The sequence below is a fragment of the Phragmites australis genome, chromosome 2, assembly GCF_958298935.1.
Source record: "Phragmites australis chromosome 2, lpPhrAust1.1, whole genome shotgun sequence".
Taxonomy (NCBI): Eukaryota; Viridiplantae; Streptophyta; class Magnoliopsida; order Poales; family Poaceae; genus Phragmites; species Phragmites australis.
This window is the reverse complement of record NC_084922.1, coordinates 33405372-33457114: the sequence shown is the minus strand read 5'-3', so window position 1 is coordinate 33457114 and position 51743 is coordinate 33405372. Positions and strand designations below refer to the sequence as shown.

Here is a 51743-nt window from a genome sequence, read left to right as displayed (position 1 = left end):
GTATGTACTTATCATTGTTGATGATTTCTCTATCTAATATTGTGTCTTCTATCTTGTAAGTAAGGATGAAGTGTTCTCACACTTTTGGAGCTTAGCTTTGAGATTGTTCAAGGAACTCCGTGGTGCATTGAAAGTAATCTGTAGTGATAATGACATTGAGTTCAAGAACTATCTCATTGATGCTTTCTGTCTTGAACATGGCATTGAGCATGAATTTTTACTCCACACATTCCTCAGGAGAATGACATGGTTGAGAGGAAGAATCGTATTTTGGTGGAGATGACTAGGATGATGCTTAATGAGCATAGGACTCCTAAAAAGTTTTGGACTGAGGATATTAGCATAGCTTGCTATATTTCCAATCGGATTTTCTTACGCTCGATTTTGAATTTGACATTTTATGATTTGCGCTTTGGGAGGAAGCTGAAGGTTTTATATTTGAGAGTTTTTGGCTGTCGATGCTTTATCCTAAAGCATGTCAATCTTGATATGTTTGAGTCGCGTTGTTCCGATGGAATTTTCTTGGGTTGTTCTCTTCATGGTCATTCTTATAGGGTCTATAATCTTGACATTAACACCATCATGGAATCTTGTGATGCGAATTTTGATGAATCAACCTCGTGTTCTAGTTCTACCTTCTAGTGTGCAGGTGACAAAGAGATTGATGAAAGCATCTTTATAGATGGCAACCTTCTAGCTCTCTGTGATGATGAGAATGATCCAGTACTTCATTCCATTACACCTGCTTCCAAGCTGGCTCCTGCTTCTTCTATACCAGCAGAGGGTCCTGCACCCTCTACTCCCACTTCAGCTGATTTTGAGCCTGCACCAGCTACATTTGAGGAGGAGGTGGCCTCACAACGCGAGGCCCCTTGACACATTCAGCGGATACATCCCCCTCAACAGAAGATCGGCGACCTTGGTGAGAGGGTAACAAGATCTAAATCTACACTATGCTCATTTCACTGATTTTTCTTTTGTTGCTTCTTTTGAGCCCCATGATGTTGAATACGCTTTTTTTGATTCAAATTGGGTCAATACCATGCATGAAGAACTAGAAAACTTTGAGAGAAACCCAGTTTGGGTCCTTATAGAGTCACCACTTAACATTCATACCATAGGCACCAAATAGTTTTTCAAGAACAAACAGGGGGAGGATGGATCTATAGTGAGAAACAAGGCTAGACTTGTGGTCAAGGTTTCACTAAAATAGAGAGGATAGACTTTTGAGAGACCTTTGCTCCAGTAGCTAGACTAGAATCCATTAGGATCCTCCTAGCATTTGCGGCATCCCAAGGTTTTAAGTTGTATCAAATGGATGTCAAAAATGCTTTCCTAAATAGTTTCATAGAGCAAGAGGTCTATGTTAAGTAACCCCTAGATTTCGAGCATCCCAGATACCCACATAGAGTATACAAAGTTCAGAAAGCTTTGGATCGGCTTAAGCAGACACCTAGGGCTTGGTATGATAGGCTTAAGTTCTTCTTGTTAGAGCATGGGTATGTGATGGGGTCGATCGATAAAACTTTATTCACTCTTAAGCATGACAATGATTTTCTACTTGTTTAGATATATATGGATAATATCATTTTTGGTGGCTCTTCTCATGCTCTTGTGGCCAAGTTTGCAGAAACTATGAGCAGGGAATTTGAGATGTCGATGATGAGCAAGCTCAACTTCTTCCTTGGACTGCAAATCAAGCAATGAAAGAAAGATACATTCGTCCACTAGATGAAGTACACCAAAGACTTGCTAAAGAAGTTCGACATGAGCAATGTGAAACCCCTGGCGACACCGATGGTTAACTTAACCATGCTTGATCTGGATGAAGATGGCGAGAAGGTAGACCAGCACGAGTATAGGAGCATAATTGGCTCCCTCCTATACCTGATAGTGACATGACCCGACATCCACTTCACCGTCTGCTTGTGTGCCCACTTCTAAGCTTCACCAAGGATGTCTCACCACCAAGCGGTGAAGCTCATACTCTGGTAGCTCAAGCACACTCTTGAATATAGTCTTTGATTTTTCGCATCTTCTCTCTCTCTCTTTCTCTCTCTCTCTCTCTCTCTCTCTCTCTCTCTCTCTCTCTCTCTCTCTCTTCGTGGTTTCTCAGATGCGGATTTTGCTGGGTGTAGAATTGATAGAAAAAGTGCCTCTGGTACTTGACATTTCTTGGGTACTTCTCTTGTGTGTTGGTCTTCTCGCGAATAGTCTAGTGTTGTGCAATTAACTGCTGAAGCTGAATATGTTTATGTTGCTAGCTGTTTGTTCTCAGATTTTGTGGATGGTTGCTACTTTGAGAGACTTTGGGTTAAACTTCAAGAATGTGCCACTCCTATGTGACAACAGCAGTCCTATAAGCCTAGCCAATAACCTAGTCCATCATTCTAGAACCAAACACATATATGTGACATTCCAGTTCTTGCGAGACCACAATGAAAAGGGAGATATTAGCTGAGATACATAGATACCCAACACCAGCTTGTCAACATCTTTATCAAGCCTCTAGATGTAACAAGATTTACTTATTTGAGGGGAGAGCTTAGAGTGTGCCATCCATATGGCATTGTGTGAGGGGGAGTTGCAGTTGTACAAACCTCTATCTTACTTTTATTGTATTTGCATTGCATAGCATCATGTAAGATAATCATAGAAGTTGAGCTTTGACTTGTATGTTTTTAACATTTTCTGTTACTAGACTTGAATTAGGACTAAATTGAGTACTCGTGCAGAGCAAGCTTTTAATCTTAGGCTACTCTTGATACTTTGACATGAAACATTTCAAGCAAGCTAGTTTTCCTAAAGATGAAATTTGATAATTTTACAAATCATGTAGACTATGAAATGCTACATTGTTGATCACCATGTTCATAATTGCTTCAGTTTAGTCAAAGCTTATGTCAAGGCTAGTTTGATAAATATGTTGCTCTAGGTCTCTTACTTCAAGATAGTGGATTGGAGAATATTGCACTGTATTTCTTTCTTTGTCAAATATTTAACTCATGATAGAACCTCAGAGGAACATGTGTTCTTTGCGTCACAAAGACACTACTTGACTTGATCATTTGAAAACTTGAAAATTTGTGCAAACTTGAATAATATTGATAAACACTATGTGAAAATGGGACATGGGTGACAGGTGATAACCCTTATGGGTAATGGATCCGGCACCCGTCACTCCGAACGTGTCTCTGATGAGTCGTTATACGTGACGGGTATAGACTTGTTACCAATGTGGTCATAGGTGACGGGTCACAACTTGACATGGCACCAAACAGTGACCCGTCACCTATAACTGAACATAAGTGACATGTCGTAACAGTGACCTATCACTTATGATTTATGAACTTGTTTCTTGTTTTTTTAGACATGAAAGGTCAAAAAAAATATTTTGTTCACCCGAGAGCCACCCTAATACAGGGCCCATCGCATATGCCCAATCCACATTATTTTCAAACATATTTCGGTCTAGGACCTCGCACGCGACTCCTTTACCACCTCAGCTATCACGTGCTTATGATAGAAACTGGTTATTTCATTCTTTTAACCTTTGTTGTCGAAGGTCATAGGTGACGAGTCAAATTTATGACCCGTCACCGATGATGTTTTTCCCGAAATGTTGACCCAGAGTGCTTTAGTTAAAAAAAAGGTATAACTTTTGCATACAAACTCTAATTTTGACATTTTTTGACTCTACGGGTTTCAAAAAAAAGTTACATCTGTTTCTCCTTGACTTTGTCAAGTTACGGGAATTTTTTAAGCTAAAAATGGCTTGAAAAATTGAGTTCTTGCCCTCGGAAGTTTCTGCACTGTTTTTGAAACGCGCGTTTGTGCCCATAGTTGCCACCCCTTACATCAAACTTGAGAAAAATTATACAATAATTCCTATTCTAGTGCTGTTGAGGTGAGAAAAAATAAGAGAAAAATAATTTTTTTGCATCATATATATATATTCCCAAGGCTGTATATTATATATATATACACCCCTGATGAATAGAGAAAAATAGCATGGAATACAAATATATATGAGTATATGTTTGTACTATTGTACATATATATATACACACACACATGGCATAAACCAGGAGTACATGCACTTTTGCACCACACGAGTCACAACTTGACCCATCACTAATGACTGGCTAGGATGACCCGTCATTGATGAGTTAGTCATTGGTGACAGGTCAAGTTGTGACCCGTCACCAATGACTGGCTAGGGTGACTCGTCACTTATGAGTCGTAATAGGTGATAGGTCACAACTACGACATGTCATTTATGACTGACCTAGGATGACTCGTAGCTTTTATCATGAGTGATGGGTCATGTTATAACCCATCACTCATTTTGTGTCTCCTTTGTCTGTTTTTTATGTAGTGAAATCAAATTTTTTGTGCTAAAATATGATCCAATACTGTTGTCTTAATACTTCATACGGTTTGCCAAACAACTGAACCCATGATTGCTAAATTCAACTTGAGGATAAGATGAATTATAACGAAAGGTGCCCAATTGTTCAATCCTTTTTAATCTCTTGATCTAGCAAAGTCTTGATTTCATATGTGAGCATTTACAAAGTCTACTATCATGAATGCTTGTTCGCCTAGTTTGAGATTGATGTTAGCTAGCTCTTAATGTTTGTATTGGCTCAACATGAGTGGATGCTTATGTGGTGATCACTTTTAACATGATTCGGCTATGTGAACTGAAATGCGCCAATAATTCTTTTGTTTAGTCTGTATAGCTTCATATTCTTATGACACTGTATCTTTTTGAGCATTTGTGCGCTTGTGAGTTCAACATTCTACTTTCCATAGCCCCTTGACGTTTCTAGCATTTGCAAATGCTTTGTGATATACTTGTGAAAGCTCATTAATATTGCATATTCATGCTTTGCATGTTGTTTGCATTGCTAAAGGGAGAGAAAAATATACACTAAGCCACAAAGAAGAATCTTGCCTGATGAAAAGAGGATAAATTATGTGAAAAATGTGCATTCATCAAGGGGGAGCATGTGTTTTTTATTGGGTTTTTGAGTCGTTTCGCTTGTCTCTTCCTCTCTTAGGATTTTTGCTATCTTCCTTATGCCAAGTGACATGTTTTTGCTCGTTCTCGAGTTTTTGGTCATTTGGATGAGCTTCTCCTGTTGAATTTATTCAAACTAATTTTTTTGTACTTTGAAAGTTGTCAATGCACTCATCAAGCGGGAGATTGAGAAACTAAGTTGAAATGTACATTAGTTTATATGTGATGAATGAATGATAAGGTTGTGCATTTGGTTTGATGATTATTGGATTGCATGTGTATGTATATATACTGCACTTATGATCATGACTAACCAAAGTTGTAGAAAAATGGAGTTGACATATTTTTCTCCGAGTCCAAAAAAATATCACACGCCAGATGGTCCGGTGCCTGGGATTTTGAACTCACCGGATGGTCCAGCATTTAGATGGTGTACGCGTCAGAGCATTTCAACTCAAAAGAAAAGGTTAGAGTACACGTCGGATAGTCCGGCGATGGGCACTATGAACACTGGAGCATTTCTTGTAGAGAGGGTGCAAGTTAGTTATGGTGGACTTACATGCACCGGATGGTCCGGCGATGTCGAGTATGAACGCTTGAGCATTTCCTGTAGAGAGGATGCAAAATGGCTCTGGAGTGAATGTTGTCACCGGATGGTCCGATGATCGTGTGAAGAGAACACCAAACTGTTTCTTGTAGAGAGGATCAACAGTTGGTCGGTGTGATGGTTTGCATACGGTGGATGGTCCGGCGCTCAGGAGGGGTACACGCTGGAACATCCGACATTCACATTTTCTCTAAGATGTGCTTTGAGCTGACAATTCTGATTTTGAGGAAACTGGAGATGGAGTTGGGATATGTTTTTGCTTGTCTAATGTTGTGCAGATAATGGATGCAACTTAGCGGCCGGCGGTGGGATGATCGGGGCAAAGCGTGGTGCTTATTGCTGGACGAACGAAGAAGTCGGGTGGAGTCAAAGGTGATCTAGTTGTGTACATGGAGGGTCAAGCAAAGCATAGAAGGAAGGATGAAAACTACATCTTGACGAAGTTAAATGAAGAGGATACTGGTGCAAGTGACAAGATGGCCCAAGAGATCGGGAGCGGGAGAGATTTGTTGGTGGTCAAGATCGCAAGATGAAGTACACGTGTCGATATCGGGATACTTGCTTTAGGTGAGAGCAAGTGTTAGCAAGTCACACTTTGAGAAGCTATGAGGCGGTTTCACGGTTTGGCCTTAAAACCGTAGAAGGATAGAGTGCATGTGACATCATCATGAAGCTTACGTCGAGATGAAGCTAAGTCATGTAGAAGTTACGATCGTTCGATGGACAGAGCGAAAAATGGACCAAATACCCCGGTAGTAGGTAGGATGCATTTGGAAGACAGGGGTATTTTGGGAACAAGGAAGCTTAAGGGCAAAGCTATCTCCCTAAGCCTATAAGTAGATGGGTAAAGCTATAGAGAGAGGGTGAGATAGCCATTTGAGTCTTGAGATGTAGGTTTTAGAGAAGAGAAAATGAGAGCTTAGTCTTTATAATAGGTGATCGTTTTTTGTGAGAAAACATCTTGTAATCTATTGAAAAGATGGCTGTCATCCGCAAGAAATGAAGAGATTGTTTTTTACGATGCTTATGTTCATATTCTTCTAGTCTTTTTCTATTGGTTCTCTTATTTTGTTGCGAGTTTTTCTATTTTGATTGTGATTTTCATTTTTGGTTGAAAGCTGAAATTTTCTCACCTTGAGAAGTTATTCTTTTTGTTACTAGAGTCCTAAAATTCACATACAATTGTATACAAGTGGGTCTTAAATTTTATTACCTCTAAATTATCAACTCGGAGAGTTTCTTCTTCTAGTGCTCTCTTATTTAGTTCTAAGTTTTTTTAATCAAAGTTACTATCTTTTATAGCAATGACGTATGAGATAAATACAAATAGAACCTAATGTTCATTTACATCCATGAGCGTTATGTTCTTTCTTGGAAACTTTTATAGCAACTATGTTTCTGTCTTTTTTGCTTTTGTTTAAATTTTGAGATACGTTGGATAATCTAAATAGAAGAAAGCCATTAATTTTGTAAGAAATTTATGAAGCACTTATTTAACTTTTTCTAGTAGTATTCTCAGTCCTACAATTTCAAAAGGGAAAACAAAAGCAAAATGAGATCGAGAACCTAGAAGTATTCAACGTGAGTACACAGCGTACCACTTTATACCTTACTTATTAATTTCTGCTCTTATAGGAGCGTTCCTTTTTATGATTTGACGTATTACCAATGGTTATATTGACTATAGCGCAAATCAAAGGCATTACTTCATCTTTTAGAAATGTAGATGTATTTTTTCCCGTTATTGAAGTTATATTTTAACCAAGGTATTCACATAAAATATATTATTTATAACTACAAAACCTATATAGTACAAAATTATTTTAAATTATGAATCTAATTATATATTTTTATATGTTAAATATTCTTATAATTTAATTTAATATTATATAAAATACAAAAAAAAATTCAAAAATAAAATATGGTTACCATTTCTAAATGGAGGGAGTAGTATATATACACTTGATTTCTCCTATGCATGATATATATACACACACTGTATATATATTCTGCAGGTATGCTCATTGTAGTTTATGTCTGCGCATACTTTATAAGTTGTAACTCACAGTGTTTCGGGTTATAACTGGGGATGTGCGTAGTGCGAATAACAAGTTGTAACTCACAGTGTTAGCTTCTCGTGTTGCAATTAGGTATTTATGGATGTGAAGTTGTAACTAGTTTACCTAACAAATTGTAACTTATAGTGTTTGGAGTTGTAACTGGGAGATGTGCGCAGTGCGAATAACAAGTTATAACTCACAATGTTAGCTTTTTATGTTGCAATTATGTATTTCTGGACGTGAAGTTATAACTGATCTACTTAATAAGTTGTAACTCATAATATTTCGAATTATAACTGAGTGATTATGCAGTGCAAATAGCTACTAGAAGCTATAGCTGTTTTCTTAATCTTCTATGTTTGGTGGAAACATATAAATGGAGGGAGTAGTATATATACACTCGATCTCTCCGATGCATATATATATATGTATATATATATATATGTATGTCAGGTTTGCACTAGAAGCTATAGCAGTTTTCTTAATCTTCTAGGTTTCGTGGAAACATATATATAATGATCTTAACTTGGATTAAGACCTAACAAGTAGTCAGTAGTGGGGCCGTTGCACACATAGCATGTACTTTAGCATTCTTCCGTACTACACCTAAATCCGCTGGTGATAATCGATATGATGGTGGTCTACACTCGTCAGCTGGATGGTGGCCTCCAACCAATTCCGTGCACAGTACCAGAATCCACAAAACCTCTGCTTTCTAAAGCTCGTTAGACTATCTCTAACCATATTCTTTTCATTTTGTTCCCTTCCCGATTCCTTTTTTCGTTCCCATTCCCTTTATTTCTTCTCATCTCCAACAGCTTCCCTTCGAGGGGAATCGCGAAGGGAACGGAGAGAGAATCCCGTCCTGAAGGGAATGACCCTGGGAATCCCGTCGTGAAGGGAACCGTGAAGGGAAACCGTTGTGAACGTTGAAGGGAACGGGAATCCCTTTACGACGGGAATCTGCCTATGAAGGGACTCCCTTGGGCTTGATCTTAGGGTGGACCAAAAGATTTGATATCTATATTAATCATTACAGTGATGATTGATTTAATAGAATGTTTTTGGATTGGATTGAATGTGTGGAAGTGGTTGAAATAAGCACATAGTCTCTGGCTAACACTACTATAGAAATTATTTCTAGAGACGATTCGTAACCAATTTTCACAAGCGTTTAGCGCATCCACCTCTGATCGAAAGCCTGTGGAAATGAACGATTTTTACAGATGTAAAATAGAATTTATGTGGAAATATATTTCTATAGGTGATTTATTTAAGGAATCGTCTATGAAAATATATTTTCACAGGCGGTTGTCTTAAGTAACCGCATGTGAAATACCAATACCATATGCGGTTATTTAAGTGAACCGTCTAGAGAAATATATTTTCACCGGCGACGCACTTTAGCGTTCATCTATAGATAGATAGATTTTCACAGGCGGGTAATATAAGGAACCGCTTGTGGTATATATTTCATTTAAAATTAATAATGAGCATATATTTTATTCCCTCTAGATTTCAACATATTTTCAAGATAGATTCCAATATCATAAATTTTAACAACATTTGAATAAATGCAAGTTCAATATTTAACATAAATACAATAATATTCACAAGTACAATATTTTTACATCACAAGTCAATTTACATCACAAACCAAATATTCAATGCAAATATTCTTTCATCTCCCACTCACAAAGCCTCGGATGGCTAGCCAATTCACCTCCGAGGTCAAAGAACTTGCAACTCTTGTGAATGACTTCATGCATGATGAACCGACACATATCACGTTGGACGTTTTGGATATGTTCGTCTTTGAGTGAGGTGTGGATGCATTCAATCATCCGTGCCTGAAATAAAAACATAACTAAAAGAGCTAAAACACTATTGATAATAGAAACAAAATCAAATAAGAATGTGCAAGCGCAATGATAACTTACGTCATCGAGGTTTGTTGTGTACCCTCCGTTTATCCTAAGAAACTGGCACACATAATATCCACAAAGAACGGTGTTGAAACCATACTTGTGACACTTCACATAGAAACACAATGTATTCGTTAGTTCAAACAGACTCTTAGTCATAAATAGTGAGATAAAAGCATTAGAAGTGTGTTATTACCGAAAAGTGTGTACATACCTTCATCGCATCCGGCTTGGCCGTATCGTGTATCCCACCTTTCGTTACGCACCACTTGTAGGCCCTATTCGAATGCCAATAAGTACTTATCAATTCATAAATAATTTATAAGAATTTTTTGTATATGGATTTTCTTTACCTATATATAACATCAATGAGATCTTGGTAAGATTTTTGGGGGAGATCAGATGAGTCAAGGACTACAAGTCTGCTCAACTTCGGCATCAGCATTATACAAATAAAGTGATCATTACATGAATCTTTATTTTAGGTTCTTGATTGACCAATTAAATGAATACTTATGTTAGGTTCTGGACATATCACACTTACTTAAAGTTATAGGGAGCCATGATGTAGTCTTTATCTTGCATTTATAGCATAGCCATTCCTATGTAGATTGACATGTCAAGCCTACATGATTTGGTCATTTCTCTTACGATCCTTGCTTTCTCCTTGTTACTCTTTCCCTTAATCTGAGGTCATCTGTCCTCAACTTCACGACCAAGTTGGGTTGGTAAATTCATTGCAGATTAATGAATCCGACCGGTACCTTCAACTTTTCCGCATCGTTGAATTGCATTCTATAAAACAAGTCACTAGTCATTAGCTTCTATAGCATATATTGGTAGATATACGAACATAGGGATAGATTGTATGCACTTACAGGCACCACACGTTTATAAGATTGAACAAAGCATGCATGTCCTTAAAATCCACCATAAGATATGTGTCTCCGCTTATAAAAAATGTTAGCGGGGACAAAAGAAGTGATTATGGAGAACCCTGCACAACATGCCCTCATATATCATTCGTGGAATCTCCTCATCTCACGTGAAACTTCTTGGAGTTGAAACAATGGCAGAAATGACTTACCATTCTCATATTTCTCAGGAACATCCAATGTAGGCAAGAAATCTAATTGACTAGTACTTAATGTTTTGCCGATCTCTTTCACAAGATCACCCTTCATTGGAGATTCCGGAAAGGATGATGCCTTTGCTTTGGAGGACAGAAGCCACCTCTTCACCGGTTAGTCTGGCATAATCTTTCTGTATTTATTAAAGGGTACCAAGTTCTTCTTCTCGAAATCCTTATTCAGCTCACTCTTCATGCCCCAGAATCTCTTTCTCATAGTTTTCAATGCATTCTGTTTGGCGACTTCCTCTGTTCCCGAGGGGAATCGGATGGTTCTCTGAAATGTTGCCCACAGGAACTCCTTCGTCTCATCCAGAAGAAACTGCGAATCAGTTATTGTGATTTGGACATGCTCCTTGACAAGAAATCTGCAACTGTTGCCAAATTCGATGCATGCTTCACGAGGTGCAACAGACTCCCCTTCAACACTAACTTGTGTTATTGTATAAGTGTCGGAAGTCAACTTGTTTCTGTTTCGCTCGCCCCATCTTCATTTCATCGTACCCCCAGAGGGACATGAAGTTTCGGGCACAGAGGGAGCGGAAGGTTGTGGCGCAGATGATCGACGCGAAGATCTTTGCACCCTCACCATCTAGAGAGAAAAAAAAGGAGAGTTGACATAAAAAATTATTCCTCCATTTAATTAAGAAGTATAAAATGCATTGACTCAGCTAAATTCCTCTTCGGCGGGATCATAGTCATTGTCACTTTCCCGACGTCGGCTCTCCCCCTCGTACGGAACAGGGCTCAGGCTGTGACACGAGCTCGAGCTTTTGCTGCTATTGGAGGAGGATGGCTGGTGCGGGCTTGGGCTCCTATCCGACATCTTGCTTGCATCCGCCCCATCTTGTGCCAGGCGCCCTCTATTGGGAGCGGGCGTTGTGCTGGGAGATCTCTATTGCGAGCATCCTCTGTACCGGGGCGCCCTCTATTGTGAGCGGTCTTTGTGCCGGAGAGGCCTCTATTGCGAGCGGGCTTGGGCTCCTATCTGACCTCCTGCTTCCTTCTGATTTTTGTAGGGGTAACTGTTCTCTTCTGCCCTATGGTACTTACTCGACCACTGGATTATTGTTACCTAGAAAAAACTGATAAGTATGCAATTGTTCATCAATGAAATTTCTCGTTCCAATATACCATTGTGAAGCAAGATGAAATAAAGATCAAATTGCAATGATTAATATTAGCTAATTATATGTCAAGACTAATCTCCACGAGGCCCTTATAATATACTGGAAGGTTCAAACATCTTAGCTAATTATATATGGAGAAACGGCCTTGCTGCTGCACTATTAAGAACACTAATAGTAGGATTAGTTACTATAGATGACTATGGTTTCTAATCTATGTTACTATTTTTCTGGAAAAAAAAAACTCTTTCAGTTCTGTTCTTTTCCATTGACGTTATAGGAGTTGAAAGTATTCCTTTTCATTTAGAATTTTGAGAAGAGACAAAAGTTTACTTTCCTAAGTTGACCCTATCTTATTCAGTGTATGCTACATTGTACAAGGCATAATCTTTTTGTTCATTCGTTACCAGTATCAAAGGTTGGTGCTTTAGTAGCAAATCAAATTTATTGAGGTTGCAAGAGACACAAGTTTAATAGGAACATGTGATCATTCATAAATTAGCTCAAAAGAAGCTCTATTGTACGAACCTTTGTTCTTACATAGCCATATTGAGAGGCTAGTACTCACATCCAGTGCAAAGCAAACCAAAATATATAGCATTATGTGCACAACTAGGGTGCAATTTTCAGCTAGAAATATAGAATAACTTAGTTGTATTTAAATATTCATGAATTAGCTCAAAAGAAGCCCTCTTGTATGAACCTTTGTACATATCCATCTTGATAGGCCAGTACTCAAATCCAGTGCAAGGGAAACCGAAAGATATAGCATTACGTGCACGACTAGGGTGCAATTTTCAGCAAGAAATATAGAATAACTTCAAGTGCGCCACTAGTAAAACTAGTTCAACAATCATGTATCTAAAGATGCATAATTCCATGATACCAAATTCGTAGAAACTGCCTTCAATTGGCAGAACAGACAACAAGTTAAACAAAATCAAAGAATGGTCCACACTTTCGCAAAGTTGAGCTACTAAACATCATCAACAAGATAACAATCAATAAAAGAACTTCTTTGTGTATCAAAAACCATCATAAACTAAAAGAGAAAAACATTTTATCTACATATTGAATATGATAACCTTTCCATAAGTTATTCGGCAAAAGACTCAGATAAACAAATTGGCTCAAACTGTGATGTATCACCACTTCACCACACTACAGAGCAAGCTAAAAACAGTGAAGACCCAAACATAGACCTTTAAAACCAACAAAAATCACCACTCTCACTCATGTTAACAACTGTTGCAAAGTGCCTGCAACATGCCTCAAGCAACAAAATTATTCGCATTTCTAAGACATCACAACTCACAAAATTATTCGATGAACCAGCACAACAATGGCAGAAGGCAAGCATCAAATATCCACAAATGAAAAACTAGAAATGCCATGGATTTAAAAGAATTCCCATGTGTCCTTTCCAAACAACTACAACCCAACACCTGGAATATGTAACGTGAGAGTATATACTAGTTTCTAGTGATATGTGTAGCAATTATAATATTCAGAAAGTGTTAAAACATTAAAGAGACATCGTTCATACAGCTTTCAGTTTTTTAGAGCCACCCACTGAGCAATAATTTCACACAATACTCCGATACTTCGATGCACAAAACAACTCTTGGCCGAGACAATGGTGACGACAGCTGCGTTAACAGTGACCACGACGGCACGATGGCTGGACATCACAGAGAGAAGAAGGACCACAGCTCAGCCAGAGCACCAGCTACAACGGCTCGGCTGGATATACACACACACACACACACACAGAGAGAGAGAGAGAGAGAGAGAGAGAGAGAGAGAGAGAGAGAGAGAGAGAGAGAGAGAGAGGAGGGAATGTCTACTGACCACGGCGGTGAGGTGGATGGCGTGCCTGTACGATGAGGTGGACGGCATGTCGGTGGTGAGTTGGATGCGAGGACTGAAGGAGGGAGGCCAAACTAGGCGTGACGGGGACGGCGACACGGGCGACTCCTCATCAGACTCCGGGGCGGCGTCGGCGTTGGTTGGCATTGAACTCCAGGACGGCGTCATCGTCGACATCTGCATCGGCGGTGGCGGATGGCGGCAGAATGGAGGCTGAAGGGAGAGGGCACGCTGCTCGGAGGAGGACTAGGGTTCGGTGTCAGAAGGGGCGCGATGCACTCCGGGACGGCGTCGGTGGTGGCGGACAGTAGCGGAACAGTGGCCGGAGGGAGAGGGCTCGGCTGCGAAACGGAGGACGTAAGGGCGCAGCGGCGGAACGTGGCAGCGTGACGGCGTGGGCGCGTGGCGATGTGTTCGTCAATGGGACTAGGGTTCCGGGGGCCTCACGCGGCTATATATATATAATGCATTTCCATAGGTGGTTGGCTTAAGAAACCGCCTGTGGAAATGTAGGCGGTTTCTTAAGCCAACCGCCTATCAAAATTATTTCCACAGGCGGTTGACTCAATGAACCGCCTGTGAAAACTGTTTTAAATATGTTTTTTTAATTTTTCCCAGTAAAATTATTCTAGATGCATATATTTAATACATATCCTTAATACAATCCCATATATTAATTAAAGCATTTTAGTACTCCATACATGCCCTCGGTAGTAAGTTACATAACATGTATGTCACATTGGAAAAGAAATTGCATGACATGAAAATCACACTGGAAACTAAGTTACCTAACGTGGAACTATTTGCCTTGAACTGTTTTTCCTACTCCATCAAGGCGCATGCAGGCATCACAGATCTATCGAGGGTTGCTTCTACAAGTTTGATCTTTACTGGATCTCTGAAAGGTGGCACGTTGTTGAACTGATTGTATTCTTCCTCATCCTCCACATTCTCAATTCCGACAATTCTTTGTTTACCGTCAACAACTTTGTGCTTCTTTTCATTCGCGGGGTCATTTATATAGAAAACATGTGCGACGTGATCAGCGAGTACCCACAGGTCATTTTTGTGGCCTACAATGTTGAGGTTGATAGTTGTGAACCCGTAGTTATCCACCACCATGCCATTTGGGTGTTTGACCCATTTGCACCGAAAGACAGGGATCTACAGATTCACTCCATAGTCGAGTTCCCAGATTTCATCTATGAACTCATAGTAGGTGATCTTTTCCTCCCCTGCTGTGTCATAGGATTCTATTTGAACGCTGCTATTTTGGGCCGTGCTCTTCTTGTCCTTTGCTTTGGTATAAAATGTGTACTCATTAATGTCATACTCTTGTCATGATGTAACTAAACTTGATGGGCCACAAGCCAACATTTTCAAAAAAAAAATTAATCTACGAATTCACCATCTGGAAGGTTTTGGTTCTTGAACCATGTGGTGAAGCAACGCTTGTGCTCTTTCAAAATCCAATCATGTGAGCAGCCTTGATTTTCTGTGTGAAGCTCATTCATGTGTTGCTCGACATACGGTGCCACTATCTGGAGCTACTATAAGATGGTGAAATGTGCTTCTCCTACTGCTTTGTAATCATGATCGATGAATCTTTTCTTTCCTTTGGTTCCTCTCCCAAACAACCTCTCCTTGTCGAGATACAGGTACACAAATCGGTTTAGCATCTTTTATGTAATCGATGTAACACTCAACGACTTCCTCGGTACTGTAGCCCTCGATCATGGAACTCTCTAGGTGAGTACTATTCCATACATAGCCCTTGAGAAAGCCCATGTACCTTTCAAACGCATACAACTGATGTAAGAATATAGGGCTAGTGCAATTATCTCATTCACGATATGAACCAAGAGGTGTACCATGACATCGAAAAAGGATGAAGGAAGCACATCTCAAGTTGGCACAAAGTCTCTACCAAGTAACTATGTAGAGCACCCAGTTTTTCAGCATCGATCATCTTCTGAGCAATTGCGTTAAAGAAGTGACACAACCATGTGATGACCACCTTTATGTATCCTGGCTTGATACCCCTGATTGCAATAGGGAGCATATGTGCCATAATCACATGACAATCGTGAGACTTCATGCCGATTAGCTTTAAATCTTTCATCGAGACTAGTTTCTTGATGTTGGATGAGTAACAAGTCAGGACTCTCACCCCATGTAAGCACTTGCACAATGCCTTTTTCTCCTCAGGTGTCAGAGAGTAGCTAGCTGGGGGAAGATAATGTTTCGCATTTGGTCTGTCTTTAGGGTGTAGCTCTGGTCTGATTCCAAAATGCATCAAGTCTGTACGTGACTTGATTCCATCCTTTGTCTTGCCCGGTATGTCCAGTAAGAGACCAAGGATGCTATCACACACATTCTTCTCAACGTGCATGACATCGATGCTATGGCGAACGTCCAAGTCCTTCCAGTAGGGCAAATAATTAAAGAAAATTGGCATCTTCTTCCACAACATGCTGGTCGGTGTCTCACTTTTCTTTCTCTGTTTACCCTTCGGTAACTTCCTAAAAACAACCTTGATGCTCTTAACCATTTCAAACACTAGTGCCCCGCTACGAGATTTTGGGCTAGTACCTTGCTCAATCCTATTGTCAAAATGTTTCTTCATCTTGCGGTATCTGTGAGTTTTGAGTAAGTATCGTCGGTGTCACGTGTACACTACCTTCTGTGAGTATGAAAGGTACACAGACGCGGTTTCATCCAAGCACACTACACATCCTTGCTTCCCTTTAACCTGTTCCGATAGGAAAAAAAAGGGCAGGATAATCACTAATGGTACGAAAATCATGGCTTTCAAGGTGAAGTACTGTCGTCGGAACTCATCCCACATTTGGACCCCATCATTTCATAGTTTTGCTATATCTTCCATCAGTGGTTCCAGAAACATATCTATATCGTTGCCAGGTTGTTTTGGTCCTTGGATAAGAATGGACAACATAAGGTACTTATGCTTCATGCATAGCCATGGAGGAAGGTTGTAGATAGCCAGGACCACTGGCCAAGTGCTATGTGAGGTGCTCATGTTACTGAAAGGATTCATTCCATCGGTACTCAATGCGAACCTTACATTCCTGGGTTTTTCAGCAAAATCTAGATACATGGCATCGAACTTTCTCCATTGACTAGCATCAGCGGGGTTTCGAAGCTTAGTTCCATCCTTCTTGCGCTTATCAAAATGCCAACATATCAGTTCAGAGTCCTTAGGGTTCGAGTACAAACGCTACAAGCGGGAGATCACTGGCAAGTACCACATCACCATGACAAGACTTATTCTCTTCTTCTCCACATCAGAAGAAGTGTCTTCTTTGTCACGACTAGCATTACTCTTCGTCTTCTTCGCGTTGGTGGAAGCATCTTCGTCCTCACAATCTTCATTCCACTTGTACCGACTTGCATTGCATACAGGGCATCTATCCATGGATTCAAAGAATCGTGCAACTTTTGGAATAATCCACTCAAGGATCATTCTAGCCATCTCGGGAAAAATACATACTAACCTCGGCTCTGGGGAACAAAGAGCACCCGGGTCACACGCGTGGCATAGGTGTTTCCGTTCCAAGGAAGTTGGGATTCCCTGAAGGCGCTGATTCATATAGGAGCTAAAGGAGAAACAAAACTGAGCACGAAGCAGTCGAACGTGAATGGATGCGAATGGAGATTGTCGCTGAGGTTGAAGCAAGGATGAAAGAACAGATGGATATGCTTGTAGAAAGGATGGAATAACAGGTTGAGGAGTGAGTACGGGCAACGAGGCAGCCGACTGAAGCCATGACACTTGAATCTCCACCGGCTCGGCACTAGAGCAGTTGTACATCTGCACCAGATAATGATCCAGATAGCATGCTCGATCAACATGACTTTCTTACTGGCGGATTTGAAGGTTACCCCCCCCCCCCCGACGATGACATTCCAAAAGAGGTCCCTAGTGAGAGATACCCCGTCGATGACATAGATGCGGCCACCAAGTGCAAGCTCTTACTGTCCACCAATGTTGGCTCTGATAACATCATTGAGGTTGACACGGGCTTGGCGTTCTCGTGTTGCAAGGAATAGACGATCCATGGACTCCCGCTAGAGCCTGGTTACGCTAGGGTGTTAGTGGAAATGGTATACAAGAATTGCACATCCCTCCCACTTCCTATTCCCCCCAGAGGATGACGTCAGGACACTTGGGGAGGCTGTCCACTCCTTCATCCAGTGGCCGAAGAAGTTCATAAAACTGGTTGCCCCTCCACCACCTCCACAGCCTTTGTCTCCAGTACGCGACAATAGCGACTTCTCTTTTCGTCGTGCTCCACCAAAGGTCAAATCTCCTTCTGCACCACATGAGCAACAAGAATTATCCAGCAAAACTGGCCAATAGTCTGCCAAAACGGCACCTCCCGAAAAGAGCAGAGCCAACAAACAGAAGGACAAGAGCAAGGAGGTAGAAGAAGAACCTCTATCAAACACCTACATGGCAGGCCAACCGTTACTGAGCAAGAAAGCGTTGGAGCAATTGGGCTGGGCAAGTATGATTCTGTACGACCTATACATGAAGAGGTTCCATGAGGAGAAACATCTTTCTCCTTGTTTCAACGCTAAGTACAAGTGGCAATATTTCCTGAAACCAGTTGGATCCTTCCTCATGACCTTTAAGGATTTATTCCTCCTCTACCGTCTTGACAAGCTGAACGTCGGTCTAGTGAGATGCTGGACACTATAAGTGTTACTAATCACTGTTTATGTTTAATGAACCACCTAACTCATTTATATGCTCATTCATCTATATTACTCTTATGTGTAGACTTATGATTCAAGAAGCTAGGAGAGAGAATCTAAGAATTGGATTCCTTGATCCACAGATTGTATGTGGATTAACGACCACTTGGTCTCTGGGGGAGGTCAAAAAATACGTCACGGAGGCCATGATCGCTCTCTGTAGATCGAAGGGCCTTATTTTCTCTACCATAAAACTACCGAGACAATCAACATTGCATATACTTCGACTCGATGTACTATGACCCAGATAGATATTTAGATCTGACAGATTTGTTGACAAGGGCTTTCACGAAGTATGTTTCGATGCGCGGGTTTATACGGAGAGATAAACCCTCAGCGACCCACCAACATAAGTTCCCTAGTAATAATTTCTCCATTGCACATCAATTTACTGTTATAATATGCATTCCATAGAACTAAATATACTATGCACAAATTTCTATAGTATCACAGGCAGTCGTAGGGTATCAACCTCTGTTTGTTCTATGTTGCCTAGTATATGCTGCAAATTGTTGGCTCTAGTCCACAAGTATATTCACCGGTTAGTGTAATTATAGTATATTAGAATGCATTTTTCATCATTGTGCCTAACTATTTTATTTTTCTTTTACAAACATATAAATTTCTACAAATAATTTCGTGAAGGATAGTCTCATATATATTCAAAACTGGCTTGTCCATTTCATACTTGCGAAGATCATAAAGGAGAGCGATGAATTTCATGATCGCAACAACTTTAGGAGCTACGGTTTGTAATCTCAACAGAAGTTGTTCATTTCAATATATTGAAAATGCTTGCATCTTGCAATCTATTGATGTATTATACCTTTTATGACTAATGATATAGAAAATAAAGCAAATGAACTCATTATTTCTTTTTAATTTAGTGTGATAAAGCTAATTTGTTTGTTTATTGTCAGGCACAGGGTTGACTCAAGAACGAAGAATGAAGAATGCTTTGCAATATTGTGAGGAATTGTAATATTGACATTTTACTTATGTTTGTGTGTATGACTTTATGACATTGAATGAAGATGTTCGATTGTTGTGTGTATGATATGTGTATGTTATTTGATCTGTTGTTGTTTGAATACAAATGATCCGTGAATAATTTGTTGTTGATATGTCAATTTATATTTAGTAATATATAAATGTAGTATTGTATAAATGCATAGTACAAATGGTTCTACACCTACGATAGTCTGTACAAATGCACAGTACAGACGGCTTGAAATTGGAGCCGCCTGTACTGAACCATGTTCATAGACGGCTCGAAACTTAGAGTCGTCTGTGATAATCTCTAGTACAGATGACTCATCATTAGAGCTGTCTGTACTGTTCCTATATCACAGATGGATCGAAACTTGGAGTCGTTTGTGATAATCTATAGTATAGATGGCTCTAGTCATGAGCCATCTATACAAATCTTTGTACAAATGGTTCAAAATCCGTCTGTACAAATCTAATATATACAGACTCTTTTCTACAAACGGTTCAAAAAAGCGTCCCGCACGGGTGTTGCGAACCGTCTGTACGAATGAATTCTCTAGTAGTGCATCCCACACTAAGCACATAGTTTGAGCACTTGACACAACAACCGAGGAACACTTTCGGCAGCCCCTCTTGATAGTACGGCTCCCGATCTCTCACCAAACTACTTGAGACCGGAAAAACTACAAAACCTATTCTAGTTATACCTTTGCCTTGAGCAATCCCATCGAACTTAACGAACACATCATCCAAGCCCCGACACTTCTCATAGCTCTTGAAGGCTCATCATCAACTACTCTTTTCTTGATGACGATGATCATCCTCGCTTCCATCTTGATCTTCACTCGATCTTCGGAAGCTTAATGAAGCTCTCTTGAGTTGCCCACGCACCAAGCATAGGAGACTTTATTCTTCACATCATCTTCATTTGGTTCACCACCAAAACATAAATCGCAAGCATCCAGCACACAAGTTGTCCATTAAGCTAGTTTTGATCTTGTTCTTCCAACTTGACATATTAAATATCTCAATTCAACTCATTCTTTCATATGGAACCTAACCCCAACTTACTCTTAAGCACAAAGCACATGAGTTAGTTTATAAAACCAAATTGACAACTTCATACCTTAAGCCATTTGATCTTCATAAGTAACTTGACCTTCACTCTTATTGTCAATCTTCATATAGAATCTAACCCCACTCACTCTCAAGCACATAGAACATGGGTTAATCCATAAAACTCAATTGATAATATCATACTTTTAGTTACTTGATTTCCACAAGTAATTTAACCTTCCTGCTTATTGTCAATTTTATTGAGATCATCCTTAATCTCCGAGATCTCTTCCATTCTAGCTTCTCCTTCATCATATGAGCATCACCTAGAACTCATTGATCTCAATGCATCTCTTGATCTTCATGGTATTCCTTAATGAATCAGTGTTCTATCAATCATGCATCACCTATGGAATAACCTACTAACAATTCTTAACATAATTGTTAGTTCATAGGTATTATCATTAATTACTAAAACCACACTTAGGAGCTAGATAAATCTTCAACTGGTTCAAAATTTTCCCTTGGTTAGAGTATTCACCTGCAAAAGATGCGGCCTTTTGCTTTCCTTGCTTTCCATATTTTCTAAGAAACCAATAGGAAAAGTTGGATCCGATGCATTCACAATGAAAGGGTCCAAGAGTTGGAAAAAAGTTAATGATAGAATATGGTGTGCCTTCTTGACTCACATGGGAAATGGCTGTAGTTCAACTCATAAATACTCTGTTCAGTGATATGATAATTTGAATCAGCCATGTCATATTGAACATGTGGTGAAGAAGCGGTCAAAAAAATAAAATAAAATCAAGAAGAACAAACTGCATATTAGAGCATCAATCAATGTTGTTTGATGGTTAGCATTCCAAGCTTGCCCATTCTGAGGACATGATGAATCTATTGAATCAAATAACCAAGGTAATTTTATTAAAATGGTAAAACTTCTAGCTCTACTGAATGCTAAATATACCTCACCACAAATTCAAAAAAGAATCCTGAATCTTATGGCTGATAATGTGCAAACAAAAATTCATAATGAAATTGGTGATGCTAAGTTTTTCTTGATTGTGGACGAATCAAGAGATGGATAAAGAAAAGAACAAATGGCACTTGTTGTTCATTTTTTTGATAAATATGGTTTCATTAGAGAACGCTTTCTTGATCTTGTTCGTGTTTATGATACATACTCTGCAACTCTTAAACAAGAATTATGCTCTATTTTATTCTACCATAAATTGGATATTCAAAGTATTTCTGGACAAGGATATGATGGTGCTAGTAATATGCATGGAGAGTGGAATGGATTGCAAGCAAAGTTTATGGAAGAGTGTCCTTACTCATATTATGTTCATTTTTTGCTTATCAATTATAGTTTGCTCTTGTTGCTGCATCCAAAGAAGTAATTGATGTTCATTATTTTTTTGAACATCTTGCTCCTGTTGTCAATGCTGTTTAATCTTCTAGTAAGAGAAATGATGACTTGCATGCCAATCAAGTTGCTGAAATGGAGCATCTAATCGAGCTTAACGAGCTTGAAACTGGAAGTGGTGATAATCAAATTGGAACTTTGCAGCGTCCTGGTGATACTAGGTGGAGCTCGCATTCTAATTCGGTTTACAGCCTTATAAAGCTTTACATGCCTACATTTCCAGTACTGAAAGATATTGCTATTGCTAGAGGTTCAGGAACTTCACCTTCTGGATGAGCAAAGGTTGTCGTGTTGTTAAATTAATGATATCATTTGACTTTGTGTTTATTATGCATGTTATGAAATAACTCATGGGTATCATGGACTTGCTTTGCAAAAAGTTACAACAGAAATCTCAAGATATTGTGAATGCTATGCATGATGTTGTCACTACCAAAAAGTTGATTCATAATTTAAGAGATCATGGTTGGAATAACCTTATTAGTGATGTAACATCATTTTGTGGTAAACAAAGAATTGAAGTTCTAGATATGAATGGGTTTTATGCAGACTTTATTTGTTCTCGTGCAAAGAATGAGACAACAATTGAGCATCACTACATATACAACATTTTCACAGTTGCAGTTGATCAACATGCACATGAGTTGAATTGTAGGCTCAGTGAACAATTCTCATTTTGTGTAGCTCTTTGGATCATAAGGATTCATTCAGTTCATTCAAAATTGATGATGTGTGCTTGTTGGCTTAAAAGTTCTATCCTGCTTATTTTCCAGAATAAGAAAGAATTAACTTGAGATATCAGTTACAACATTATGAGCTTGATGTACCTACAAATCCAAGGTTTCAAAATTTGTCAACTGGTGCTGATCTTTGTCGTCAGCTAATAGAAACTAGAAAATCGGATGACTATTATTTGATCAACAAGTTATATAATATTTCCCCTCTTTATTTAGTTGCTTACCTAGTTCCCATTGCTATTGCAATTTGAAAGTACTAATCATTTGTTCTTTGGCAGGTTGATTCGGCTGTTCTAATTCTACCAGTTTCAACTGCAACGGTAGATCATGCATTTTCTGCAATGAAACTTGTTAAGACAAGGCTTTAAAATAAAATGGGAGATGAGTTTATAAGACATTGCTTGATAATCTACATTGAGAAAGATATTGCAATAGAGTTCATAATAAATATACTTATTGATGACTTCTATGATATAAAGACACGCAAAGTACGTCTAAAATGAAAAGATTAGTTCTTTATCTTCTAAACTTTTTTTTGCCATTCATCTGCTTTTATGTAATGGAATTATGAACTTATATGTTACCAATATTAGTTACATAAGAAGTGAAAATTGGATGGAATATATAGCCAATCTCCATACTTATTCATAGTCCATATAGCAATTTGTTGATCATGTTTTGCTGGCCGGCCCCGCCTACGTAGAATTCCTGGCTCCGCCAATGGACACAAGCAATACATAATGCCCGGTAGACCACGTCAGATCGGGATAAACTCACCACGCACATATAGCTACGCCAAATTGTACGTTTATATTTATAACACGTCACATATATCCATTGCGCTAAAACTGTTTTCTTTCCGTTCTCAAGATGGATAATGTCAACTTGCTTAGGTGGTTCTTCGGCCCACAGGCACAGCACGTACACTGATCACCCTAATCCACGCCGTCCGAGCCAGGTAGGCCGGTCCAAATCCGCAGGTGTACGTGGCTGCTAGGTGTGTCGTCCCTCTGGCCTGCGCGCGCACGGCCGGCCGGGTACCTTTCCGCCGGGCGGACGTCATCAGCTACTCCTGCTGCTCAGCTGCTCAGGAGCTAGCGCGCGTCGATGTCGCCGCTCGCTCGCTCGCGTGGTAGATGGACAGTCCAAGTCTTTTGCTGTTGGGGTATCTCTCTTCCAAGACACTCTACGGTGACCTCACATCTAAAAGTCCCTCGCTCTCCTTCTTCCCCTCCCCTCTCACAAAGGCGCGCGCACATAGTACTATAGTAGTAGCTGTATGCAGGAAGTAGGGTGGTGTGGTGGAACGTCAGCGCGCGCGAATCAGGTTGCCCCATCTTCACTCCACCACCCCGGCCGGCCAGTTGCCTCCTGAAACTTTTAGCTAGTTTCCTCTCTTTTATTTTCCCCGGCCCGCTTCTATCTCTTTCTCTCTCTAGGTACCTCATTTCGAAACACGAGTGATACTAGCAGTGAGAGGGTTAGTTCCGGCACCACTCTATTCTATTACTGGCATGCACCAAGCTTAAGGTACTCGCAAGTGCATGCGATGATGCATGCATGTATCCTATTGATTACAGGAAGAAAACATACACCCAATCACCCATCCATCCATCCATCCGATCCATCCGATCCGCCTACTTTACCAACTGATTGGCTGTATGCTCTGGCTGCTAGCTTGTAATGATGAACAGGTTTGATACTCCTGGCCGGCCGGTATGTGTGCCGTGTGCGTACGTCAAGTACAGCAGTCAGCGGCTGCACTCTGCACCAGAATTGCAATGAAGAACGTACGTACTACGTAGCTCGTGATATGCACGCCGCTCGCTCCTTCTCACGGTTCGATTCGCACATGGATGCTGTTCGTTAATTTCGCTTATATATGTTTGGTGTGCGGCTCTCTCCCGTGTCTTGTTAGAGAAATTGGCCGTTTTTCTTGGAACGCATTGCCTGGCAGCCCGGCTTATATCCTCGACTGGTGTGTATATGTAGCATGTCAGGTCAGCATCGGTCTTTTCAGACGTGCAAATTCTAACCGTCAGCTGGACGTCGATATGTCAGATAGAGCTGGCTGGGCACGATCGCTGTCGATGTACGTGTACGCAGCAACCCGCGATGGCTGTGCACGCGCGCGGTGGGTGGGGCCCGGCCGGCGCAGAGAATCCGGCGCCCGCCTGGTTTCCAGCTCACGTATACTGCTTGTATGTACAGACTTGTGGGACAAGCAACAACCACCCAGACATCATACGCTCAGATCCCCTGCTGCTGCTCCTCCTCCTCCTCTTGCTATTTTGCTACGAACCACGACGTGTTTGCCCACGCATCGACACATGGATCCATAGCTACAGCGACGTCTACTCAGCTCTTATCAGCAGAGCAGGCAGCAACCCTGTTCTCACCTAAAATGCAACTCCAAACAGGAGTGTGCACACATTGGTTATTTGTGTCATTCGTGTGTTTTGAGATTTGGAATATATCTTTGTGCAGCTAGGGAATGTGACCGGCGGCAGTGGAGGATAGAAGAGGAAATGTTCAGGCCGCTCGTGCTATGGCGCGGGGTAGGGCCAACAGCTCCCGTTCGTGTTGACCCCACGAAGGTGGCGGGGGCGGCCGTGAGGACCTTCTTCTTGCGCATGAAGGGGCGTGTGGGGTGCCACTCTCATTGTTGCCCGCAAAGCGCGTGCTACGGGGCCCATTCGTCATTGACCCCACAGAGGCAGCTAGGGCAGCCGCGAGGGCCTTCTTCCTGGCGCATGAAGGGGCAGGTGGGGTGCCACCACCGTCATCGCCCACAGAGCGCGCGCCGCCGGGCCCATTCGTCATTGCCCCCACAGAGACGGCAGGGGCGGCCGTGATGGCCTTCTTCCCGACGCATGAAGGGGCGCGTGGGGAGCCTCCCCGTTGGGCCCATTCGTCTTTGACCCCACGTAGGTGGCAAGGGCGGTCATGAGGGCCTTCTTCCCGATGCATGAAGGGGTGGGTGGGGAGCTGCTGTCATAGTTGCTCGCGGAGCACATGCCGCCGGGGCAGCACTAGCGGTATGGTGGAACGTGTGCTGAGAACTCACTGGGGCACGCGCACGGGCAAGTGCACAGGATGCGTCGTTACCATCAGTTCGGCGTGGAAGGGAAGCAGGACCGCGGTGGCGGTACGTCATGGTCACTTCAGCGGCAGAGCAGCTCGGCGCCGGGGTTCTTCTCGAGCCTTATTGTGGATAATGGTAAGGAGCAAAGGCGGCGTGAGTGTGACTGGCAAAGGCGCTGGCGAAACTAGAGCGGGCACAGGCGTGTGTCGCTGAGCTACATAGTCGCCTCGAGCAGACTTAGGGCAAGCAGCATCGGCTCGTGGAGGAGGCGCGCGACGGATCCACGAGATCCGTGCGCGCCTCCAAGAGGGAGGAGAGCAGGAGCAACAGCTTCCCGTAGAGCCCGAGCCTGATCCCTCCACTGCCGCTACCATTGGGCGACACCGATGAGAAGAGGTGGCGTCGGCTGTGCTCCTAGACCCCGGCAAGGACAAACCAGAACAAACATATAAAAAATCAGAATATTTACACATCATACGTAAAATCAGAAAGTATAATCATCCTTGGAATAAACGCATACAAAATCGAAACATTAAAAAACTAAAAAGTGTGGACATCCCATCAAAACAAACGTATAAAAAACTGAAACATTAAAAAACCAGAAAGTGTGGCCATCCGACCGGAAGAAACACATTAAAAATCCGAAATATCTTATTCCTGCTTGTTATTTTGACTACTCCTGCTTGTTATATTAAATATTCCTGCTTTATTTCAATGTAGTGCAGTTGTGCATCATGATAGCATTCTGGTATCTCATTCCTGCTTGTTATTTTGACTATTCCTGCTTGCTATCTTAAATGTTCCTGCTTTATTTCAATGTAGCGCAGTTATGCATCATGATAGCATTATTCAATTACATATCACAATTTTTGCTCTGACAACGTGTCATTCAATAAAAATGGTCCATATAATGCACCACACTGAATTATACACTCACATCATGATATGTATCCAGAGATATAAAATGTTATAGCAATATGAAAAGTCATATTATTCTGGTACCCATTGCCATCTCTGGTTCCATCTCCGGCCTCTGTAGTTTGAAGAGAACTCTATAGGGAAAAAAAATAATACTAAAACTGTGAATGTAACCTTGCAAACACAACTCAATGCTCGGCAGCGACGAGGCCCCACATCCACCTGAGTGTGGAGACCATCGTGGTCCTGTTGCCCTCGGTGTGGCCGCCCTGTCCCCGACCTCATCGACATCTTTGAGTCGGCGGCGAGAGCTGGAGCGGGAGGGCGTCAGGAGTGGTGGCGGAGGGAGCGGTGAACCTTTTGAGGTGAGAGTGCGGGTGGAACGGGTGGAGGAGTGGATGTTGTGGAGCACTGGACGAAGCCGCAGCTCGGATGACGGCAACGGATCTGCGTGCACCGGAGGATCCCGAGTCGCGGTGTTTCAATTATGTCGGCCGGGAGAAAAGTATGCCAGGTACATTTACAAATCTATTTTTTTTCTTCACTTTTTTGCTTTGTATCAAGATTCGTGCACAGAACGGTATACATAACCGGTGTGTCCACACCTTAGAAATTTCATATTCCTGTTCTAGCCGGCATGTGCTTCGATCAGCTCCTCCTTTCTGTGATTCTGTCCCGTCTCGCAGCCTGGGCTCTGCTGCCGGTTTCTTTTGTTAATTTTATAGTTGTTGCCCGGCGAGCTCGTGGCGATTTTCTTGGGAAGCAATAACCAGAAGTTGGTGAGAATTCTATTCCCCTGTATCAGACAGACAGACAGCGAGAGAGAGAAACACCAAGCGATCGAGCACAGAGCTGCAGGGGATCGATCGATCGGTGGTGGCTGGTGCCCGATGGTAGCTTTTAACAGGGACAAGCTTCCTCCTGCCCTCTTTTTCTCTTTGTTCCCTTCTCAGGCCGCTTTGTTCCTTCGCCTCGCCTGCCCAACCTCTCCCTCTCTTTTCCTCCCCCTCTCTCTCTCTTCTTTTACGTGCCCTGTCATTCCTCCGGAGATCAGCCTTAGCCTTGCCTCATATGGGGGCGAGCAAAGCGTAGGACGGCAGCGGAGAAGAAGAGGCTTTCGATCTCTCCCTCTCTCTCCTTCTCAAGTACGTACTACTCCCTGTAAAACGGGGGAGGTGGTGAGAGGGAGGAGAGAGGACGAGATCGATCGATGATGACATGGAGCAACAGCTTCAACCACGTGCGCGCCGTGGAGAACAACCTGGCCACCGCCGCGGCGGTTGCCGCAGCCAAGAAGCAGCAGCAGGCGTCCTCCCACGTCAACCTCATCAGGACGTGCCCCTCCTGCGGCCACCGCGCGCAGTATGAGCAGGTAGCCTCATGCCCTCATGTCATGTACGCACACATGCTCGTTCAAAGTACATAGTTTCGTTCAAAGTTGATTGAACACTTAAATCTCCCTGTCTTTGAGCATGCATGCATGATGCATATTGTTATAGATTCACACGCATGTATAACACTGAAGAGGAATTAACACAAGTGGATCGATCGATCAGGTGCAGGCGGCGGCGACGATCCAGGACCTGCCTGGGCTGCCGGCCGGTGTGAAGTTCGATCCGACGGACCAGGAGCTGCTGGAGCACCTGGAGGGGAAGGCGAGGCCGGACGCCCGGAAACTCCACCCGCTCATCGACGAGTTCATCCCCACCATCGAGGGCGAGAACGGCATCTGCTACACCCACCCGGAGAGGCTTCCTGGTTAGTTGCATGCTCGTTCAAAGTACGGTTTGCAAACGTCCGATCTCTTTAGATTTGGACCAGTGGAGGAAGATAGATAGATTGATCCGTCACGAAAGAACCTTGACAAGCTAGTTAACTTGTAGACTAATTGCTCTTTTAAATTTCTTAATTAGTTTTAAGAATAGAACTCCTTATTTTGATACTGAAAAAAAAAAATCTGGTTCTGGTCGTTTTCAATTGGATGGCCTTGCTTAATCAATCATGCCTTGAATTTTGGTATGCTGTATGCACATTCACGTTACATTTTTTTTAGTACTTATAAAACTACATGTGTATTTTCCTCGTCCGTTCCTGTGTATGAATGCCACTAAACTCTCCATGCATCCATATACAACTAGTTATTTGCTTTTGAGCGTGATACCGTATAAACATCCATAAAGGGTGCCTTTGAAGTAATTGCTTGTCCTGCTTGGCAAATAGTTTATTGTACATTGAAAACGATAGATTGAGACACACAATGCCATCAAAGGTCTACATCAATGCAGGGTGCATGCAACATCAGATCAAAGGAAGTATAAACTTTGAAAGGAACTGTGATAGATCTGAACTATTTTCTCCTTACCCTTTAGATCTCAGAGTTCTCAATATATTTCAGGCTAGTCGTTGTATATATATGATATAATAATTAATGGATAATGAAATTTATGTTGTTTTTTTTTACTTTTCATGAAGAGTGTACGCTTTCTTATCCAAAGGCACAACTTTATCGTGCCAGCAAGAAAAAAATTGAATATCATAGAAGGCGTGCATTTTTATTTTGGAATAAATTGTAGCTCTTGTCCATTTTATTATGACGTCGATGCAAGTAGGTCCATAAACTTGTGTAATGTTTTTTTCTTAGCTGATATGTCTCCTGCGATCTAATTGGAAAGAAAATCTGTCATACTCTCTCAAGTCATAAATACTTGACGTTTTGATTAAGATCCTGTTAAACTTTTAAATATTGATCGTCAATAGCTTCTAAAATATTTAGTTTGAAAACATAAAAATCATACATGCAGATATATTTGTCTTGAAAAAACTTTCATATAATTATTTTTTATTAGATATTGTAACTTAACTTGCACGCTGAAGACCGTAAAAAATTAAAAAAGTCATGTATTTTTAACTGGATGGAGTACTTCTTTGTGCCATTTATACAAGTCTTTTCATGGAGACATATACCTACTTTCAAAGTTATTAGGCTTATTTGCAACAGCCTCGCAAACTTAGGGGTCAACGGTGCAATTTGCTCTTTATGAGCACCCTTTCCTTCATTGTCATGCACTTTAATTTGTTAAATATTGCACTGAAACACAAAGATATTACACTTTATATTTTTAGACCAACAATGATCGAATATGGTTCACTAAATTGGTACATTAGCGGATAAGTCTGGTTGCTATGTTCGCTGTAAATATATATTTTCTTTGGTCATTGCTGGCCATTGAAATTCTCGATCGTGAAACTTACGTTGTGTTTACTAAAAAGTGTAAGAAAGAAAATACTGTTTATTTGTTATTATTATTGTGAAACTAATTATCAAATAGTCAATGAATTCAAAATATCTTATTGAAATAAATTATTTCCAAAGCCAAACAGATCCTTTTCTCTGTTGTGCTATTGTTAAGTCACTGTTTTTCTCAAGTGTAACTCAACTTTTATGGTCTCTTGATTTCTATAGAGATCGATGTGTTGTTTCATTAGATATTCATTCAAGGTATAAGATACACGATTTATGCGCGTAACAGAAAATAATTAGTAACCTTACCAATATACTCTCACATAGGTTGGCAACATTTTCATGAGCAATGTACGTCAGTTTTGTGAACACGTAAGAAAAAGTCAATTTGTTGCATGCATGTATAGCTATGAAGCGGCTTGCAGTTGCACACTTGCACCTCTAACATGAATGAGAGTTGAGACACGGTGTCTTGATTTCAGGAGTTGGAAAGGACGGTCTCATTCGGCACTTCTTCCACCGCCCGTCGAAGGCGTACACGACCGGGAATCGGAAGCGGCGGAAGGTGCACACCGACGAGCAAGGCGGGGAGACGCGGTGGCACAAGACGGGCAAGACCCGCCCCGTGTTCACCAACGGCAAGCTCAAGGGCTACAAGAAGATCCTGGTCCTCTACACCAACTACGGCAAGCAGCGCAAGCCGGAGAAGACCAACTGGGTGATGCACCAGTACCACCTGGGCTCTGACGAGGAGGAGAAGGACGGCGAGCTCGTCGTGTCCAAGGTGTTCTACCAGACGCAGCCGAGGCAGTGCGGCAGCGGGTCGGCGACAACGGCCAAGGACGCCATCCCACTCGCGGCTAGCGCGGCGACTGATCACCACCAACACGACGGTAACAACAGCATGCTGAAGGAAGCAAGCATCGTAGATTTCTACACCCCGGCGACGCTAATCGGGTACACCCAGGCTGCTCCTAATAACAGGGCGGCTGCTTCTGCTCACCTGATGCCTAACTTCGAGATGCACACAAGAGGGCCGGCTGGCTTTGGTCCCTGACCATGGATTGCAAAGCAAGTAAAACAAAGCAATTAAATCTACTTGACTGATCGATATAGGTTAGAAGAGACAACCGAAAATGGCGCCGGCATGCATGGCATAATTTACTACAAGAGTTCACTAAACGGTATTACTGGACAGTAAGAGGAGTGGTACGATGTTGAGCGAGCGTGGCTGCACATACAGATCATGAAGAGTAGGGATCGATACTGTTACATTGTTCATTTAATTGTTACACGTACACATAACTTGACATTCTCATTTTTTTTTGTTTATTGGTCTGTTGTTCCATAATAAGAATGGTGGAGTTTAATATTGTATATTAGTTCTTAACCTTTAGCTTCTTTCCATCCTTGAGAGGTAGCAACAGGTACCGGAAAATTATGACTAGAGAGGTATTAATTTTTGGTACCTAGATACTAAATTTTAGTACATCCGAAGGAATAATTCGGCGGTACCTCTTGGCACCTCCCGAGTACCATAAAAACACTCTAACTGAAGGACTTTTACATATGCAAATCTATGTACATCCTCGTTTTGGAAGGATATATGTGCTTTATGAGACGGGGAGAATACCGACCTTTTGTTGATTGTTACTCGCTCCTGTAGTAAAAGAAAATGTGCGGACATTGAGCTAGAGACATGGATCGGCGACAAGATTGCAGATCCGGGGAGGGATGCTGGCAGCTGCGAGGAAACCCTAGCTCGGCCGGCCCTCTAGGTGTAGCGGTTGGGTGCAGGACGAGGGACACTCAATAGGGCCAGGGGTAGGGAGGAATATGAGAGTCTGATTTCTACTATGTCTAGTACTGTTCCCTTCTGCGTTGTGGAGCATCTGGTGCTTCTCTAGGGAGCAGGGCAAAAGCGTGGTGTTTATCACAAATTATGGACTCTAGACTGGAGAATCCTGCTTAGAAGCCGTGTCAAACACGCCCAATATAAGAAGAGCTTTTTTATGGTCCTTGGAATATCAAGAGGTGCCAAAATTTGGTACTAGAGGTATCAAATTTTAGTACCTCTCAAGTTATAATCAGTGGTACCTCTCTAAGGATGCCAAAAAAGCTCATATAAGAAAGAATGTACATAGATCCTAGATTGTTAGGGCGAAATATCTATTTGCAAGATATTTTCCACAAAAGCTCATATAAGAAAGAATGTACATAGATCCTAGATAGGAGTATCAGGAAATTTCCACTTGGCAACAATATATAGTGCCAAACCCCCATCATGCACCATGCCATATAAGCCATGAGCTACCTAGGGACGTATGAGAGTTTAGGGGTGATGCATGAGAGGTCATGAGCAGAGAGGAAAGCTATATTAAAATTGTGTAATGAATAAAGCCACAACGTCAAAATAGCCCATCAGTAACGGGTGATAATAGTCATTAATGATGGATGCTATACCCGTCACTCCGTATGCGTCACTAATGATGACACATTAATGACGGGTGCGGACCCATCACTAATGACGGTCATTAGTGACAGGTTACAGTTAAGACCCATCACCAATACGCGTCTGCTATGTCTTGTAGGGGTCTGTGTCCCATCACTAATGATGCTCATTAGTGGCGGGTATCCACAAAACCCGTCACTAATGTTTTATCATTAGTGACGATTGTGTACAGATGCCCGTCACTAAAGACCATCATTAGTGATGGGGTTCAAGAAGACACCCGTCACTAAAGACAATCATTAGTGATAGGGTTTTGATGGAAAGCGGTGATGGGGTTCTGAAGGACATCCTTAACTAATGACTAGCATAAGTGATGTGTGACAGTTCCTCTAGTCACTAATGTGCTAATCCCCCTCCTTAGTTTTCCCTGTTTTCTGGCTGCATCTTGAAGCGAAGTTAGGATTTGACAGTTGTCTTCTCCTACAAACATATCCACCAGCAATCATATCCACCAGCAAACATCCACCATATCGACATCAGGTAAAACATCGAGGTCACTCATATTTAAATAATAACATGCATAAGTCGAATGGGGAACCGCAAGTCGAACGGATGGACGATTGTGTACATCGAGATAACTACAAATTACATAAGTTGAAAGTGCAACCATAAATTACATAAGTTAGTATGCCGTCTCCTTAGAATGGAACTCGCCTTTTGAATAGATGACTTCGGCCATTATGAATGAGGCGATCCGTCGAGGAGTGCAAACTCCTTGATGTTGCCATCCGGTAAGCTAAATTCTTGCTGAAGGAAAGTAGTTTTGGAAAAAGTATGCAATTAGCATGAGCAAAATTATTTTATCATCAGATATTAGTAATGAATAAAACCAATTATGAAAAAATATGCAATTATCTTACATCTAGGAATTTCATATTCGTTGCTGCCATGGTTAGCAGCATGTGACATGAAACGTAAAAGTTGTAGGCGTTGCTCGATAGTTGTTGGTGGCACTAGAAAGAAAAAGAATCATCAGTTTGAAAGGAAAAAAGGGTACTAGTAGAGTATTTACAAATATGTTTGCTAGCATTTGCCACAAAGTAAGTCTTATGTGTCAGTGTGCGGGGCATCTAAGGATCATACTTTGGATTAGAGTGATTACACATGTCTATAGCCCTACATGCAAAGAGGGATCGATTAGTCAACATTTGAGAAAAGTTTGAAAAGTTCAATATGTAACCTAAGTCATAAATAGCTTACTCGTTGAGGATTCCTTTGACCAAAGTATAGTCACGTTATCCCCTTTTGCCATCAGGTCCTACTACTGGTCCTACTAAATCGAGGTATCAGACCAAGTTCCACTTGGTGGCAATGACCAGTAAGATCCAATGATTACTTGTGTTATGGGTAGCCTTTTATAGAAGCGTAAGAAATGCAAATAGTAGCATGTATTTCTCCTTATAGTAAGGATAAAATTGTGTCTTCGATTCTCACGACAGTTTCTAGAATTTGGCAAACTCACTATCACTATACTCGTCATACCCCTCAATATCGCACACTATTTGGTCTACATTCTCCACCATCCACGTAGTTATTATTGAATCATAATATGTATGCATTCTTCAGATAAAGTCATCAATGAGTCCTTGATCCATATTGCCGTCCGGGAGGACCCAATTTATTTCCCCTTGGTTAAGGTCTTCCTTGCCGTGTTTGTTCCAAATGTGGTATCTCTCTTTGAATCAGTGTCTTAACAAGTGATCATACACATTGTCTGGTTTTAGGAACTTATTCTCATTCTTGGAATCATAGCATGGACACCATATTACCATTTTACCCCAACCTTTCATATCCACCATCGCGGTACTCATGAAAGACTTCACCCTGCTCATGTACTCGTTAGAAGTATGGCAATCAAGGTATATCAACTTCGGTCTGTCATCTACAAATTGATAAATAATTCATTATTAATCGAAGCGATAGAGTAGATACAATTGAATAAGTATAAAAATTATAACTAAGTTTACTAAATTAGGAGTAGATTCAAGCCAATTTCTTATCTAAGACGAATGATCCTAGCTAATTTCAACATAGGCAAAGATAGATTCTAATCCTATTAGAGGATATGTGGCCTAAGTTGGTTTCTATGCTCTTGTACGATTCTAGAGAAAATTATGCAGCATCTCTCTATTATTCTCCAAATAGACGTTTCGACAACAAGCCAAGAGGGCATGTGTCAAGAGAATAATAGAGAGATGCCTCCAAGATTCTCTTTAGAACCATACAAAAGCACAAAACTCTACTACTCGAGCCACATATCTTGAATTGTCCGAAGTTCATGGACAATTCAAAAGCATTTTCTTATAAATATGATAAGTTACCAAGTCATATTTATAATCAAACACTCCTGAATGGGATACGTAGGTTATGCAAACTAAATTCACTTTTAATATAATTAGCATAATTGCACTATAGACATATCAATATTTGAGAGAAGGAGATATTGTGAACTCCAACTCAAACCCTAGAATCTAGCAAATATTAGCAAGAGAAGGAGAAAATGGGATGCAAACATTCAAAGGCCAAGGAAGACAATTCACATGTACCAAGATTTGGGAAAAGGAGTAAAATAGTTGATTCCAACTCAAACCCTAGAATCCATCATTTATGAGCAAGAAGAGGAAAGTGGGCGAAAAACCTTCAAAGGCCAAGGGACAATCACAACTTTAAATCACTGAGATTTTGGTTGGTCTTCAATAGAATCGCCAAAAAATTGACCCTATACCGACAATCGTTGGATAAACACTGTCTGGTTGAGCTGCTCGGCGCAAAAATATCCCTAAACATCACTTATTAATGACAAGTGTCCTTATCACGTGTGCCCTCTCTACCCGTCACTATTGACTCCATTATTAGTTGAGCCATCCAAAACTATATTTAGTGACGTGTGCCCTCTCTACGCGTCACTAATGACTCCATTATTAATGACAGACTTTGATGTGATATATCACTACTATCTTTAATGATGGATCGTTCACACACCATCATTAATGACCCCTCATTAGTGACGGCCTCATGAGTCTTGGTCAGGTTCCAGCTCGAGCCATACATTAGTGACGTGTTATCACTGAAACCACTACTAATAATACATTAGCGACGCGTCTTGATAGTGCATCCGCCGTCCTTTTGTTCACTCCCTTTTTTTACTCTCTAGAAAGCCTTTGCTCGTTCCACTTCTGATCGGCCGTCACTAATAATGGTTTCATACGCAGTTAGTGTTGAGTTTTCTTGTATAAGTGTGGTTCTCTAGGTAAAATTGCATATATATTTTATGACAGGATTTGCGTACTTCTTAGTACCTAATGAAGTAATGATTCAACGCCTCTGCTCCTGGAATAACAACGGTCCATTCGACCACCCTCCAACCCAAGACATTTAACCCATGAAACCTTAAAAAACACATAGACTTGTTTCTACATCGCAAACATAACGTGGAGTATTCGAACAGCCCATAATACACGTAGAGACTCAAATTTTACAAGAATTTAAACCTGATGAATAAAGATTGAAAGATAAGCTAAACCACATCGATCGCGCGCCTCTGCCCCCTCGAGCTTGTCAGTAGCGTCGCTTAGCATGTCAAACTGCTCAGAAACAAACGGAACACGCTCGAATTTTGTTTTGGGCCTGATCCCCTTGGTCAAACACACCCTGCAGAAGTAGCGGTGCCTCTTCGCGCACACGTTGATCGCCGGTGAATTGTTCTTCATGGTCTTTGGAAGAAAGCGATTATGTGAGAGAGGCCCAGGCTAAGTGGCAAGTTGCGTTCTTTTATAGGCATGTCTAGTGCTGAGGTGCTAAATAAGTATCCAATCGATGAAATCTAACTGTTAAAAACGGTTAACATATGAATCAAAGAAACATTGGAACTGGGTTATGTCATGTGTAGTCAAATCCTTTGAAATATGAAATGCAAGATTTTTTTAAGTGAGTTGTCGAGTGCAGATTTCCTAGAGAAGTCTCAATGCTTCTCATGCAAATTCCGAAAGAGACATATACAGGGAAACATGTTGGTAATATGCGCAAAAATCTAATTCCAGATTTTATACAAAGGCATATTTCACGATCTATAACATTTGAACATACTTCTAACCCTAGCAGCAAGTAAAAGTACCAAAAATCCATCAGTTTCATCAAGAACTCACAGTCGGGTTGATGAAGGGATGAAGTTGACGATGTGTCGATTTGCTGCCGTGCAGATCGAAGATGAAGCAGTGAAGAGCGGTCGCGCAGGTGCGCTGCCCAGAAACCTTATTGCCGTCCCTCGTGCGGGCTTCACGACGGCAGAGGCTCGGAGATACCGCTCACCCTCCAACCTTGTGCACGGCAAGGAGAAGGGCCGGCGAGATCCAGCAGCACAGCACACAGGACAGTGATCTGGATGGGTGGAGAAGAAAATGAGGAGCAGAGAGATGTGTCCCAAAAGCCTGGACGTCTCTAGGATTTATAGGAAAAATGGCTGCCCTCTTGGAGCCGTTTTCTCTCATAAAATTCCCACAATTGCAGCCTCCTTAACTGACCAATAACCCTCAGAGTTAAGGCATTGATCGCGGTTAAAACAGCTGATTATGGCATTGATCACAATTAAAAAGGGAGAGCAGCAAAAGGGCTTGCAATTTTGTGCTGCCACACCACGCCACGGTCGTGCGTCGCAAGTCACAAGTCACGCGGATATTCACGCGAAAAATACTCGAATACGCGCGCGCGCGTGCGTGTGAATATAGCAAAGTATACTCTCTCTTTCTCATTTTCTCTATTTCAAAGAGGCCAGAGAACTCAAGTATTTAAGTTGGTCTACATCCCCTTGCCTGGCAATACGGGACTAAACCTTCTTGCTTTGCATTCTCATGAATGGGCTTTAAATGGGCCACATTCCAACAATCCCCCACCAATGCCAAAGCGAGAAAAAGAAGGAAAAAAGATCACTGTATTATAGTGCTGTTAATATACCAGTCTTTTAGTATAAGTCCCGTACGGGTTGAACTTACACCTAGAATATCAAGATTCAACTTTCCACAACTGATGAATGGACTATGCCTTGAATTCACAGTTTTGTGTGGGCAGATTTCACTTGAAATCGCAACTGATACTAGGCTGCTAAAACAACCTCGCCTAAACAGAGCGTTTATGGTCTGCTCTCATATCTTCTCATGAGCTTTCTAAGAGAATGCCCTGTTCTCATGAACTGCGACCAAACAGTTAGGCTCAAGTAGGTGTTTTCCTTCAAGATATCCTGCAGGCTAATATCTTCTGCAACGAAAAACATTAAGGCTTTACGCCAACCTTCCATGCAGTCAAGAGTACTTTTATTTTTAACATGTGTAATGTACTCTTTGGTTACATCATCAATTTGTTTTTCCTATTACCTAATTTACGGGATCTCCGCTCAGAAGGATAGGTTACCATTGTGATGCACTAACTTAAATGGGCCTCATTCCCATGTCCTTGGACATCACTGAAATCGCATTTCGTGGTAATCCCTTTGTAAAAGGGTCTGCCAGATTTTTCTCAGTACGCACGTAGCTCACAGCTATTACTCCGGAGTTTCTCATTTTCCTGACAGATTTAAGTCTACGCTTCACATGTTTGGAGGACTTAGTATTATCCTTAGTACTCATAACCTTGGCTAGCACAGTTTGGTTATCGCAGTACATAAGGATTGGTGGTATTGGTTTATCAACCAATGGTAAGTCAAATAGAAGCTCTCTTAGCCATTCAGCTTCAATAGTGGCTGTCTCTAGTGCAACAAGTTCTGCTTCTATGGTTGACCTCGTCAAAATGGTCTGTTTACAAGACCTCCATGAAACTGCACCACCTCCAAGTGTGAATACATAGCCACTGGTGGCTTTGATCTCATCTGCATCTGAGATCCAATTGGAATCACTATATCCTTCTAACACAGATGGATATCCTGTGTAGTGAATCCCAAATGCTGTTGTGCCTCTCAAAAAGCGCAACACTCGCTCAAGTGCCTTCCAATGATCATCTCCTGGATTTGACGAGAACCGACTTAATTTGCTCACAGCAAAGGAAATGTCAGGTCTTGTTGCACCAGCCAAATACATAAGGGATCCAATTATTTGTGAATATCTCAATTGATCTATTCCTTGTCCTTCGTTCTTTCGAAGTTTTACACTCGCATCATAAGGAGTCGGAGAAACTTTACAGTCTTCAAAGCCAAATCGGCTAAGAATCTTCTCCGCATAGTGGGATTGATTTAAAGTGATCCCATCTTCACTCTTGATCAATTTAATATTCAAAATAACATCGGCCGGACCCAAATCTTTCATCTCAAAACAACGAGATAAGAAGGATTTGATTTCATCAATCACGGCAGTATTTGTTCCAAAAATTAGTATGTCATCAACATACAAGCACAAAATTACTCCTTGACCCCCACCAAAGCGATAGTATACACACTTGTCTGCCTCATTAACACTGAATCCAGCAGATGTTAATGTGTTATCAAATTTTTCGTGCCATTATTTAGGTGCTTGTTTAAGGCCATACAGGGATTTTAACAATTTGCACACCTTATTTTCCTGCCTAGAAATCTGAAAACCATCTGGTTGCTCCATATAAATTTCTTCCTCCAACTCTCCATAAAGGAAAGCTGTTTTTACATCCATTTGATGAACATGAAAACCATAGGAAGCTGCTAAAGCAAGAAGCACTCTGATGGTAGTAATTCTTGCGATAGGAGAATAAGTATCAAAGAAATCCTCTCCCTCTTTTTGGGTATAACCCTTGGCCACAAGCCTAGCCTTGTACTTTTCAACAGTACCATCGGGTCTTAATTTCTTCTTAAAGATCCACTTACACCCAACTGGTTTACACCCGCTTGGAATATCAGTAATCTCCCAAGTCCCATTAGACATGATAGAGTCCATCTCGCTATGGACCGCCTCTTTCCAATACTCTGCATCAGGAGATGCAAAAGCCTCTGAAAGAGTTTTTGGCACATCATCGACAAGATATACAATAAAATCATCACCAAAGGATTTTGCAATCCTTGGTCTTTTGCTCATCATAGGGGCCTCATCAACTATATTGTCATCCTTGTCAGATATCTCATTATTTGATTCAGGTGGTATAACGGTTTCAGGAGTATCTACATGAGTTTCATTATACTCATTATAGTTAGAACTACATGCTGCTCTCATGGGATAAATATTCTCAAAGAATGAAGCATCTCTAGACTCTATGATTGTATTAACACAAATTTCTGGAGTATTAGATCTCACTACTAAAAATCTATAGGCCGTGCTATTTTGAGCATAACCCAAAAACACGCAATCAACTGTTTTGGGTCCCAGCTTTCTCTTTTTCGGCGTAGGTATATTGACTTTTGCCAAACACCCCCAAGAACGCAGAAAATTGACATTGGGTTTTCTTCCTTTCCATCCCTCATACGGAGTGACATCTCTATTCTTTGTCACAACTCTGTTTAGGACGAAAGTGGCTGTTAAAATAGCTTCCCCCCACCATTCGTAAGGCATACCGGCACTCTCTAACATGGCGTTCACCAAGTCTGTAAGTGTCCGGTTTTTCCTCTCAGCTATCCCATTCGACTGGGGTGAATATGGTGGTGTAACTTCATGGATAACTCCATGATCAGAACAAAATTGAGAGAATTCATTTGAGATATACTCTCCTCCGCGATCATCACGTAATCGCTTAATTTTCCTCTCAAGTTGGTTCTCAACCTCGGCCTTATAAATTTTAAAGTAGTTTAGAGCTTCGTCTTTTGTTTTTAGTAAATAAACATAGCAATAACGTGTTGCATCATCTATTAAGGTCATGAAATATCTCTTGCCTCCTTTAGTCAACAATCCATTCATCTCACACAAATCAGAATGGATAAGATCTAGATGTGCCAAATTCCTCTTTTCCTCTAATCCTTTAAAAGGTTTTCGAGGTTGTTTAGCTTGAACACACGATTGGCACTTTGATCCTTTGACAAAATCAAATTTCGGAATTAACTCTAATCTGGACATTCGAGCAATGGTGTCAAAACCAATATGACAAAAACGAGAGTGCCAAGAGCTGGTCTCGCAAATATTATTCATGGATGCAACATTCAAATTATAATTAGACTCAATAGTACTTAGGCGGAACAAGCCTCCGCTTTCATAGCCTTTACCAACAAAGTTCCCGAATTTAGACATGACAACTTTATTGGACTCGAACACTAACTTATAACCATCCCGACAAAGCAAAGAACCACTAATAAGGTTCCTGTTTATTGTTGGAGCATGCTGCACGTTCTTCAAATGGACAATCTTCCCTGAAGTGAGCTTCAGTTCGACCGTACCAACACCAAGAACAGAAGCAGCAGATCCGTTTCCCATCAGGACGGAGGAAGACCGCGCTCCCTGGTAAGAGGAAAATAAGGAAATATCAGAACACACATGTATATTGGCACCAGTATCAACCCACCAATCTGTTGATTGTAATACTGAGAATACAACTGGTAGATTACCATACCCAGAAGATCCGGCCTCATTGCCGTTGTTGCCAATAGTAACATTCACAGCCTCCTTGTTTGGCTGTCCATCTTCTCTAGTTTTGCGGTAGCGGCAATTCTTTGCAAAGTGCCCATCTTTGCCACACACAAAACATGCTTTGTCCTTCAATTTCTTCTCAATGTTCTTCTTTTTGAAGTTAGTGGTTTTCTTTGGCTTTCCACCATCCTGCACCTTGCCCTTGTTCTTGTTGTACAATTTTTTCTCTATGATGTTTGCATTAGCACCATTTTCCGCTGCCACGGATGTAATCGGCATGTCCTTTGCTCTTGCCTTTTCCTCCACATCAAGGGCTATAATAAGATCCTCGGTGGAGATCTCTTCCCTCTTGTGTTTCAGGCTAGTGGCAAAATCCCTCCATGATGCAGGAAGTTTGGCAATAATACCCGCTGCCACAAACCTATCAGGCAGGACACAACCCAAACTTGCGATCTCCCCAACTAGAAGCTGTAACTCATGCGCCTGTGCAACTATCGACTTCGCAGCATCCATGCTGTAGTCATAGAATTGCTCACAGGTATAAAGCAAGCGACCAGATTCGGAGACCGCAAATTTGCGCTCAAGTGCTTCCCACAACTCTGTGGGGTTTGTGTAATTCATATACACATCGTACAACTGATCTGATAACAAGGTCAAGATGCAACCGAGTGCAGTGTCTCTTGCACTCCCAAAGTTGGTATTCTGATCAACCGTGAGTGGCATCTGTGGATGGATTACCCACCACAGTCCCAACGACATGAGCCAAAACTTGACTCTAGTCTGCCATCTACGGAAGTTCATGCCACCAGTAAACCTCTCAGGTTTCATTGCATCCGAAGCACCAGCCATTGCTGAATAAGAATTAGCGCAATAAGGTTTCTGGAATGTTGGTAATATGCGCAAAAATCTAATTCCAGATTTTATACAAAGGCATATTTCACGATCTATAACATTTGAACATACTTCTAACCCTAGCAGCAAGTAAAAGTACCAAAAATCCATCAGTTTCATCAAGGACTCACAGTCGGGTTGGTGAAGGGATGAAGTTGACGATGTGTCGATTTGCTGCCGTGCAGATCGAAGATGAAGCAGTGCAGAGCGGTCGCGCAGGTGCGCTGCCCAGAAACCTTATTGCCGTCCCTCGTGCGGGCTTCACGACGGCAGAGGCTCGGAGATACCGCTCACCCTCCAACCTTGTGCACGGCAAGGAGAAGGGCCGGCGAGATCCAGCAGCACAGCACACAGGACAGTGATCTGGATGGGTGGAGAAGAAAATGAGGAGCAGAGAGATGTGTCCCAAAAGCCTGGACGTCTCCAGGATTTATAGGAAAATTGGCTGCCCTCTTGGAGCCATTTTCTCTCATAAAATTCCCACAATTGCAGCCTCCTTAACTGACCAATAACCCTCAGAGTTAAGGCATTGATCGCGATTAAAACAACTGATTATGGCATTGATCACAATTAAAAAGGGAGAGCAGCAAAAGGGCTTGCAATTTTGTGCTGCCACACCACGCCACGGTCGCGCGTCACAAGTCACAAGTCACGCGGATATTCACGCGAAAAATACGCGAATATGCGCGCGCGCGTGCGTGTGAATATAGCAAAGTATACTCTCTCTTTCTCATTTTCTCTATTTCAAAGAGGCCAGAGAACTCAAGTATTTAAGTTGGTCTACATCCCCCTGCCTGGCAATACGGGACTAAACCTTCTTGCTTTGCATTCTCATGATTGGGCTTGAAATGGGCCACATTCCAACAAAACATCAATCCCGAAAGAGACATATACAGGGATACATTCCACACGAGGTCAAACCTCATGTTAAAGTTGCTCCAAAATTCGTGCGATTCGAACTATTCCATGTCACTACTACAAAACCTATTTTTCAAAACACCTAGAATTAATTTGTACAGGCGGTTCGTAGGAAGAACCGCTTGAGAAAGTGGCTGCGGCCCCGTGCGACCGAGGACCGCCTGTGAAAAGTAATTTCCACAGGCGGTTCCTTACGTGGACCGCTTGTGGAAATGGATCATCATATTCTTTTTAATGGGCTATATAACCCTTTAATTAAGTGAATATGTTAAATTTTGGTAAATTCATAAATTCTGATCATCATATTCTTTTAAATGGGCTATATAACCCTTTTTTGCCCCTTTGCAACCCGGTCTTTTCTGGACATTGTAGTTTTTCCTTGTCGATTTTGCTGAGATGAGTGGGGCTATATTTTTTGGCGCTCGACCATTGAGCCAGCTTGAATGCCAGGATGCAGCTTTTTCTCCATTTCCAATTTGCACCATTGTGGAAGCATTGAAGAGTGCTTTATCCACTTGGTCGCACAGCACCGGCATCCCCTTCCATGGCCGATCTTCATCTTGCCTGGCGCACCACAACCAAACCAAATTTGACAAATGTTTCATCATAGTGCTTAATTAAGTTCGTGTTTCAGTGGAAGAGTGGGTGAACTGGTGATTAATTATTGTGGCAAAGAGGCTGGAACTAGTGAATGGATGTTGCGCTCTCAATCTGAATGATATTGGGCTGTCCCTTACTTTCAGTTCTTGAGCCTTTGGAACACCAACATTAGGCCATTTTTAGGCCCCAACTGCATCTCATCTTTTCATTCTCCTATTTACAAACTCTGAAACAACAAAGGGGTAAACCTTTCAACATAGATATCATGAAAAAACTAGGAAAATCATAAATGACTTTTTATGGCAATGTAAAAGATATAAAAATGTTTGCGGCAATGTAACCTATTAGAGGACCTGAGTTGCCCTCTTGAACATGACCGGACAGCTAAGGGGAGCTGGCATCCAACATTGGGTTCATTTCAGTAGAATATTCATCCAACGAAATAATCATCTACAAGCTAGAAAATCATGTCGGCAAATGAAGAAGTTAAGATGTTAGGTAATAACCAGTAGAGCTAGTACGTGATTGTTGAGATCCTGGGTTCAAGTCCCAACTTCTTAATATATAATTGGTTGGGGGAAAGTCTCCCTCCGACCTCGTTTTATTTTCTAAACAGAACATACATAACATGATATGTTTACAAACTTTTGTAATGCTCTTAATCTTTCAACTTATACACATACCTGTATATATCAACTTATACTATCATACCAATAATGCTCTTAATCTTTCAGCAACTCTCGAGACCTCTAGGCCGATTCTTGAGCTAACGGCTGCGGTTAAGAGGAGTGAGAGTGCAATTGCAAGTAAGTTAGAACACTACTGGTTTAGTGAAATTCTTATCAAGATAATAAGATGCATACATATATAAGCTAGAAGGATTACTTATCAAGACCATCCACTCTTCATTATATATATTGAGTGCATGCAAACTAGTTACATCTTAATTTGCAGATAGTAATAGTGTGGTACATATAGACAACAGTGATTTAATTAGTTACTGAAAGTTTTGCCAAGGAAAAGCAAGGATTGGTTGTTTTGATCAACAGAGAGAGACCAAATTAAGTTCAGTAGCCCATTTCCCAAGCTAGTTGTTGCCCATGTAGAATAGCCAAAAGTTAAGTGCATAAAGTGCTATTGTAGCCAATCTTTTCTATAAATGGCACCACCCGTCTCGCAAACTTCACGTAGAAGCTTCCTTTCCCGGGTTATAGAGCAAATCCTTGTTCAAAAGCTTAATCTACCACTATGGTGATCACCAGAAGGAAGACCCTCATTCTTTACTTGTTCTTTCTAGACTTTGACATTGCTCATGGCATCCAATGCAAAATTTTACTCCATAGGGACCACAGGCATTAAGACCAGAGCTAACAAGCATATATATAGTTCTTGAGGGCCTTAGACCCTGGTACAACTACTTACTGTATAGGACGGTATGCATGCATGCATGCATATAAGCACATACGGCGTTCGAATAATCCAATATTATCATTCTCTGCTCTCTAATTTCTATGCTTTTCTTGTGTTCTATGATACTCCATTTTGCATTTTACACTACTACTAAATTCCCCTTTTTTTTCATACTAGCATACTTGTTAGCTTTTTCTAGACAACAATAATCCAGCGGTCGATTCAGTACTATGGGGTAGAAGAGGACAGTAACCCCGAAGAAACCAGAAGCAAGCAGGATGTCGGATGTTGCAACAGAGGCCTCCCCGGCACAGAGGACGCTCGCAATAGAGACCTCCCCGGCACAGAGGTCGGATAGGGACCCAAGCGCTCACCAGCCGTCGTCCTTCGACAGCAGCAAAAGCTCGGGCTCGTATCACAGCCCGAGCCCTGTTCCGTGCGAGCGGGAGATCCGCCGTCGGGAAAGTGACAACGAGTACGATCCCGTCGAAGAGGTATTTAGTTGAGTCAATGCATTTCATACTTGTTAAATGGAGGAATATCTTCTGTTGATGTCAACTCTCATTTATTTTCTCTCTAGAGGGTGAGGGTGCAAAGATCTTCACGTCGATCATCTGCACCACAACCCACCGCTACATATGTGCCTGAAACTGCGGGTCCCTCTGGGCCGACGCTGAAACGAAGAAGGGGCGAGCGTAGCAGGAACAAGTTACCATCTGGCATTTATACAATAACACAGGTCGGTGTTTAAGGGGAGCCTATTACACCTCGTGAGGCCTGTGCCAAATTCCGCAACGGTTGCGGATTCCATGTCAAGGAGTACGTCCCAATCACTGTAACTGATTGGCGATTGGTGTCGGATGAGACGAAGGATTTCCTATGGGCAACATTGCAGAGAACCATCCGATTCCCCTCGGGAACAGAGGAGGCAGCCAAACAGAATGCATTGAAAACTATGGGAAAAAGCTTCCGGGGTTGGAAGAGTGAGCTCAACAAGGAATTCGTGAAGAAGAATCTGGTACCCTTTAATAAATACGGAAAAATTACACCAGAGCAATGGGCAGAGTTTGTTAGGCAGAAGACCACACCTGATGCCATCAAACTGGGTGAATCGTTCAAGCAACTTGCGATGAAGAATAAGCACTACCATCACCTGGGCACATCTGGGTACGCCCCCAAAATTCCTGAGTGGAGGAGGCAAGAAGAAGAGGTTGCCCGGGTTGGGAAACCCAACCCTTTAGAAAATTGTGACGAGCGAAGCAGGAACTGGGTCTACGCTCGGTCACAACGAACCGAGTCTGGGGACTTAGCCTTCAATAGCCCTGAGACCATGGAGGTGACCCAGACCATCCAAGGGCTTGCTAAGGAAGGGTCTCTAGAGCCTGACAAGGAGAATGGCCTGCTTACCAAGGCCCTGGGGAACAAAGAACACCCGGGTCGCACTCGAGGCATCAGACCAAAAGTGGGCTGGAAGCATGGGTTCCCAAACGATGTGGGCCAGTACAAGACACGAAATAGATATAAGAAGACCCTAGAGGAACAGATACAAGAACAGGTTAAGGTCGAATTCATGAAGATGTGGAATGAAAAGGAGAAGGAAAGGGCGGCATTAATGCTGATAGAGGACCAACCAGCCCAGGATTTCGGAGCAGTGTCGGGTCCACACATTTCGATAGCCAGAGATATCCTGTTTATGAAATCAAAGAGGCTACCCCTTGCATTCTTCATGTTCCGGTCGGCAAGGGAGACTTCACTGTCGAGGCTGCCACTGGCCAGGCCATTCCAGGCTGTGTGTTTCACAGTCAAGATATTCCGGCCGGTTACGCCAAGGTACAAGTGGAGTCGGTGCAGCCGATTTTCAGGAAGTACAAGCTCAAAATCAGCGTACCTGAGGGTATTGAGATTCTCGATGAGGCTGTTGGAAACTTCATTTTGTGGCCCAGACGGGATATCATAGTAAGCTGTCAGAAGTCACAATTCCAGCGTCCCGCCTGTCCCAGGGCCCTGCATCTCTGCCTCAGGCACCGCTGCCCCAGAGCCAACCCACTCCGCCTCAGGCACCTCAGCCCCAGAGCCAACCCACTCCGCCTCAGGCACCTCAGCCCCCGTGCCAACCCTCTCCGCCTTAGGCACCGTCGCCCCCACGCTCGGTATCTCCGCCGCAGGCAACTTCGCATCGTGCTTCACCGTCTACAACTCAGGCACCTCCGCCTGCAGCGTCTCTGACTCTGGCATCTCCGCCTCCGGCACATCCATCACCTGAGCATCGGAGAGTTCCTACAATGATTACCCCATATGAGAAGATTGATCTACCTGATCCGATGAAGAGGTGGCTTCTGTCCTCGTCAAAACCAAAGGCATCATCCGCTCAGGAATCTCCAGCGAAGGGCAATCTCACGAAAGAGATCGTCAAAGCATTAAGTACCTCACAGATAGATTTCGTGCCTACATTGGATGTTCCCAAAAAATATGAGTATGGCAAGCCATTTCTGCCATCATTTTAACTCCAGGAAGGTCCGTGGGAGATGAGGAAATTCCACGAATGGTACATGAGGGCATGTCACGCGGGCCTCTCCATAATCACTGCTTCTGTCCCCGCTAACGTTTATCTAAGCGGAGACAACTACCTCATGTTGGATTTGAAGGACATGCACGCTGTGTTCCGCCTCGACAAACTTGACGTCAATCTCATAAGCGTGTGGTGCCTGTAAGTGCCAACAATCTACCTCTACGTTCATATATGTACCAATATATGTTATAGAAGCTAATGACTATTGATTTGTTCTACAGGATGCAATTTAACGATGCGGATAAGTTAAAGAGGCCTGTCGGATTCCTTGATCCGCAACGAATTTCCCAGCCAAACATGATCGTGAACATAAGGACTGATGACCCTAGGATTAAGGGGAAGAGTAAAAAGGATAAAGCACGGGTCATAAAAGAAGCAACCAAAACAAAAAGGCTCGAAATGTCAACCTACGGAGGAAGGGCTATGCTTGAAATGCAGGACAAGGACTGCATCTTCGCTCCCTACAACTTTAAGTAACTGTGATACGTTATGAATCTAAAATAAGTGTTCAACTTCGTTGATCGATCAAGAATCTAACAGAAGTATTCATGTAGTGATCACTATATTTGTATAATGCTGATGCCGAAGTCGAGCAGACTCGTGGTCCTTGACTCTGCCGATTTCCAACAAAAATCCTACCAAGATTTCATTGACGTTATACAGAGGTAGAGGAAATCTCCCATACTTAAAATTCTTATACATTATTTATGAATTGATAATTACTTGTTGGTATTCGAATAGGGCCTACAAGTGGTACGTAACGAAAGGTGGGATACACAATACGGACAGGCCGGATGCGATGACAGTCCGTACACATTTTCCGGTACTAACACAACTTCTAATTCTTGTATTCCACTATTAATGATGAATAGTTTTATTGAACTAACGAATACGTTGCGTTTTTTTTAAGTGCCACAAGCAAGGTTTCAATACCGTTCTTTGTGGATACTATGTTTGCGAATTTCTTAGGATAAACAGGAGGTACACAACGAACCCTGAGGACGTAAGTCATCATTGCACATGCACATTCTTATTTGGTTATGTTTCCGTTGTCAGTAGTGTTTTAACTCTTTCAGTGTGTTTTCAAACCAGGCAAGAATGATCCAATGTGCCAACCAAGCTCTCACCGATAAAGAAATCCAAAACGTCCAACGTGACATGTGCTGTTTTATTATGCACGAAGTCATCTACAAGAACGGTAGATTCTTTGATCGCGGAGGCGAATTAGCTAGCCATCTGAGACTTTGTGTGTGGGACAACGACTCTTAGCTATATAGGCTTGTGATGTTGTAAATATTATTTTGTAAATATTGCTGTACTTGTGTTAAATGTTAAAATATGTGATGTTATTCATATTGTTATTGAAACTGTGTGAAATCTGGATGGAATAAAATATATTCTATTTATTTTTTTTGAAATAAATACATACCACAGGCGGTTCTCATACGAAACCGCCTGTAGAAATCTTTATATCACAGGCGGCAGCTAATGTGGACCGCCTGTGGAAATGGATTTCCACAGGCGGTTGTCTTAACGAACCGCCTGTGGAATTCGATTTCCACAGGCGGTTGTCTTAACGAACCGCCTGTGGAAATCGTTGATTTCCACAGGCCTTCTGTCACAGGCGGGTGCGCCAAACGCCTGTGAAAAGGTGTTTCCACCCACCTGCACAGTATCGCTCTGTAGTAGTGTGTATTTAGGGGTGCATTACTTTAATAAAGAAAAAGTATTTCTACATAGTGTTGTAAACTTGTAATACGACAGCAATCGCACGCGATATAGAAAGTTAGAACGAGCACAAGAACAAAAGTATAGATACACATGTAGTCAAAATCATCTCAATTTTTTTTATTAATAGCTCTGGATGTGTGACTGCTCTCTGCATCCATATCTGGTTTTTGATATTGGTATACATAACATATAACAATACCAAAATAATGAAATATAACATGTCATTAACCATTAAGGGTGGTGTTCACACCATATGGATATTCACCTTGACTCCTTAAGTATGGCCACCACTTCATCATCAGCAACAAGGTCAACGACGCTGGCGGCCACTTGTATTGTTCCCGATGGGCTGTCGGTGACTTGTATAAACAGTAGACTAAAGTTAGGATACTATTAGTGGCCCTGAATTGAAATTCACTATTGCAGAAACCCCTTTATTACCAGCTTTAAAACCTCCTTCACTGCTGGTTTTGGAGCCGACAGTGGGCAACAGGCAATATTAGTCGATGACTATCACTGTCGGCTCGGTGGACCGGTAGTAAAGGGGGTTATCACTGCCGGCTGAAGGATTTAGTCAGGAGTGATATCCAAGGCATCACTGCCGGCTGAAGGTTTTAGCTAGTAGTATTTTCCCCCTCCTCCCTCCTTGTCCTCCCTCTCTGTGTCCTCTCTGTACTCCATCTCTCTCCTCAATCTCTTCGTCTCTATCTCTCAATACATTCATACAATGATACATATATTTACTGTAAATCAATAACAAAAGCACATTCATTAATACATAGTAATGAACACATATTACAAGTCAGGCATTGACAAACACATATATATACATAATAGTTCTCACAGGTCACCCTCTGAAAAGTCGGTCAAGTTAGGCCAGTCCAATATCCCTCTACCTTTCCGGCAATGAGGATCGCGTCTTCGCACTGACGATTGATGGCGTGTGTATGTCTGGGGACGCCGGGGGGCCGATGGTGGTGGAGCGGAGGACCCGTCCATGCATGATCGACCGTAGCATCGCCTATGCTCCAGACTCACCGATGTGTCAAAGACATCGAAGTATGACGTCTAAATGCCTCTATGGTTTGAGCCTTCGGCCTCCTCTGCAGCACATTGGTGGGCCACCCTCTTGTCCTCCTCCTCCTAGGCACGCTTACAAGACGCTACTTCTTACTCCTGCGCAGTGCATAGCTGACGAGCTAGCTTCTCATCCTCCTCCTAGGCACATTTACTGATCGCTGCTTCTTGCTCCTCCTTCGCATCATCGTTGGAAGGCCATTCTATCAAAGAGTCGTCCGACGATATCAACTTCGCATCATATATAGTAATTCATATCATTCATTAATAATAGTAACTAATTAAAATTCATTAATATTGTGTCAATTGGTGAAATATAATACGTTGTCAAGCCCCTTGGTAGCCTTCTTCCGTCGCATACTCTCTACTAGAAGGTACGGTGTCATCTGAAGGTCTCTCACGTGAGGACGGCACAATCGGTTCATGAAACTCACCATTTGGGTTGATAACATATTCCAAAAAGAATCTAGCCATCTGTTCTTGAAGGGCATGTATTTCTACAGGTTGTAACACACTTGTGCATAGTTTGGAGTGCCATGTTTGAAGAATTGAAAGAATTAGTCCTTGAACATGTGTAGAAATTGAAAAGAATGCATCGCTATGTTATTTCATAGCTCAAGATCATTGAACCTAATAGCGTCTCTGTCCGAGCTGAATGCGTGCATGAAAGTAAGAACATAAAACATGTAGAGATTGTTGCCGGGTGGCTGCCTCATACACTTCAAAAGGAAAGGATTCATTAGTGGAATGAATTAAACCTTTTTATTCAGTAGGAAATGCAAGACATGAATATGGATTGTGTACCGAAAAGTCGGTTTTTACATCGTACTGCTTCCTGAATGGAAAGTGGATAACACTCTTTTTGCAGTATCTTGTGTACGCCTGTACGTAAATATGAATATCAATTAAACTTAGATACAATCATTGAGAAGATTAAATGATTGAGTTAACATGTTTAGTATGTCGATGAGGTGTTGGTAAGTCATCTTATCTCTCTTTTGTGAGTCCAAGACAATGATCTTGCTCAAGTCTAGGTGGATGACAAAGAGGATCCAATAAAAACTGCAGAATATATCACCATAGAAAATTAGTACTAGAATCGAGTTGTCCATAAAATGAAGATGCCCTAGAGTGCAAACACATACTCATAGTTGTAGGGTAAGAGTATGAATTTCTTGTATTAGTGGTAAAGCAAACACTTCAATATGTAGTCCTCGGTGAAATCTAGATTACTCATTACAAGTTTCTGGTTCACAAGCTCCGGATCGATGAATTCTACTTTCTTATCTAAGTCTTATTCGTATGCTTGGATCTCCATTCTATGAAAGAGAGAATTTAGCTATGCAATTTCAAGGTACAAGATCATATAACATGAATTATATGCATAAGTCACTTACAGAGTCCATGCTCTAACTATAACCACATCGATGGCATCTTCCTTGTACATTTCATACAAGTGCAAGAATTACAACCCGAAGAAGTCTTCTCCGTTGAAGAAATATTCATCTCTGTATCTTACGAGGAACGCCTAAAAACCCTTCCTGGATTGCTCCCAG

The 51743-nt window shown here is 41.8% G+C and overlaps 1 protein-coding gene across 1 annotated transcript; it reads left to right on the top strand.

Moving 5' to 3' along the window:
• The first annotated feature begins 27394 nt into the window (after positions 1–27394).
• LOC133908449 (NAC domain-containing protein 73-like) lies at positions 27395–31365 on the top strand. Its single transcript, XM_062350483.1, has 3 exons — positions 27395–28106; positions 28291–28492; positions 30458–31365. Exons 1-3 carry the CDS (start codon positions 27945–27947, stop codon positions 31030–31032), a joined length of 939 nt encoding a protein of 312 aa, XP_062206467.1. The 5' UTR covers positions 27395–27944; the 3' UTR covers positions 31033–31365.
• The last annotated feature ends 20378 nt before the right edge of the window (positions 31366–51743 follow it).

What these genes read in the sequence shown, in the direction of transcription:
- LOC133908449 (XM_062350483.1), top strand. Translation starts at nt 27,945, where the DNA reads ATGATGACATGGAGCAACAGCTTCAACCACGTGCGCGCCGTGGAGAAC. An exon ending in ACCGCGCGCAGTATGAGCAG is followed by an intron (nt 28,107 to 28,290) that starts GTAGCCTCATGC and finishes TCGATCGATCAG; the next exon opens with GTGCAGGCGGCGGCGACGAT. An exon ending in CCACCCGGAGAGGCTTCCTG is followed by an intron (nt 28,493 to 30,457) that starts GTTAGTTGCATG and finishes TCTTGATTTCAG; the next exon opens with GAGTTGGAAAGGACGGTCTC.